This window comes from Diplotaxodon limnothrissa, linkage group LG1 (assembly GCF_057381915.1).
Source record: "Diplotaxodon limnothrissa isolate DT_005_m linkage group LG1, D_limnothrissa_male_GT1.1, whole genome shotgun sequence".
In the NCBI taxonomy this organism is placed as follows: Eukaryota; Metazoa; Chordata; class Actinopteri; order Cichliformes; family Cichlidae; genus Diplotaxodon; species Diplotaxodon limnothrissa.
This window is the reverse complement of record NC_140596.1, coordinates 29,091,181-29,152,128: the sequence shown is the minus strand read 5'-3', so window position 1 is coordinate 29,152,128 and position 60,948 is coordinate 29,091,181. Positions and strand designations below refer to the sequence as shown.

General features: G+C 41.4%; 3 protein-coding genes across 5 annotated transcripts; 2 read left to right on the top strand and 1 right to left on the bottom strand.

Moving 5' to 3' along the window:
- Window positions 1–2,559: 2,559 nt before the first annotated feature.
- tnfaip8l3 (tumor necrosis factor, alpha-induced protein 8-like 3) lies at window positions 2,560–21,978 on the top strand. Its single transcript, XM_085356901.1, has 2 exons — window positions 2,560–2,678; window positions 21,323–21,978. The coding sequence occupies exons 1-2, from the start codon at window positions 2,633–2,635 to the stop codon at window positions 21,883–21,885; spliced, it is 609 nt and encodes a 202-aa protein (XP_085213027.1). The 5' UTR covers window positions 2,560–2,632; the 3' UTR covers window positions 21,886–21,978.
- A 9,110-nt stretch (window positions 21,979–31,088) lies between these two features.
- Window positions 31,089–44,781, top strand: scg3 (secretogranin III). Of its 3 annotated transcripts, none has more exons than XM_085356881.1 (12): window positions 31,089–31,494; window positions 32,473–32,525; window positions 32,662–32,704; window positions 32,903–33,088; window positions 34,233–34,375; window positions 34,743–34,892; window positions 34,974–35,187; window positions 35,950–36,066; window positions 39,092–39,175; window positions 39,741–39,851; window positions 41,801–41,890; window positions 44,023–44,781. In XM_085356881.1, exons 1-12 carry the CDS (start codon window positions 31,389–31,391, stop codon window positions 44,139–44,141), a joined length of 1,416 nt encoding a protein of 471 aa, XP_085213007.1. In that variant the 5' UTR covers window positions 31,089–31,388; the 3' UTR covers window positions 44,142–44,781. The 3 variants fall into 3 exon arrangements, with proteins under 3 accessions (XP_085213007.1, XP_085212999.1, XP_085213015.1); XM_085356873.1 differs by having other exon boundaries at window positions 32,903–33,100; XM_085356889.1 differs by lacking the exon at window positions 41,801–41,890 and having other exon boundaries at window positions 32,903–33,100.
- Window positions 44,782–45,009: 228 nt separating this feature from the next.
- lysmd2 (LysM, putative peptidoglycan-binding, domain containing 2) lies at window positions 45,010–53,867 on the bottom strand. The gene is made up of 3 exons (XM_085356862.1): window positions 53,419–53,867; window positions 51,010–51,359; window positions 45,010–46,439 (listed from the first exon to the last, which is right to left on the bottom strand). Exons 1-3 carry the CDS (start codon window positions 53,662–53,664, stop codon window positions 46,388–46,390), a joined length of 648 nt encoding a protein of 215 aa, XP_085212988.1. The 5' UTR covers window positions 53,665–53,867; the 3' UTR covers window positions 45,010–46,387.
- Between the last annotated feature and the right edge of the window lie 7,081 nt (window positions 53,868–60,948).

Sequence of the window (60,948 nt, the reverse complement as noted above, 5' to 3'; positions counted from 1 at the left end):
GTGCTCCAGACTGATCTTTAATTTTTATGTTTTGGTTTCTTGTAAAAGCCAGTTCACTCCTGTAAGCAAGCAATGATAGTGCAGACTCTCTGTTATGCTTTTCAGTCTCAGGGCATGAGAATTGTATGTTTCTATTCACGCTCACACAGCCTACACAGACACTCTCCATTTCACATCGGGTCAAAGGAGTACATAGCTTCAAAGTAGTTCAGCTTGTTGTTGTTACCGGCATTATGTTTTTTCACTGGAATATTGCACAAGAGAGTTGCAATTGCTCTCACACACACACACACAAATGCAAATGCACACAGGGTCAGAGATAATTGAGCCCTTGGCTTTGGAAAGACAGGCTTAATGCCATCTGGTGCCCAGAGTTCATGCTGAGAAACCGTGAGCTCCACACCTGGGAAACGCTAATGCCTGCAACTGTTGTCGGACCACCAACTGCACACCCACCTGCCTCCACACCAACCGCTTTAACTCATTTCACAAAAATTCATTCAAACACGAGGCCCACATTTTACACATTTAACATCAGTGGTCTGTCGGGTTTAGAGACACTTTGTTATCACGTGTATCTCAGATGAGGATTGTCTTTAGACGACTGTTTTATTTCCCGTTTTCAGCTGTGGAAAAAAAGAGTAAGATTAAGTAGTGGGAGGAAGTCATATCAAAACAAGCCCTGATGCTTTAAGAGAGAGACAGTGCTGTAGTTTCCACTGCATCATTACCAAAAAAAGAATAAGAAAATAAAATAGAAAAAAAGACTTCTTTTACAGTTAGGTACAGTAGGACATATGATTTTGTGTTTCCACCAAAATGCTCTAGATTCAGGGTACTAACACCACTTTCATGTTCAAGAGGTGACTTGGATTACCCGAGGCAGTACCTAGCATCTAGTTAGCAGCCTAGCTAGCACCCACAGGTCCCTAAACGTGGCCACAGCATAACTTTAAACGTTTAACCTATTTAAATGTTTCCTACCAGCCTGTGAACATGTTATCTCTGTGGTTAAGGTGGACATTGAAATATGGAAATCTACAGGGACTGACGTTTGGTGCCAACCTCCATTGGAAAAACGTCAATTTTCTGTACTTTGTGTTGGCATCCTATTTCAGCTCCACATGTTACAGAGCGGTGTACATCCTGGACAGGTTGCAGTCCATCACAGCAGTGACATTATATCACATGAGGACGGTGAGAGTGAACCAGTACAGAAACAAATCCACTGTCTTAAACACATTTCCAGAGATGATTTGTGGGACACCATGAAACCACAACAGTAGGCCTATGCCAAATTCCACTTTGTGGGTTGAAACTGCACAGAGTGCTGACATTTTACTTTTCTTTCAGTTTACTACAGGTTTGAAGCGTCCACCAGCTTTGCAAGCGTACAGCGAATGCTACTTTATAAAGATGGTATAACTATAAACTATTTTCAAGAAAGTTTACTTAAGTTTCTCGATCGAGTTCTTGCCTTTCAGCCTTCCACCGTCTATCTGAAGACAATTATGTGATCTGCTCTTCAAGTGTTATATTGCTGGAATGTTCATGCATTTCAAAGCAGGGAGCACTCTTTAGTGTGTTGCTCAAGGACACACCACATTCAGAACTTCAGAATTAGAGATCAGGAAGTTAAGATGAAAAAAATAAAAAGACAAACAAGGGCAATATGAAAAGAAAGCTGTGAATCCGATTTCTGTCAGAGTGCTTTCAAAAATAACAAGAGCATTGGAAAAAAAAAGCTCTCTGCAGCAAATTGAAAACCAAATCAATTACAGTAAGGAAAGGCGGCAAATAATATTATTCTTTTGATAATGATGGTGAAGTGATTGACACTGAAGTGTGAATCATTGTGGGATCCACAGAAAAATCAGCTTTCCTATTGCACAGAAATGATCCACAACTTTTCACGACTAATCAGTCATTACCTGGTCTGTGACAGTCACAAACCAAAGCCAGTTTAGTTTTGTTGTTGTTTTTTACAACAGCCAGTAACAAGAGGTCATGGGATTTTTACTGCTGGAGATGAATTTCAAGTCGCCGTGAATGAGTCTCTCCCATTGCTCTGCTAAAACACAGGCAGCACTCTTACCCAGAGACAGAGAGAGGGAGGGAGAGAGGAAGAGCGAAAGAGGAAGAGACGGCACTTACAGCATACAGAAAGAGGTAGAGAAAGAGTTTGAGTGGAGAGAGCGTGAAGAGGCTGAGTGTGACAGCACCGAATGAGAGAAGGAAGAGAAGGAGGAGGGACCGAGCGGCAGGGAAAGGGTGGGAGACGCTGAGAGGGGGACGGACTCAGCGAGTGAGGGGAGGGAGCACCAGAGGAGGGGAAAGTAGATGAGAGGGAGAAGCAAAGAGGGAAACTGAGGGAGTCAGGAGAAGAGAGGAGACTAAAAGGAAAGGAGCGCAAAAGAAGGAGGACAGATCAGCAAATAAGCCTAGTAGCATTCCTCTCACAGCTGCAGTGATCCAGGCTGGGAGGGGAACTTTAGCTCACTGGGAGAAATAATAAAAACCAACCAAGAATTTGTGTATATTTTCTCTGAGCTAAGAAACCAGAAGCTACTGTAAAAAAGGAAAGGGAGCAAGAAGAGAGCTTCTGCAGACTCCGAGTGTCCTGCAGGGAAAGATGGATTCAGATTCTGGAGAGCAGAGTGACGGAGACCTCTCTCCAGGTAAGGCCTCAAGACTCTTACAGGTCACCACTGGTTTCTGGCATGCCCTGCTAACTAGACTTTAAGCAGACCAATCCAGGAGGTCTACAAGCTCTTTCTTCCTTTGTGTTCCAGTAAATTTTCAGCATTTTCCAGCCTTTCTTTACTCTCAACTAAACACATTTAGTGCGTCTCAATCCTCTCTGAACCATTTCTCTCACGCGCTCAGTCTGTTTCTAGCGATCAACAGCTTGCCTGTAAATCTGAACCCTTCTTTAGTGCACCCAAATGTAAGAATCGAGTACAGTATTTAAAGCTTTCAAAGATGTGTGACAGGCAAGCAGCCGTGAGCTCGAATGCATGTACAGTGATGCTGGTGGCTGGCAGAGGCTCCCTGAGTGCGTGGAGGAAAGCCGGCTCAGTCACCACCAGGAACAGGCAAGCTCCGACACGTGCAGCCAGTTTGTTCATCAACACGTCCAGCTACAGAGCGAGCCGGAGAGACCACAGACTCCCCGGACGCTGAAATCAGCTCCTTTTCCTCATGAAGCTCGCTGCTGTTTGCTGGAAGTTAGAAGAAAAAAAAAAGATTTATGGTGTCAAAGTACAGGGCAAAGATTTATTGCGCAGATGAGAGTTATACATTAAACACACAGGTAGAGGCACAAATGCTCCTTAAAGTGAACTCGCTTATTGGAGATTTCACAGCATCGCATGCACGTGGGCGACTGATTCTGTGGGAGAAAGGAGGGAGATGAAGCATCCTTGTGGAGATATGTTTGAGTTTAGACAGATTGAAATGTGTCCCCAGGAGGGGTTTCTTTGTTTCACAGCAGTGTCAGAATACAGGAACAGTCAAATAGCAGCGAATAAAAGTAAAACTCACGCTGATGCTTGAACTGACTTTATTGCTCTCCTATCGTGGTTTCCTAAAACTAATACTACTAGTAGATCTGCTTTAGGTGTTGGGGGGTTTTATCATTTAATGTTAGATAACGTTGATGGCGTGGGTGTTTGCAGTTTTATTTGAAGTCACAGAGCTCCGTGTGCCTTAATGATGCTCTGCTGAACTCTGGCCATCTGCCTGTCCATCTGGACCATTGTCTGTCTGTCCTCTCATCCATTTGCAAGTGGAGAGGAACCTCAGTGTGAGGGTTAGAGGACTTTATGCATATAATGAGAAAGTGATGACATATTCATATCATCTGCTGACTTCCATAAAAGTCTTTCATATGAAGCGATGCTTTGTGCGTCACAGTTAAGCCAAACCGTAAAGGAAGAGGCTTTATTTCTGTCACTTTGATGTGAAGTGGTCTACAGTGTTTTCCAGAGACTCCAGGTAAAGCATCCTTCAGCATAACATAACCAGGTCTTTGTTACGTCAGAGTAATAAAATCATATAGATTTATCGACCGGACACCAAAAAAACAAAACGTTGTTGCACATGTTGAATCTTCAGGGTGATGCGAGAGCTATATTTTTCCAAAGTCAAGAGAAAAGAAGAGCCTGACTCACACTCATAATGCATCGTGCTTTGTTGCTGTGCTGCAGTGCCTACTCTACCGTGGAAAAATCTGGTTTGGCTCACTTGATAAGGTCAGTGAAAGCTGAGATAACGTATTTGGGAAAACAGGAGTCTTTTGTAACTCTGTTGTACACAAACAAAACCCTTTTCCTTGGATATGTCGGTGAGGGATGTGTGATAAATCTACGCTTTACACATACACATGCATATTTTCAGCAGTGTAAATAGCGAGGTATTATGTTTCAGCTGGCCTTGACCTTTCAACCATCTCCTGTGCCCTTGGGCAGTTAATGGTTGAACTTTTTTTTTTCCAAGAGAGTGATGTTCTAAATTTCTGTGCTGCATTAATTTTACCTCAACGTGCCCTTTCCATGAGCAATTAGTGATAGTTTATTTTCTTCAGTGCCTCTCTGGGCTAACCCAAGAGAACTAGCCTGACATGACCTTGGCACAGGTCATGTCAGGATTGTGCATTCAAGTAATATCTGTGTGTGTTTCTAACATGCAAACTCATAAATAAAACCACATAAAGATAATATCATGACTGAACTATGAGTAGCTTTCTAGTAGTTTGAGCCATGGAAACACTGTTGGAAGGTGGCTGCTAGTAAACAGATAGACAGATAAGTTTGTTACTACCCCCAGGAGAGAGCTGTTTGGTCACCTATCTATAAATCAAACTCAAAATAGTGGCCTTGTGATCCCATGTGTTTTGTGTTTTATATTTATGCCAGGAACAAGAAAATAGTGTACAGGAAGGAGAAAGGTGAGGAAAGCCTGCTAGTTAATTTAGGCAGCAGGACTCACCGCAAACAGCACATGGTGAAGGTGTAGCTACCAGGGCTGTGTGTGCCTTTGCACACTGCTTACCCGAAAACGACGCTGCTGCTCCTGCTGCTTGGTGCCACCACAGTCACCGCTGCTGTCAGCATTTTAAAGAAACACCTCCACCTAGGCACCCACCTGTAGGTCCTTAGCTTTCCAAAGGCAGTAAAGCAGAAAACTACTCCAGCTGGAGGGGGGTGTAGCACACGCTACAATATGTAATTGACTGTGGCTGACTTAGATTTGGCTACGTCATTATATATCATCACTCTATGGAAGGTTAGCTGTGAAAAGGTGCTGTTTCTCTTTGTATTAGCTTCTTACACACAATATAATAGCATTCCTCAGCTTTCTTAATGATTCACTTTCCAATGTTGCACATTATCAGATGGGTTAGCCTAAGTTAGCAAAATTTAGAAAGCCTTAAATGATATTTGATATTTTACTTTTAAGTGAAAACATGCTTTAGACCTGCTGCTTAATGCTTTTACCATTCTTCCCAGTGATGGCGCCTCACGTCTTGAGCCTGAATCCCATTTTGTCTCCTTAAAGACTCAGTTTTTCCACCCTGATAAACTTGTATGTTTTTTAACCCGTACGTAGGGCATCCCACCTCAGCTTTTAGGCTCTTTTTTGCCAACTACATCTATAAATCTATGATTTCTGTGGGCTTAAATAATAATCTGTCTCCATGCTTTCTTATGGGAAGCAAGAAGATTTATGCAGCACATTTTTTGCGTTTACTCATAACACACTCCATGTGATAATTTATGGAAATATTTTAAATAAATAGACTTAAACTTTTTTTTTTTCATTAAAAAAGTAAAAGTTTCACACTATTTAAAGTGTCGCAAAAACATTCTCGAAGATTTTCAGGACGCTTACATGAAGCAAATTTAAATAAGTTCTGCTGAGGAAGATATTTTCTAACATGGGAGAGTTAGGACAGAGCTTCATTACAAAAACTAATATTGTGCTTCATTGTGTTTTTCTGGCTTTGCTACAGCGTTCTGCACACAGAGCACACAGAGCTGTGCTGCAACGACTCTGAAAAAAGGCCATAAAAAACCCAGCTCAAACAGAAAGGATCATATTTTCTTACCCATAATCATCCAGTCATGCACTGAGCATGCCTCTGACCATACCAATATCCACAAACTGATTCACCCAGTCATCCTGTCCCTCCTTTCTGTGGTGGAGCGGGGATGACCACACCTAATTATGAGTCAAAGCAAAGCTGACTGTCAGTACACCTGTTCTCCTGTGTATGTTGCACAATAGGTGCAAAATAGAGGCTAGAAATTTCACTAAACTGTAATGCTTCAGGGCTTTCAGACACTCCTGTTTTCCACTTTGAATTATTTTTTTATATATCACTATATTATATTAAATTACATTACTGTGGCATTATGTTTAGCTATTAACCACGTTCTGTTTTTGGATGATTTATCCTGGTGATGTGATTCTCTCTAACACCATAACTCCATCAGCCCTGTATAGATCTATTTCCAGACATTTGTGTTTACCTTCAAATTCACAGGAAAAGCAGACTTGTTGAAAAGGGGAGCTTTTTGGCTGTTGTAACAACAGCTGTGATATCCATAGGGGCGTGAGGGCCGTTTCTGTGCTTCTATTAAAAACACAAAGCTGCAGATGTTGTCTGATGACACAACTGAAATGCGATATTGGGCCAGTAGATTATCCCCGCCATTCATTCACATGTTTGCGCATCAACAAACCTGCTTTATTTTTCCTGTTAACCGCCACTATTCCAAGCTTCTACAAACACTTGAGCTATCTCCGACACATCAGAGCAGACCAGATGCACTCGGCAATGAGAGAAAGGCTTCTGCCTCATGATTGCCATGTTGGCAGACTGGCCACATGCTTTGCACATGTGAGCCAGCCCTGGATACACTGCAACACTCCCAAAGATACGCACAGACATACTGAAAAAAAAGCCTGCGCTCTTCTCGCTCATATCCTTGGTCTCCCAGCACGTGCATCCCTAAACTCTGCATTTAATCTGGCCCACAGATGGAGAGTGCTCACTGCACTACACCCAGCCCTCTGTACACACGCGCATACACACAAACACCCACACTCAAGACACCAGGAGCTGGTTCTGGAAAATTGTAACACGAACTGAGAGAAAAAAAAACACAGGAGCGAAGCCGTAAGTGGAAAAGACGACTCAGGAGAAAATAGTTTTTCCTACAACTGAAGCAAAAGACAAAAAAAAAAACCCTTTGGTCACTATCTGTGTGTGAGTGCACTTCCTCTGTATGCACATGCATGCATGCATGCACTGACACAATAATACCGTGGCATTTCACGGTGTTTGTAGGACATTTGGAAAGAGGATTGTCTCCCCACGGCTGAGCCATTACTGAAACACGGAGTCAGACCGCAGAGGCACTCTGACAGACATTCTGGTCAAAGGCCTCATAGACACACATTCATAAGGAGGAGATGGCTGCGGTTTCACAGGAGGGCCATTCGAAGCAAAGCAAACAGTCAGTAGTGGCGCCTGAAGTGAGAGACGATCTCTTTGGGGAGAGCAGTATGCATTAAATGAAGGCTGGACTGGTGTTTGAGAACCACTGAGCCTGTGCAGATGCCGCCTCTGTGAAGGAGCGTGTGTTGGTTTATTTTCTCACTCGCGTTGACCTAAAATCACAATCTCTGATAGAAAGTGTTCTTTACCTTTACTTTGTGGTTACAAGAGTTTTCTACATTAGTGCCAATAGAACATGATGTCTGGGATTTTCTGACAAAAAAACTAACAAAAAAACCCAAAACTTAACATGCAGATGGTAAAAAGCTAAATACACTTTTCCTCTCTCTCCCACTCCAAAAAAAAAAAAAAAAAAGATAGAAAACAATGTGGAGTGGGAGGCAATTACACACACAGCTTTTCACACTTAACTCTAGGAGAACTGAACAAACTGTGCTGATTATAGCATTATAGAGTTGTGGTAGGGAAAAGCACCCGCGTTCATCATATTTCATAACAGTTTAACAGTGTGTCATGTTGATCCTGCTTTCAGAAAACCTTTAAAAACTATTTCTAGTGAGATAGGAGACAGCCGCGCAGACAGAAGTAGCCCTGGCAGCTATGTTGTGGGCGTAGACATTTCACGAGCCTTAATGGTAGCTAAAACTTTACTCTGTGTTATCCCTGGAGGCTGGGATTCGAATTAACTCATGGAATGATTCGGTTTAGGCTCGTAATAAGGAGTCGAAAGAAAAATGCAGTCAATAAAAGTCAGAAACATACGAATGTGAGAAAGAGAGGGAGCGTTGTGAGTCTGCGTGAACCACAGTTATTTCCTGGTCATTAGTTAGTGGTGTGTTGGCAGCCAGGACGGCAGAGGCCCTTTGGCTTCACACTAATGCGCGTCGTGCGCAGAGAGGGAGGGCCCGCAAGGTCAAAGCTCAAAGCATATGCAGTTTCATCACTTCAATCAAAGCAGGAGCAATCTGAAAACTTGAAATCCTGATCTTAATATTCTTTTCTTGACTATTTATGACTCTGTAATAGTTTATTATTATTGATGCTTTATTTCATCTGTCCTCTGGCTGTCCTGTCAGTAGAATGTGTGTGAATATTAGATAGAAAGAGCATTAAAAAAAATCCCCCCTGCGAAGGGGTGTTAATGGGTCAATGAGACAAGTTGTGTAAAGTGCTTTGAGTGCTCAGATAGAGTAGAAAAGCGCTACATAAGAACCAGTCCATTTACAAATTGTCAGAGTCAGTGTTCACAGCATGTCGAGCTGGTCATGTTTGAATCTTGGGCTTGCATTCGCTAAAGGCCGCTAATTGAAGTGGACAGCATACGTCACAATTTTCCAAATTACAAACATCCCTGCGAGGTGACAAAATCAGTGAGGTCATCACATTTTACCAGCAAGTACAGGAAAAGCCTGTGAATAGAAGGATACTGGAGGCCTAGCAGAATTATGTAGTGTTTTTGTAATGAAGAGAGAATAACTGGGAAGGGGGGGGCCTAAGCACTGTATAACGGCAGTGACAGACTGAGCTCCTCTGTGAGTGAATCGAAGCTTCTCAGTGCCTCATTTTTATTTTATTTTTTTTACGTGAACTCGAAGTGAGTGAACTAGTAAACAAACCAGGAGGCCAAAGTTCTGGGAAGGGGGGAATTTGGGTGGGCTGTCATGGTCTGGATGATTTTGCATGCGAGTATCTGTGTGTGCGCGCATCTTCTCGAGCACCCGTGTGTCCCTTTGTGAACGATGCCACGGCATGCTGAGACTTGGCCGAGGTCTATGAGAGGAGCGACTCACCCAGGGCCGGAAAACGCTTACTTCCTCGACACTGTAGATGCGCTGAGAAATGGAGAGAGGAGCAGATGAGAAAGACACAAGAGCTTCGTGTGTGTGTGTGTGTGTGTGTGTGTGTGTGTGTGTGTGTGTGTGTGTGTGTGTGTGTGTGTGTATGAGACAAAGACACTGCAGCCAGTTCTTAACACAGCTGTACATGGTAGAAGGTGGAAAAGAGAATGAGAGGGGGAGAGGTGTTGTTTCTTTTTTTTGTTTAGCTTTTTTTGGTGTTGTGCGCGGCTATGTCTGACGTTAAGGGATTTTGACAGGAGTTAGGCAGTCAAACTGTGGACATATGATCTCACCTCTTTTTCTTCAACACCCCCGCCTCCTCCATCCTTGCTTCCATCACTCCTCCACACTCCTTTATTTAAGTGACCTGACACATCTGCAGACGGTATAGATTGCTGCGACAGTCTATTTGTTTTGATTTTCTTCTTTCATCCGCAATAATTCAGAGCATTTCTCAAGCAAAGATAGTCAATTTTTCTCTCTTTTTTCGACCATCTTTACCTTAGACTGAAAGGCCTGAAAGGTGCATTCCTCTTTTTCTTGCCCTTTGATTCTGTAAAAGGCATAACTTCTTTATTTTAGACGGAAAATGGGAAACTGGGTAACAGAGAGGCTGAATACATCATACTCCCCTGTATTTTTTTAGGCCTCAGCCCCACAGTCTATCATTATAGTTAACGCACAAGCCCGCACACACACATTTGTAGCCAGCTGTCGCTGTCAGATTATTCGGTGCACAGAAGCAAATTTGTCATTTCGTTGCGTAGAAATGTGGAGTCTTTTTCTCCATTCAGTCAACATCATCATAATGAGATTTGTCAGCTGGTGATGGTGGCTGAGTACTTTTCCACAGAGGTTACCAGAAAAGGGAAGTGGAGAGGGGAGACAGCCTGCAGTTCCCATACCCAGCTAGCCAGATACCCAGTTCACTGTGGTCTGGTGCTTTACTGTAGTTAAACAATGGCACAAACATGGAAACCATAGCTGGTGGAGAAATTTGCTTTGCAGCAGAGGAAAGGTCAAATGGTTGCAATCTCACAGGACCCCGCAGTCCACGCTGGGTCCTAACAGGATGTCTTGGATGCCACTTCTGATCCTCAGCGGACCAGGAGCTCCTTTGGTCTTCATAACAAGGAGTGACTGTGATGAAAGCCAAGGGCAGAGTAGAAGGTGGGGGTCAAATAGCTGCTATCTCTCACCCTCCCTCTTTTGGGCCACCCATTTTTTGGGGGGTTTTTTGTGACAGGACATCAAGCGGCGCATTAATCATCTTCTGCAAATGCTTCATTTCGCCCAATCTCTTTGGTTCAGCTCTACAGGGACGTGGCCATTAAAACTAAGAGACAGAGAGAGACAAAGAAAGAGATGAAGAATGGAGCATTAAATAAGGCTGCACGGCTGCCAAAGGCAATCTGTTCTTGTGTCCCTCATGAATCAGAGAGCCCTCCTAAGTGCTTTTCCCTGGACCCTTCATCACAGTGGACATTTAAACCAGTCCCAGGATAAACACACTTATAGTCTCAAACTCTGTTGCAAGCCTCTTCATTACAGCTACATTAACATCAGTCCACCCCCCCCCCCCCCCCCCCCCACCCCCCTTCCACCCCCTTTTATTTAGAAATGGCCTTTAAAGCTTTTCCTGGTTGATATTCATCCATTATGCTGTGAGTAACGCTGAGTGAAACCATTTCTGAATAACGCACAGAGGACTCCTAACTTCAGAGGCCAATTAGCTTCTATTTTCCAGCTTCATTAAGAGCGTTTTTATGCCTCGTTTCTTTTTTTTTCATTCCACAATTTCCTTTGACTTAAAACTATTTGATTGCAAAGCCACCAAAGAAAAAGTCTGAGAATGGTTTATTTTTAAGCTCCTCAGAGCACAAAATAATTTGATAATGACCTCACCGATCTTATAGTTTCTGTATGCTCTGAAACAAACTATTGATCCAACCTGCTGTTCAGCCACACTGAAGGAAAAACGTGGTTTTTTTTCTTTTTCTGTAGCTGTACAACTGAATATACAAAATGCTTTGGAGCACACACACTAAAAATATAATAATCATGCACATATGCAGCGTGACGTCAGCTGATTTTTCTTTTCTAACATAAATATATCACAAAGCAGCTGTGATTCAGCGGTTTCTGATTATTGATTATTTTCCTGCAGCACTTGAAATGCGATAAAATGAGATTCCTATTTCATCTCCCTACCCTTCCACACATATATTATATATATATGTTAAGCCTGAGGCAGCAAGATCCCTTCCAATACAGAAGCCAACACAGATCAGTGATACCAGACATGATATTTATTAGGTCAGAATTAGCATGACAAACATTAGCTTGCATGGAGGTGGGTCGGCTTGCAGGGGCAGAAGCAACTGTGTGAGCAGGCTAAAGCCAGTTTTTATAAAGTGCACCCCACGTGTTATCTGTTGAGCCATCAGATGAGCTGTTATGAGTCGCTGTACGGGCATACCAGGCTGAGCTTGATTCCATGACCTGCCTCGGCTAATGCTAAATGCTCAGATACTGGCTCACACTCATACGCTGTTATCTGCACTGAGAATATATGCTGATCATCAAGTTGAGTCAAAATCAATCCATCAAAGGAAAGCACATAATAAGTGTGCTGTGGCATCAGACCATATATTTTTACTTTTGTTAATACAGGCTGACTGAATATGTACTTTTTCTTTACACTTAACTGAAAATGCTTATCAGAAATCACACACTGCAGGCTATATTTATTAATATTGCAGGCTCGGTGAAAACAGTCACAGGATCAGTTTGTTTGCTTTCTTAGTCAGTTCTCCAATTTGTGATGTTTCCATCACATGCACTGACCTTTATCTCACTAGTACTCGTGTGTAACCTTTGTGGTGATGCAGTCACTTTTGTGCCTCGTATTATCCATAGCATCCATAAAAAGCAGAGACAGGTAACATCTGCACAAAGCATTAACAAAGAGCAGCTTTTCATTTGTCTTGTTTGTCATATTTTTGCACAATGTTAGCAGTATTAAAAGCCTAAATCCGGACGTATTTTTTGCCATTACGCTCATTAAAGCGTGAGCTGTAACCTACAGCATACCCTTCGGTTTCAGCCACACACACTACATTTATACTTTAAGCTCCATAACCCTACTTTGCACAAATGAAAGTCATTAAAGTATTAAAGCTGAGTTATTTATTAACCATAAACTTCTGAATGCCACTCTACATCCTGAGCAGCTGTTAAAGGCACAGGGACTGACCTCTTTCAGCACCAGACTGCCCTTTGGAAACTGGCTCAGAGTCAGATTTTACATGTCATGAATAATGCACATCATTGTGCTTCACTCCACTGAATCGCACTGTTTTTCTCTCTGTGCAGAAATCATAGCTTTCTCAAGTTTTATCAGATGAGAAACAAACACATACATTGCAACAGACAGAGTGTGCAGGGGCGCTATGTTTGAGTCATCTTCTGAGGAGCGTTGTGGGAGTCCAAAAAACGCCTATGCAGAGACTTTTGCAGGTCCAGGGCGAGTGGAGGAGGAACATGAAATGACAAAAATTGGTTCCCATTCGACAACTCCTTCCTTATGTACAAAGGCATCGTGATGTGTCTTTATGCAGCCGTTATCTACACGGCAGTATATTAGTGCAACAGCGAGTCTGACAAACAGCAGCTCAACAAGTCAGAAGCCTCGAGACTGACAGTGGAAAATAAATATGTCCCTCCTCCAGCTCCTCTGTCGAGGTACCAGCTGGCACAGTCCACCGGCCTCTTGGGCTCGCTTAACATCAACCCTGTAGGCTATTAAAACCCCCTTTAAGATCACTGAATGACCCACTCCTTTGTTTTCCTAAAGCCTTGTAAATGCAGCCAGAGAGAGTCTCACTGCAAATCCTTATTGGGAACCAAAAGCAAACGAAAAGGCCAAGGCAAAAGAAGTGGAAGTCAAGCTGCCACCCTTGTTTACTTCTGCTGCGTGAGGAGCGTTCTCCCTGACATTTTCCTGGTATTGATACATCGTTGGTGCCTTTTTTGTGCTCCGAAATGGCATCGCTGATGGATGGCAGACTTTATTACCGAAGGCTTTCCCCAGATATTTTACAGCAGAAAGAAATGATGTAACTTTTTCCAGTGAAATTCATTTTATTTATGTGCATTTGTCACATAAATAGAAAATAGAAACCATATACAGCTACTATATGTCATATATGTGAATCATCATATATAGCACAGTAATGTGCAATTGGTCTTATAATGTGTCCAGGGAGCATATGAGTCGTTTAGATGTGGTAGCTAGGAATGTGTGTGTCAGTCTCTTTCCATCTAGCTGTAAAGCTATCATCACCCCAGTTAATTAGTGGTCAAAGTTGGTCTGCACTTATACATCTTTTAGTTGTTACATTCCATTCCATTTTTATTTGTTGGCATTCAGAGTGCAGTCTATCAAATTTGGGCTTTTTTCCCCTTCTCAGTATTTTATATATGCTACGTAAACCCATTCTGTAGACAGTTTTTGTGATATTGGTCATAAAAAAATGCATCCACATTTTCATTCATCACATGTATCTTACTCCTGAAATCCAGACACCTTCCTATATCCTTTCTCAGATATTGGTTGATCCGATTGCGTTTGGCACCATATGCCACTGATATTGCTTTGCTATTTGATTAACTTTGAATCTCACTGAACAGGCTTGGTCTTTCCTGCAGGCACATATTTGAAGAGGAAAGTTTGAACACTTAGATTCTGCACAGTAACTCAGTTTCTCTGTGATTCTCATCATCCTTAAAAGGAGGCATCTAAATCCATAAAATACATCATCGTGTCATCCGTGCAAGGGCTAATTCTATGATCCCTGTTCCTTACAGCTACTCCCCTCAGCTCCCCGTCCTGGCAGATAGCTTGGGCCAGTGGTTTGATATAAATAGGACTAACAAAACATTCCCATCTCCTTCCTGTTTGTAACACATATCTCTGATAAGGAGCCACTTACCTTTACCTTTGCAATATGATCCTGATACATTGCTTTGATGCAACATTATATATTCAGTAAAACCAGATGTTTTATATAAAAAGAATCTCAATTAATTCTGACACTGGTCAGTAGCTGTCTTATAAAAAAAAAGTCATATAAAGTAAAATTTGACTTTGTGCAACTCCTGCAGAAGTCCATTTTTATATAACACATGAGGCAAAAGGGTATTTACACTGTACTTCTGTTCTCCTAAAGAAAATACCTGAAAAGGAAAAATGTCTGGAAAATTATTGCACTTGCAGAGTGCCAAGAATGTCCTGGAAACCACTCATTTCAAAGAGGCATACAATACATAGCTGCTGGTGAATAGAAAATTGGTTGCAGATGGAAAGTCACCGTATACCAGGAGGTTTTTGGTGATGCTGTAAACAGGCAACAAGGAAGCTTTGCAGAGCTAAACTGTGTTTTTGTTTGCTTTGGACCTTTTTTGCATCTCAGAGCTAGGTTGTGTGTCAGTAGTATTTACTGTTTGCAACAGGTGCTATACACACATTTATATAGTGCTTTTCCAGTGTTATTTACATATATATATACACACACACACACACACACACACACATACAGGACTTTATTCTATGTTATCTAATTGAAATTCATCTATTTCTCTGAATGTTTTTCATTCCTATTCTTTTGCTTTTTTGTTGTCACATGTTCATCATATGCTGATATCCATCTTCACTGGAAATAATTTGTATGCTCACCTGTGTCTGTTGCATAAACACTAAGTCATGTGCTGTTAGTGTATCAGTGGCTAGCTGGCTTTAAAAAAAAAAAAAAAAAAACCTGCACCTGTGCTGAGAATGTGACCTGGTTTGTTGTCGTTAGTAACCCCGCACGGGGATGCGCTTATCAAGTATTATGTTTCCTTGTGTGAGCGGGTCTGTGCGCCTGTATCACTCACGTTGTGGGTACATTAATGTCACGTTATAGAGCCCTGCCTGCCTTTTAAGCACAAAAAGCAAGTACTCCGTGCATCAGTTATCGCAGTTTAGACCAAAGACGAAGTTAATGTTGGGGTTAGAAAAATAGTTTAGTAAGGCTAAGACCCCAAGGAAATGATTTTAGGTCATTATAATGTTTTTGGAAGAGGAAATAGAATTATTGTGTGTGTGTGAGTGTGCATGTAGTCACCTGACAGGATCAAGATCCTGAGTATTCAGAAACTCTGAATGTTTCAGACTAATAACACTCTAATGGCTGCACCAAATGACTCATAGCTCTCTGAAAACAGTCCAGACAATATAAAAAAAAGCAAAACTACTAAGACAGCTCCACTTAGGAAGCCTTTATTTAGAACAACCTCTTTCCCTTTAGGTCAGTTACATCTTCGATTATGTCTGTAAACAGGAAGTATTTCTTCAGATTGTCATGAAGCTTTTTTTCCTGGTCAAAGGACAGACACAAAATATACACGTACTGTATCCAGACTCACACAGAGCCGCCTCATATTTGTGTGTTCCACACTTCCGGATGTAAAGTGCCTCCAGTGTTGACTCGGTAAAGGCCAGCCAGCTATTGTCAGTCTTAGTTGCTGGCTCTGCTAATGGCTCATTCTTCTGATTAGTCTGGAACAAGACCAACACAAGCCTTTTCCATCCCCACCGCCTCACAGCTGGGTGTGCTACAGAAAATGTCCAGATTAGCAAATCTTGCATCCAGTGTTGAGCTTTAGCACGTTACACAAATAGAAGCAGCTCACTTTTCATCCAAAGAAAACATATATTTTCTTGGATTGTCAGCATTCAATGAGCAGTGATTCCCTTTAAAGTGGGACAGTTTAAAGAATGCAACAGCTGAAACAAAGTTGACTGCACATTTTTATAAGAATGCACTGTTTGGTATTAACCATCCTTTCACTATTGCTGACTCATTCCTAGTCTGTATAATGTCTGCTTATTATATCCTCACGCTGGAGCAGCATCTCAATCCATCACTCCAGCCTCCTTCATTTAAAAAGCTTCAGGGTCAGTATGGAGAGAAGGACTAACTCATGCTCATTATATATGGACATATCTGTTCACTAGAGCCAGTGGCTCCATAGTGTGGTGGTTTAAACATGTGCTTAACAAGCAAAAGATTGCCCACTTGGTCCTGAGAGGATACACAGATCCCTTAGGGGTTGCACCAGGAAGGCGATCTGTCATAAAAATCTGCAGAATTAAATATTACAGCGCTACCTGCTGCAGTCACCTCTTCCTCGGACTGCCCGAAAGCAGCTAGCTGTTTGCAAGAGCCATGACATTTGCCCTTTTCAGGTTGTGAAACATAAGGCTACAGCTTCACTTCACACAGGGACCGTTAAACTGACAAATAAATATTTTTCCATCTCGGTTGCTTGATGTAAGTGTCTCTGGCTGCAATCAAAATAATTTCGTCCAGATGGATCTTTTTTTTTTTTTTCACTCCAACACCTTGAGCAGGGCAGGTTTGGCCGGTCTCCATGATCCACAGTGGATGTATATTCTGATGCAGTGCAGCTGAAACTGTTGACTCAGGCCTCGGAAAACACCAGGCGGAACAAAGAGAGACTGTCTAGTCAACAGCCGTGGCCAGAGAGCAGCAAGCACCTTACTAATCCTGATGTTAAAAGTAAACTTCACCAGCTCCCAAAACATGCTTATGTAACCTCTCTGATGGGCTTCTGCGACTGGCCCCGCGTTAGCGGTTTAGCTCCGCTCCCTGTTTGTGTTCAGCAGCAAATTCAGAGCAACCGCTTTGCTTAGTAAAAACTTTTACAGCAGAGAGTGATGCAAAGGAAATAATGAGCAGGTAGGAGAAGAAGTGCCAGTGCTGGAGAAAGTTAGCATGCAGTTTTTTTTCTGGCCATGTCTCCTCTGACAGCTTGCACTATTCCTTAACTTATTCTGACACTGTGGTTCATGCATGTCACTCAGCACAGCCTCTGGGTGACAGGCTGTACGTGTGTGTGTGTGTGTGTGTGTGTGTGTGTGTGTGTGTGTGTGTGTGTGTGTGTGTGTGTGTGTGTGAGAAAGAGAGAGAGAGAGAAGGAAAGCTTGGACTTCTCACTGTCTTCTTGTTCACTCCCATAATGATCCACCCTCACTTACTCTCTATGTGCTAAAATCTCCAGTCAGTATCTGAACCACCCACCTCCTTTACCAGCACTCTGACTCACACCTCAAGCGGCCTCATGTCCAGTCTTCTCAGTAATTTCCCCCCGCCCCTTCCACCACACTCCTTCATTTTTGCTTACATTCTTCATCACTGCGGGATGCGCAACCAGACTTGAGACAGGGGTCAAGGCGAGTGAGTCGATAGCCACCTGCTGTTGCTCAAAAAAGAGGCTCCAGCCTGCGTGTTGAGGAGTGGCAGGAGAATAATTAGTCTGCTTTTAGCTCTGCAGAGAAAAAAAAGAAAAGAAAAAAGAAAGTGAGAAAGTGTCCAGTCAATTCCAGCTCAATAAATCTTTTGGCATAATCACAGCAGATGTTTTTTTTTATTTTTGTTTGCATCTTTTTTTAAATTTAATTTAGAAATGGAGTCACTCGCACATACTGGTGGGATCCAAATCCAAGTCGCCCGCACCGCCATCGGTCTGACAAGGCCGGCTTTATGGAGCAAGCTGTCACCTTTATCAGTGTGCCAGGGTTTCAGAAATCTATCCAGTTGGGTTTCTGAATATCAGAGGCTCGCTGGAACAAAGAGCTGCTTCAGAGGAACAGGAAATGACTGTGACTAAGAGAGTCTGTTGATGAGAGGCACAGACACAGATCTGCCTAATCACAACCAGTCATATGTATATTATGGTGTGACTATTCAAATATCATGGAAACTATCGTGCAGCTGCTCAAATGTTTGTGTCCATGATACTCAGTTATTTCCTAGGTGGTTTCTTGGAAGTCTTTTAAGTGGGTTGTTTATGAAGTTGTTGGAGTTCTATTGTCGCTTGTCTGTGGCCTCTATGGTAAAGAGAGGGTAGATGGCCATCTTTAATAAATGGAAAATGTAGCAGCCCTTTTTTTTTGACAAGCAAATGTTTAGGAATTTTGCTCTGTACACACAGTGTGGTCCCACCACAAGCAAGGAAAACGACATACAGTACATTTATCAGTAGGAAAAGCTGTGAAACTTGTGAAAGCACAGTGAAAAGTCAAAAAATTAATGTCCTGCTTTACAGGCCCATCCAACTGGTCTGATTGGAGTCCTCGCCTCTTCTGGCCCCCAGGCCTTATGTTTGACACCCCTGCTTTAACACCCGTAAAGCAAAGCAGCTGTGATTTTTATGATAAGTGATTTTTTTAGGCTTTACTCTCACCACACTCCTCTTTAGTTATTGTTTCAATATTGTAGTCCATCTTAGGTTAAAAGCTTAGGTAAACCTGCTGTTAGCTGTGCAGCACCAAACAGCAGGCAAACATACTGGAAAGCAACGTGGAGCATTTAGCTGCTAACAAGCCATGTGTTTCCCCGAGCAAATGGTAGGAAGCAAACGGCAATATTAAATTTGCTAAATTGCCAGAAACCAATCTTGACAAACAACTGTTAGTTTACCAGCACCTCCATACTGTCAGGTTTATGTGGGGATAATTCATCAAAGCTATGTTCACAGCTTATTTATGCCACGCCAAACTGGACAAAAAAAGAAAAGAAAATCGGGACATATCAATCCATCATGAAATATTGCACGCTTCCAAAATCTGAAAGAGTAGGATATATGCCATGCGACTCACTTCCTCGGAGACCACAAGTGAAACGAGTGTTTTCATAGTAATTACAGTCAGGATGACATCCCTGTTCCCAGTAAAAATCTGCCTTCGTGCTGAACTGAACTCATAGAAATACCAGAAATATTGACACCTCGTGATTTAAATAGCACTGGGAACTTCTGTGTCCTCATGCTCACCCACCACACGTTTGTCAAATGCACAATAGGTCTCGCCCCCGCTCTTCTGAGGCTCTACAAAGAAGAGGTGAAAAGAGACATCAGATTTTTTTTTTTTTAATGCGATGGGGGAAAGGACTGTAGACAAAGACATCTGCTGTTAAATGTCATGGTGGGCTAATTATATATACATGAAATGTCATTTAGCTGCAGACCAACACAGGAAATGTCACTTCTGTACATTCACATGAAATGCCACTGATTAGGTTTTCCCAATTGTTGCCCACCCCACCCCCACTTCCCCCAAATTCAAACACCTCCTTTGTATTGAAATAACAAACAACCGGATGATGTGACAATGCTGTGAATTCTAAACAGTCACATACAGGAGCTGTGTGCTTAAATAAAATTATAATGACAACTAAGCAGGTGTTCCTCTTCGAATATGGGCTCATCTGTTGCTCTGCGCTAAGCCCACTGGGCAATGGCACACTCATCCTCACTTTTTTTACCCTCTCTCTCCCACTCTGGACGTAGATGTGGAGGAGGGAGCGGTTGACAACGTGCCCAGGGAACAGGGGGTGGGGTGGGGGGTAGTGAAGCCTCTTTGCTTGGCTTTAATCATAATAGGAGTTATCTGGTGTGTAATTTGAAGCTGGGTGGCACCTAAATAAAACCCCTTTCCATCCTCCCACTCCTCACATTCACACACAGACACGTGTTTGGCTGCTCGCATTGCTTCATGAGGACACAAGGAGCCTTTGATGTTCGCTCTGAGATAAACTGTGGCTGCAACAGGACGCAGACTAACAAATGTGATCAATCTGGACTTGTAAAAGGAAAGTGTGTGAAAAGGAATCTTATCTATCTTCAGCTGTTTGAAGTTTTCCAGGGAAGACAGTCATTCCTCCCATAGCCAGCTCGCTAAACCACTGCCAGCTCCAGGAAAGCCACCGCCCTGCTGCAGAATGTAGATGCATCTCAATTTATCCCTCGTTCACTTCTTCAGACTGTCGTCTGTACCTTTTTTTTTGCCCATGACACAAAATACAATCTTGTTTACAAAAAAAAACAGAGTCGTATATCTGAATAGACTGATTTATTCGACTTGACCTTTCATCCCAAGAGGAACTTTCAGCATTGCCATGTCATCATATCTACTCACATAAAACTGTTACCAGTTTTCTTGTAACAAAAAAAGGAAAAATAAAACCTACGAAATTTCTGCAGTGTCATGTCATGAAACGAGCAACTTGCAAAAGCCCGCTCATCCAGATGGATTTCAGCTGTTATGTACATGTAAGCATGTAAGAGTGTGTAAACAATGACTAATGTGTGCATCATTTATTTATTTTATTTCTCTTTCATCTCCCACCTTCCCACCTGGTCATGGCAGATGACCGCCCCTCCCTTAGCCTAGTTCTCCTGGAGGTTTCTTCCTGTCAAAAGGGAGTTTTTCCTTCCCACTGTCGCACACTGCATCTTCATAAGAAGTCTTTTGATTTTCAGAATATTGATGTTGATGTGTTAAGGAATAAACATATATTCTTAGTGCTTATTTGCTGATTATATTGTTTTATGTATTTTAATAAGAGATGGCCAACTTTGAGTGTAAACTAGGCTGACAGGAAACTGCATTTGCAGAGCATATGAGGTACAGACAGAAAGTGAAACTAAGCAGAGTGTTCGAAACTTAGAGTGTGTGACGTGCTACAGAAGTATATAAACAACCATGCGGCTATTGCTGCTTTCAGACCTGAGCTTGTGTGTTCGTGTAAAATAAAGATAATTTTTTGAGTTAGACCACTTTGAGCCTTGAGTTTTTCTTGGCCGCCAAAAGAATACAAAGAACTGAATTTAATAGCTGTTATCCTATATTCTAAAGAGCTTTGAGTCGACTCTTGTTGTGATTTTGTGCAACAAATATTTCTCACCTCTGAAAGGTGCAGCACACATTAAAGTTTTTAACTCATTTGTAAACCTTCTTATTTTGGATTGGTCATCACGAAGTGCAATATATGCTGCAGATTAAACTCACATGTCTTTTCTTTTCTTCTCCTTTTCGTTTCTCTTCCTTCAGGGCAGGAGAGCTTCAACTCCCGTTCCCTGGCTCTGCAGGCCCAGAAGAAGATCCTGAGTAAGATGGCCACCATGGTGGTGGCTAACATGCTGACGGATGATACCAGCAGTGAGATCTTGGACGAGCTCTACAAGGCGAGTCGGGAGTTCACCAAGAGCAAGAAGGAGGCCCACAAGATCATCAAGGACGTCATCAAGATTGCTCTGAAGATTGGCATCTTATACCGTAACCACCAGTTCAGCCCAGATGAGCTGGACACAGTGGAGCGCTTCAAGAAGAAGATGAACCAGGCAGCCATGACGGCGGTGTCGTTCTACGAGGTGGAGTACACCTTTGACCGGAATATTCTGTCAGAGCTTCTGCTAGAGTGCAGGGACCTGCTTCACGCCTTGGTCGAGCAGCACCTGACCGCACGTTCACATGCCCGCATCGATCACGTTTTCAACCATTTTGCCCACGGGGAGTTCCTGGCCGAGCTGTACGGAGACGGAGAGGAGTACAGACTCTCTCTGAGGAAGATCTGCAATGGCATCAACAAACTGCTGGACGAAGGAACGCTTTAACCTCTTGCACTTGACCCCTTTCACCTCAAGCTCTTTCTCCCTTTGCTCCTTTGTATGTCCTTTTCACTTGACTGCCACATCCTCTTATTGCTCTCGTCTTCCTGTTTCTTCCGCATCGATTTCCACGGAGGTTGTTGTAACATCCTGCTGTTATGATTCAATGAGGGATTTTTTTTTTGGACTGTCTTTACACTCAGTGGAATCCTTTCTGCACGCTAAGACAGCCTGTTTCACATTGTATGCATTTTACATCCTCTTTGTGTGCAAAAGTGTACTGTACCAATGGCCAAAAAAAAACTTGCAGTAGGTATATTTGGATATGGAAGATAATCAGTTGTAGTAATCAGTCTTTCTATGTGTGGTTGCATGTGTGCGTGTATGAGAGGATGGCTGCGTGTGCTTGTATGGGATCCGCTTGAATAACGTTGTGTAGTGTTTGTACATAAGACCAATAATGACCTGGTATGTATTATGTATCTGTGTCAATCTTCTCAACAAGGGTGTAACACGTGTTCTTTATTAAAGATTTCTTTAAATCATTATTTTGCATTTTTTCCTGACAACAAAAGCTCCACATGGGCTGGGAAAGCTTTTAGGAAACAAGAGTTTGTTCCTTCGTGTTGGCAGTCATAACGCTAATTTTCTCCCGTGACTCATGTTGTAGTCAACTGAAAAAGGAAAACAATGATTTGCTTAATTGCTAACCAGTTACTCTCTTTTAAACTAGAATAGGTCTTTTAAGGGGAAGTATATGGGGGGACTTTCTTGTCCATTTGACCCAGATGCATGCCAGACATAAATCTGCACATGTTTTGAAATGTCCAGAGAATTCAGTGATTTGTTATTTCTGGTTCATTAGATGCCCTCTGCCTCTGTTCTGCTCCCCAGGCCAGGAAAACATATTACTGGTGGTTTGGTGTGACTCCAGCAGCGTAACTCTGGCAGCCAGTAGAGAAGAAGTCCAGTTTTATGTCTGTGTTCTCTTACAGAAAACACAGAACAAGAAGACCACCCACCCAATGTTCACCCGTTTGCACTCACTCTCAGTCAGATCCAGACGTCGAAATACTCATGCAGCTATTGTTACTGGATACTTAATTTCATGTCATTCACCATAAACTTCCATTACATCTATAAATCTTTGTTCTTCTAATTCCCGACCATTGCACAAAACCTCCAGCTGTTTCCAGATTCTTAAATCAAACAGTCTGGATATGAGACCGGGAAAAAAAAGTGGACGCATAATTTATAATGTTGACTAGTTTGAATTAAAGAACTGCTACAGGAAAAAAAAGACCGCACACACGTACGCGCACGTGCGCCTCTCCTCTACTTTTTTGTGGATTTCCTTCCATTGGCCATAGAGGCCGATTTATAATAATCAGTCATCTCATGTAACTCTCTGTTACTGATTTTCGTTTTAATTCTCAAAATATCTAACTTGTCCTTTAACCTAATTCAAACTTTATCTTAAACTTTATGTAGATCCTGTGGTCAAGACGGACCCGGCTGTAACTGGGTCAGTCTTGACTTTCGACTGACTTTCGGCCTCTTGTGTGGGTCAAGCTTTAAAACATTGAATCTGACATTTCCCAGAATGCCACCAAAATGGTCTTTTCTTTGAACCCGAACCGCCTCCAATGAATTCATATAAACATCTAGGAAAAATGAAGTTTGTAATGCAGTCCCCAAACCCAGGGCAAAAAAAAAAAACCCTTGTAAAGTCATTTCTCAGACTTTGATAAAAACCTTCCAGAACCACAGACATACTACTAACTGCCTCAGAAGAGCACTTGTGTTAAATTATCTAATATGCAGAAGAACAGTAAATGTAAGCAAAACCTCAAAACTAATGAGATATTCTCTCGTTAGAAGGTTAGAAGTTCAAGAAGGACACACATACACAAAACAGAGGAGAAAACACAGAAAGCTCGGTGATGTAAAACGCCCTGCGGCTTAATGAACTTCCTGAGCGCCGTCTTCAAAGGATCAGAGGGTGAAGAAGAAGTCAGCAGCATTATATCTTGTCAGCTGGTTATAAAGAGACCCCACAGCTGATAATTCCACTGGAAATTCACATTTTCGATCTCCACTGAAAAACATATGACCCTTCAAAATGTTTATGAGGAACACATACAGCACATGCAGTGACATTTCACCCACAATTACCTTCCATTAGCAGAGATTGCTTCAGGTTTTCGGTGCCTTTTTCTGTCCGCTCTTGTCGGTCCTCCCCAGCACTCCTGTGGATGGAAGGAAAGCGTAGACCTCTAGTGGTGAAATAACTTCTTACACATGTTAGTACTTTTGCTAAATGCGAGGGCTGCCAGTTACAAAAAGCAGTGCAGCTAATCATCTGTCAAAGCTTTTACTCAAATGGGACAAAGAAATCCCTATTTACACATGTCACAGATGGGAAAGGGAATTAAAAAATTATATTTGAGACATGCAACCAGTTGTTTGTCCCACATAACCACAGGGGGGGTTCTCTTAAAAATAAAAAAAAGAAAGAAAGAAAGGAAGAAAGAAAGAAAAGATAAATGAAGTGTTTCCCTGACAGTCTGTCTGAAGGAGGCTGTAAATAGATGACATATCAAAAGCAGTGCCTCCGTGGATTGGATTGAGCTGAACTGACTTTGAAGTCTCAACAGTTTCCCCCTGAGTCTTACATGAGCAGAGACTTCATGTCTTTCCATCTATTTTGTTCTCCAGAGAATGCCTCTGTTCAGGCCCTCACAAAAGAGAGTCAGATGGCATTTGCAAACAGAGGAAAAAGACAAATAAATACCAGGTCAGCTTGCTCCTCAGAACCTCTTCTCCCCAAACACAGGCTCAAACAACGATGTCAGATCCGGCCTCTAGGCACAAACGTGCAACGCCAACTACTGGCTTTCTTAGAAATGCATTAATAAACAGCGCGTTGAACGTACTCAAGAGGAATCTTTGATTCAAACCACAGACGGTTTAAAGGATGAATATTGCATGGGCTAAGGCCTTTTGAGGCCCTGATAAACTGCGTCACGTGATTTTACTTCTGTCAGAGTAGTTGGCTCAAGGATGCATTAGCAGCTAAACATTTGTGCCTGTAGTCCCAAGGCGAGGAGACGAAATTCTCAGAAAACTCTTTGAATTACGATGTTTTCTGAGAATTTCCCCACAGTGTTGAGAAATATAACAGTTATTTAAAACACATAGCTCATAACAACAAAAGGTGGGGAAACTATCAGGAGCAGAGAAGAGAACTAATAAGACCTTCACTCTTATAATGGTTTTGATGAATTTCTGCAGAGAGGCTCTCACATCTCCCTCACCCAGTGCAATAACACTGCAACGCTAAAAATGGAAGCGATCGCAGCAGTAAGATATTTGGCAATCGGAAAAATATCCTGTGGACTTTCTCATGAGCGGAGTGATTACACAACCAAATACATACCCTTTAACAGTCTCACATTGTCACGCACTTCACTCTACTTCCGCTGGAAGTGCATGCCTTGCACGCTTATAAAAAGAGGTATGTCATGCACCCAGGTCAGAGATGTGATATTTGTTTTTGTTTTGGGTCATTTTTACTTTGAACCTGTGTCTATTATTTCATGTTCTGTTTGGTTTTCAGTGTGTTTATTGTTTTCCATTTGATTTTCATGTTCCTTACTATCTTGAGACGTCAGTTCTTTATTTCAGTTCCTGTTTGTTTCCGTTAGTTTTCTGGTTGGTGTTTGTTTTTTCCTGACCTTCTGTCCATGTCTTTCTGTGTCAAGGTTATGTATGTTAGGGTCTTGCCTCTAGTAGGAGCTTTGCTAGTTTTGCTAGTTTTAACTTTCTCTGCCTTGCTGTCCTTGTGATTAGTTTAAGCTGTTTCTTGTTAATCAGGGGTTTCCAGTTTTCTTACCTTTGTCACTATGTGTGTTAACCTCCCCCTAGTGTGTTCTCTGTTTCTCTTGAAGTGTTTGAATTTATTGTTTGTGTTGTTGTTTTGGACTTTGGAATATTAACTAATAAAAAGTCAGGCTATCAGTGAGTCTTGCACTTGACTCCTGCAACTTGCTACACCCTGTGACGGTGAATTCAGCAAACTTCCTCAGCGTAGCTGGTGTGACTTGAATGCAGAACTATTTTCCACATTGATATCAAAGTACTACGTTTTTGAAGTATAGGACAAGACAGTAGGAGTGCCATGTGCTTTGAAGGACCACCGCACAAGATTAATGCTCCATCAGCCAGTCACAAATGTTAGGGAGAAATCCTCAGTTGTGTTCTTCAGCATAATTGGATGTTTCAGCCTTTTGGCCCATTACATGCTGATCAGACCTTGGTTTGTATCCCTGAAATCTCAGGATCCTGCTGGGGTCTTTACTCCTCATCCACATCAGTGATCTACAGCACCCACCAGACACCAGAGATTTCCCCAGTTAGTTGTGCCTCCAGGTAAACCTGCCATGAGGGAGGCTCATGTTGGAGGCAGTGAGGATGTCTCTAAGTGTAGCTGGGGTTGAACACAAGGGGCATGCGAAGCTACCAACATTACAACTGCACAGTAAAAAAAATGTAATCATAATCAATAGCATGTAAATAGATAACTGTGTTGGTAACCCCGAGCTTTCCTTTTTTAACCAAACAGCTGAAAGAATGAATGTGTCACAGGAGTTTCAGACCCTTTCTAGTTCAACGTTTCTCTGAGAATCACTTGTAAGTGAGGACTTCTTACTAGATTTATATTTAGGCTGTTTAAAAAACTCCCCGTGATTTTCCTCAGAATGTTTGTGAGCCGTGGTGGACTCGATCCACAGGACCCAAGAAGAAAGACACCCCAACTCTGTCACATTAGCATTCATACATTTTAACCATTGTTTGTGGGTCCAAGATGTTGAGTGCAGTCCTGAATTGGGGGTAGCCCACATTGGAACTCACCTTAAACTTCTTTGCTATTTTAAATATTTATTAGACAGCAATATTTGGATCATAAAGTTATACTCCAAATTTAAAAACAAGGAAAATATTTCATTTTTAAACACTGACTTAAAAAATTGCATGATTTTAGGACTTTGCTACAGGTAATTCAGCAGAGGTTAGTTACTGGTTAGTTGAGATTAGTCACTATTCACAGTTTATAAGACCTGTAAGGCTTTCAGTGAATGACAAAACCATACTTTATATTGTGAAAAGCTCATTTCAGGTTCATATGTTTCATAGCTCTGTTTAGCATGAATGGCAAAAAATAACATGAGTTGTGTTTTATTCAACAAACACACAATGGCAGCATATTCACTATACATCACTGAAGTAATGCAGTAAAAAGCTTTTGTATATACTTTTTATAATCATATGCGTTGTTCAAAACCTGAATCAGAATAAATGGTAAATGTCCTGTATTTAAGTCCATAGGGACTTTTTACTTAGTCCCTATGGACCCCAAAGCGCTTTACACTACATTCAGTCATCCACCCATTCACACACACATTCACACACTGGTGATGGCAGCTACATTGTAGCCACAGCTGCCCTGGGGCGCACTGAAAGAGGATGCTTACAGCTGCTCCAAGAACATAAGATAGCAGAGAGTAATAAAATGTTCAACTATACTTGCATTGAGTCATCTTTACCAGTTGTACTGCAATTGTACATTTGGAGCTGAGTCAAGTACAGTTTCATTTTTTCCTTCTCTTCTTGGAATAATACGTCAGAAATATGGACGTAGATATTTTTCCTACTAAATATTTTCCATAAATGGTTGAAAATATTTTGCATCACAAAATAAAATTTCTAATAAAAGTATTCAATCACTTTCTGTTTTGTCACAAAATCCCAATCAGTTTTTTTCCCACATACAATTCACTTGTGCTTGTTGTATTTAAGCTTCTCCAACACAATTTGCATATTTTCACAGGTTTCTTTTAATTGGACAGAATGACCAGCTGGCACAGACTGACACTGTAATTTAAGGCTGGCTTTTGACCTGTCAGCCTCCACTCATCTGCATCATGCTCACAACTCACCGACCACAAAAGAACCTCAGCTATAGACAGAGACATCGTCCATTTCAAATAATGGAATTAGATCTTTCTAACGATGCCTCTAAAAACAAACTTCAAAGTCTTCATTACTAGATCGATGGAGACAAAAGATCTTCAGATCTTCGGGTCTCAGAGCTGATGGCAAGTTAGTAGAATTGGCAGTCATCAATGTGATTCTGGTGTCTCACTACCAAAATAAGCAGAGTATACCTTCTTTTTTTTTTTTTTAATAAAATCTGTCACTGTCCCTGTTTTTTGTGAAGCATCCACAAATACAGCAGAAAACATCTGGATCATGTGTACAATTGTCTTTTGTTCAAAAACGTGCAAAATGAATAGTATTTCTGAATCAGTAACGAGTGCTGGGTTTCAGAATAGTTATGGGTTATGGGATTAAGGACGGTGGGTGTAATTAGAGCTACCACACACAAGGTGTCACTAGTGTACTACTTTTTTTGTCCATGCCAATTAACAGATAAAAAGAGAAAAGGTTTGTTGGGGTAAATCAAATATGGGGGATTGTAGAAAAAATTCACAAAGAAATAGCTGTTGTTACTTTCTTTTGCAGTTATGAGCAACATAAAGTGATTGTTGTACATCCTCAATCTCTTCTTTTCATTGCTTAGATGATTAAATCATATCATATTGACTGGGGGGGGTCTGTTAGAGTGTAGCATACTGTATAATCTGGTGTTGGCAGCGCTCCTGTTCAGAGACTGCTGAGGCAGCCAGAGGACAGGAAGTGCAGTCGTCCCACAGCAGGTGGCAAACATCCTATTTTGTACCGCAATGAGCACCGTGATGTAGCAGGGTCAGTGCTACAGCTTTAAAGCATCTGCGCTGTGATGAATAAAAGTGATAAGGAAAACTAATAAGATGCCCTCAAATAGAAGACAGAGAACTAGAACTCACATTAAACTGCGATACAGTATAACAGCTGTGCTGCACAGGTTAACGGAGCACATCTTTGTTAGTCTCTGTAACTCTGTTTTTTCACCCAGCCCATACAATTCTATTCAGAAGTCTTGAGACACTCCTCAGTTTTTCATTATTTGCTTTTGTCAAGTGGTTAATATAGCAATAGTTCTGTGGGCTTTCTAAAGGTCGTTCAAAGTTCTTCTTTGGACATTGGTTGCTTTGTTACTCATTTTCAGTCTGGTCCTTGTACCTGATCATTTTTAGTTTGGTTCCTTGGACTATTGGCTGAAAACTTGGCATTTCTCAATATAGTGTGCAGTGTGTCCTTGAACATTTTCAGTAAATTGGACAAGTGGAGGACAGAAGAGGAAGCAGCACACCGACATTTACAGTAAACAGTACCTGAAAGTCATGTCTTTAAGAGGAAAAGAAAGACCTGAAAAATACCCGAGAGATGCTTCATTTGATTCATCTACTATTTGCTGAAGCCTTGTCACAAATGATCTCTGTGGAAGGACAACAGGGAACAGATTCTTTTTTAACAATGATCCCAAACAAAGTGTCAATGCAGTAAAAGCATATCTTGATAAAAACACACAGTCACGAATTGGCCTCCCCAGAGCTCAGACCTCAACATACAGTGTGGGATCATCCTGACAGATAACAGAACAAAAGGTACACACGTCCAAAGAAGAGCTTTGAATGTCCTTCAAGTAGCCTGGAGAACAATTCCTGAAGACTGCTTGAAGACATGGCAAATAAACTTGTCTAAGAGAGTTCACAGTGTGTTGAAGGAAAAAGGTGGTCAAATGCTGACTTTTAAGCTTTTTTGAAGACTTGTACAAACTCTCAAATGCTGTAGTTCAATGTATGATTACATGTTTTAATAAACTATGACACATATTACCTATTTTCCAAGAAAATTATAAAAACATATGTCTTTGCACAGTACAGTGCATACTGTTTACTGTTAAAAATTATTCCTCTCAGTTTAAGCCTAAGAAAATTAAATATTTTATGAACACAAACTAGATATTATGTTTACCTTTTGATAATGTTGGCAATAAATGAACACCTGCTTTTCCCAACAAACCAGTATGTGAGAGGGGAAAAAAAGAATATTGACCTATACCACATCATGTTGTATTTTTTTTATATATAATTCAACGAAAAGCAAACAATTTTAACAAGAGACAAACACATAAACCAGTAGCACCAAGTATTAACAAGGAAGAGATCTCATAGGTTCCCTCCTAATGTCCTGTGAGGGGAGAAAGGCAGCTGTTTGCCAACCTAAAGAATAATATTGAAGCTTGTCAAACCAACAAACATGAATGATGTGACATGAAGAAGAATTGTCCAATTATTGACCGGGATGCACTTTAAGCTAAAGCCGGAGGATTAGCAGTGACAGGCCACATCATCCAGCTCATATGCTCCTAATGACTGTCTGGTTGCATCCACAGCCCGCTGCTTTCACACTGTGACATGTGAAATATGAGTGCGCTGCAGACCGACAGCTTTCAGGATGGCATCTGATTTTTGGATGAACCATTTGAACTATTAAGTGCAAAACGAATGAAGTTTATCTCCTGCACTCATTTTTTTTTCGCAAGAACTTTAGAATCCAAGTATTTCATTTTGTTATACCACTTCAAACCACCTGCTGGTTCCTTCATGAAACAAGCCTAAATCTAATTAGCGGCCAAAGGACAGCGGTCATAAAACGAGCCTGATGTGCGTGTGCACCCTTTGTTTATGTGCTCAAATGCTGTTTTAATAGCGGTTGCTATTGACAAGAAGATCTACAACCATGACGCAGGTTGTGGATGACGCACGGAGTGGGCGGGGTCACCCCCCACTGCTCATGTGCTGCAAAAAAATCATACTCAGCTTTACGGCTTTGCTTCGTCTTCTCTTCAGTTTTATGTGTTATCAATTAATTATCTGATCCTACATAAATATTCTTTACTTTCAGCGCAGTCTCGCGTGTTTTAGATGATTTTTTCCCCACTAAAAGTGGTTGATGATCATAAACGCATCAAATATCCACACAGCAGAATCTTAACCTGTTCTCACGTGTGTGAAACTATCGCCCTTGCTTCCACGCATTATTAATGGAGAACTTATAAGATATGTAGGTGGACTTCACGTGCACATCAACACTTTTTACAGTGTTTAACTCCTCTTCCTCCCTCCCTCTCTCTCCCCCTCCTCCTCCTAAGTAAAGGCAGAAGGGGGCAGGTCTTGTTGTAGTGGGCTCTTTTACTGCCGTAGCAGGTGATGCTGTAGCTCACACGGGGCTTGGAGAGCCTCCCTGCTTATCTGGTTATAATTACAGAGACCGTGACCTGTTTTCAGCACCGCGGCTCGTCAACAGCTCCAGTGGAGAGACTTGACCAGCCCCAACCCCGCCCGGTACGTCAGGCAGAAGCGGGTTCCTCAGGGCGGCAGTTTCAGCACCATCGGCCGGCCGAAGCGCAGCGGAGCTGTCCACACATTCAGCACTTTTGTTGGGGAGGAGGAAACCGGACAGCAGGGACACCGAGGAGAAATAGACAAGTTATTATCACCATGGCGTCAAAACACGTTGGCCTTTTCGTCCTTTTCCAGCTTCTTGCCCTGAATGTAGTGAGCCAGACATCTGCCTTCCCCACACCTACACCAGCCTCAGCGGACGGTGAGTTGAAACCAATCGTGGAATTCTCTTCTCAGTCTGCGGGCTGGTGGAGCAGTGATTGCTTAGGGGATTTTATAAAATGCCACAAAGTAGTCCACAATGGAAGTCTTTATTTAAGCACATGGTTGTTGAAATGTTAAAAAAAAAATCCAAAAAAAATCCTACTAAGTTGATATTTCTGTGGGTTTTATACGTTTTAGAGCTCCAGGTTAAATTTAGTTTTAAATCTGTTGATTCATAAATCATAACAGCACAATAATGAGTATATAAATAAATAAAAAGCGGACTCCCTAAAGTTAAGGTCCAGCTCGGCAGTGCCTGACCGGTGGTGTTTCTAAAGGCGCCTGGCTCGAGGCCGCTTGTGGTCTATTTTCGCTGCATTTTAATCTTTTGTTTGATAATCCGATTAAGCTGTGCTTGTGCGGTGGCGAGTTAGGAGAGCAGGGACGCATGAAGGCTACGCATTTATTCAATAAAGTTAGTTTTTTTTAAATGAGACATGTTTAACTATCTTACTGGTTGTACAGTTGTTAGTTATCTATTGGTTTGTATTTTATTTTTTTATTTTTTTCGTGTTGACCCCTGCACTGGGTGACTTTTCACTGTTCTGGGGAGACCTTTAAAAGGTCAAGAAGCCTTTTGTAACACAGTGACCTGTCCTTTGTTTTTCACCTTTTTTTTCTCTTGTTACAGTTTTTTGGCTCTGAGATTAGCCTCATCGACAGCCAGGCTGCTTATTTGTAATATAGGACAAAGGGAGTATAACAAAATCTATGTGGGATTATAATTTAAGAATAGGATGAGCATCACTATAATATTAAATATATCTATTTTCTATACTGTTCATTTGAGCCTCCTGTACAAGTATTTCACAGCATTGATTTTATATTTACATTTCAAATCTGGCTCTGTTTGTCAGTAATAAAGTCTGGACAATCCAGCTGTTTAGTAACTGCATGCATTTTTTTCCTGGCACAGATAAAACTGTGTACAATAGACAGCTGACAGAAGAAAGACCTCTGCAAGAGCAGGTAAGCTCCTTTCTCCTCCAATATCCGGACAAATGAGCTTTATGGCCACTTGGCAAATAACCGGGGTATTAACCCGGCAAACATTATTAATCAGAGCTTATATCCTGAGTGGAAATTATTTTTTGAATTTCCTCAGATCGCAGAGGCGGACAGCGTGAAGGCTGCAGTACAGTCAGCTGGTAAGGGGAAACCTTATTGCCAATCAATTAATGACTTTATTTCCGCCTGCCGAGTGGAATCATGTTGCAGCACTTCCAGTAAAACAGAATTCATCCGTACTGAGAAGAAAAACTGCTGCAGCCACAGTAATGTAAGATGAGTTCATCTTTAGCGCTCACTTTTCTTTACCCCCCTTTTTTGTTTCCTCTGCCCGACAGAGTCAGAGCAGAACCACGATGACTTCACCATGCTCAAGTCGCTGGCTGAAGGCCCGAAATCAAAGGAGACCACCGAGGTGCCTGCCAAGAAGAAGGACGATCAGTACATTCCTGACGAGTCAGATTCCACCAAGAGCCGACGTCTCGCTGAGGACTATGACTCCACCAAGAACGGGATGGACTACGGCAAGTACCAGGGTACACGCTGTCATGATTTCATGCACTGTAACTTTGGCCCCTTTGCTACAGGCAGGCTTCACGCTGCGTGCTTCTGTCCTTTCGCTGGCAGGACACCGGGCAGGCGTTTTAAGGAAGAGCAGGCAGGATAAACACATGAGTGTGTGATGGGGATGAGCAGAGACAAGAGTCAGAGAGAGAACATGTGAATGCATGATTATCCTCTCCCTGACTGCGTTTGTGAACGCTGATGTTCAGCTACAGTGCTGGCTTCTTCTTTAATCTCTTCACAGGAAGCTGTGTGAACACATAGCCTGGCATGGTTGAATATTAGTGCAGTATCTCATCTCTGTCCCATGTAAATAATGCCTGTCACTGCTCTGGCTTTGACTTAAGACGTGATGTAAAATGCATTCATCCCCAGTTGCTGTCATTGCTCTTTTAATATTTGTAAATTTAGCCAAAACACATTTCTCAACATTTATATTTGGGTTTTTTTTGTTTTTTTTTTTGGTCTCACTGGACTTTATCAGATGTGCACACGTTTGGCTGCATGTAATTTTATCATCAGCATATGAGCTGTCTCTGAGGTGAGGTGACTCTGACACAAACCACTGAGCGCCGTCCTTTATTGATTTGTGCATAAAGTCCAACAATGACAAGTGGCTATATTTGGCAAGTGTGGTCTAGATTTCATTTCTCATTTTGCAGCGTGAAGCAAAAATAGGTTCCTGGTGTTTGAAGGCTAAATGCATCAGCGATGATTCAGTCAGGCCAGTGCAGGCACAAGCATCCTGTCGATGCTTATTTTTATTGTCTTTGGACTTTGAGAAGCAGCAGAGGATGTTATGTAAGAGAACAAGCTGTAAAAATTGCACATTTCGTGCTCAGTAATAGAGGCAGAGATATGGTGAATGTGAGGAGAGGGAAAACAACTTTTTACTAGCAAATCTAATAAAAGAGAGACTTGTTTCCGGGTCCAGGTTTGACATTTTATTGTGAAAATGAAAAAAGAAAAACAGAAAAGTTGAATCAAAGTAAAGAAGTGAAGAAAGAAAAGGATCTTTAGTCGATGTAGTGCACACATTAAAGCAGCTAAAAAAGTGTCTCGAGAAAGCTACCAAACGATAACACGAGTGTCCTCTCCTTTCAGACGACCCAGAAAGCTTCCGCCAAATCGACGGCACCCCGCTGACGGCTGATGCCATTGTTCAGAAGATTGCGAATAAGATCTACGAGGAAGACGACAGGGGAGTGTTCGACAGGATCGTCTCCAAACTGCTCAAACTGGGGCTGGTAAGTTGTAAGCTTCCATCATTCAGTTCAGCACAGCACGCCGCATGGCATTTTCTCAGCGGGAGCCCTCTCTCTCTCTCCCTCTCTGTGCGCTCGCTGCTTCCTCATGGGTTAAGATTTAGAGACGTGTGAATTGTTCTGTGTTTGCACCATTTTGGCTGTGAATTGCTTTTTTTTTTTTGTTTGTTTGCTTTTTGCCAGTCAATAAAAACTTTTTCAGTCCTCCCTGAGACGGAGAGCTCAGTGATAGTGATCAATACGTGATATATGGAGTTTTATCACCAGTCCACCAGTATCCATCTTACAGTCCATTTCTTACCGCACACAATCATTCTCAGCCTGCCTCTTTCACTTTGCTGTCTTATAGATCACTGAAAATCAGGCAGATACTCTGGAGTACAAGGTGGCAGAGGCTCTCCAGGATCTCATCACCAAAAACGCCAAAAACAACGAGATTGAGGACGTTGACCAAGAAGCTAGAGGTGCTCAGGATGATGAGGATTCTGACACAAATGCGGTAAAACCTCCAAAAAAATGGTGAATGTAATGATAATAAGAATAAGGATGACAACAATAACAAAAAACAACACCCTTTCAGGACACATGGGAGCCACCCAGGAGGCGCTACGAGGAGGATGAGGATGAGGAGGATGATGAGATTGAAGACGAGGTGGACAGAGATGCGGAAGAAGATGGGGACAACGTCTGGGACAGGGATGCTGATGACGGCAATGAGGTGAGCCCTGAAGATGGGCTCCAGGACCTGCAGTACTTCCCAAACTTCTACCGTCTGCTTAAAAGTCTCAACTCAGGTACAAAAACAAATATGTCCACAAAGTCTCTGTGATGCGTTAGACCACACCCAAAAATATCTTTGTTACACTCAATTCCACCCCAAGATAGCAGTTCTTCAGATCGAGAACAGGGTTAGATTGTTAATCTTGGTGATATTGTTTTAACCCTTGTATGGTGTTCGGGTCTGTGAGACCCGTGTTCAGTTTTTTTCAAAAGAAAAATTAAACAATTAATTATTTTTTCACGTGTAAATGTGTTGTGTCTTTCCACTCACTCCACTTGATTATAACTGATTTATTTATAACATTTTATATAAAAGAAAAACGAGAAGCACATTAATTCATAAATGTGATCTAACAAAGGTAAAGGGAAAAAATTAACCATGTTTGCTGTTCATATGTCTTGTAATTGGGATGAAGTAAACACCTGTTGAGTAATTTAACATAAAATTGTTTGATAGTGTTAATTTGGAAAGCCAAAACTCTAGCGGGTCCACCAGACCCATGAACACTGGCTGAGTAACAAAAATACGAACACCACACAAGGGTTAAGAGATCGAGGTGCAGCTTGTTTTGTTCACCATTTTCCCCTTTACAGATCTAGGAAGTGCAGATCAAATACACACACACACACACACACACACACACAAAACTAATTATTTATAATCCAATCATTATAACCCCTAGAGTCAAACACCATGTGGTCACATAAAGGCCACGGTAGGCAGTTACCATTATTAGACACCGGTTTGCGATTTGTCTTCTGCTCTGCTGTTGCAGAACAAGACACCCAGGAAAGAGAGACGCTGATCACGATCATGAAGACTCTGATTGACTTTGTCAAAATGATGGTGAAGTACGGCACCATCACGCCAGAGGAGGGAGTGTCCTATCTGGGTAAGACATAACGTAATGCTAATGTTGTGTAACGGTTGGAGATTCTCAGCGATTTAATGGGAGGCAAAGGATTGTATAATAGATGGCAGAAGTCCTTGAAGATCCTGCTCTATTTGTGGTAAATAATATTATGTACATGCAGGACATCGTCATAATTCAGTAATGTTGATCTTGACAGATCATTTTTCATCTTGGTAATGGTAATGACAAAGTAGCACAAAGTCAATTTATTGGCTTTTTCCAGCTGCAATTCAAGGTCTTAATGTGGTTGGCATGTTGAGTGCTATAAAAAGTCCCATGGGGCTTCTAATGTGAGCTTGGACAACATCATTATTTGATCAGATCAGCAGCGCAGCACAGACACAGTGATGTTTTACTTTTTCTTCTTTCTTCTCTGTTTTCCTTCTGTTGGATTCAATCAGAGCTCTAATGCAGTTTTAACATTTGTCACGCTGATTGCAAGCTCATGTTTGCATCTCTGCAGTGGCACCTCTGGATCACAGCTATCAGGTCGACTTTTAAAAACAATTCATTGACTTAAGCTTTGTTTAAAGAGCCATATGGTTTCCATTTCTATTCCTTTTTTTTAATCATTTTTCCCAGTTTTTACTGGAAAGAGTTTCACTAAAGAGTTACTGCGTTATTTTATCAGCACACAAACAAACAGCAGAAACAAACTGTGCATTTGGCATTAACAGGTCATGGAAACTAACATGTTTTACCTAATAACTGTTGATCTGTTTGCCTTAAAATCATAATACAATTTTTTGTGTCTGTTAAAACTGTTGGATAAGAGTTGATTTCTAATTTTGACCATAATTTTGATGAAGATCTTCAAAAGCTATTGAGTGGATTTTAGTTTTTTGAAGCCTTTTTTTGTTGCAGTCACTTGAAATCATCGATAAAGCTGCCAAATCTAGATTACTGACCACCAATGTTTGAACTTGTTTTGCTTACATGTGTAGCTAACATGCGGATAAAAGCTGTAGGTTTCCACCCATCCGTTGCATTAACCAGCTGGATGTACATGCGCACATTTCTCTGTCTCCGAGTTACCTGAGCTTTCCCCCTGTGCTCTGTTTGCGTTCAGTCAAGCTAATGTTCGCTATCAGCTGACGCAGTGGAGCGTAAAGCCTGCAGAGACAGATTAGTGTCAAGGGCACCCTGTAAAATCAGACTGCTTGCTTTCTTTTTTTTAATGGACGTCCATCACATCACTGGCCAGTGGAAAAGTCAGGCACGTTTAAGGGACAGCTGTCATCTCTGTTTGACATTCAGTCATAGAAAGAGACAACGGAAATAAAATCTTCTTTCATGCATACTTAGGACCGAGTTCGACTTTAACATCAGGTTCTATTCTTCAAGCTTCTAGAATTCTAACATATGTCTTTTTGTTGCTTGTTCTCTCAAAGCTTAAAGATATTTAAAACACAGTCCTTAGATCCTTAGGTCTGGGAGGGCTAACCTGCCGTATGTCGGTTATAAAAAGATGAATCAATTCTCCTTTGAGTGACCCCTGACAGCAGCTGGCCAGTGTTGTTTCTTACACAGAGGAAATGACCACTGCTGATGTCACTTACAAAAGCAAACAGCCATATACCACGAGAGCGGATGTGAGTTTCCTAGGCAACCCCTCTGGCTTTATAGCATAGGTTGCAATAAGATAATGGAAAAACAATACGTAAATGCCCCCCTCCCCCCCATGCCCATCTGCCTGTGGCGCTCCAGTGAGTCACACAGGTACACGAGTGAATACACACAGCTGTCAATCTGCCAGCGGATGATGCAGGACTTGAGCTAGAAAGTAAGACGTGGGGGAGAGAGTGGGCGAGTAAGAAATGTTGTGTGCGTGTGCGTGCGAGCACAGAGGAGAGAGTAAAATAATGGGCTTCCACTGTGGCACAGGTGGGAGGAGGTGGAGTGAATACACAGAAAGTGCAGAGCAGAGTGAGATGGTTGAATAATAAAAAAGAAAAATGGAGGAAGGAGGCCGGAGCGAGCAAAGATGAAAGAGGAAATTGCAAAGCTCTACGATGTTCGGTGACAGCAAACAAACTGAACCTTTCTGTTTGTCTTACATCTTTATCGTCCTTCTGTCCTAATATCCACCATCAAAAACTCTTTTGCTCCTCCGCTCTCATATGTGGTCATATTTTATTCACCAAACTCTACCAATCCATAATTTTATTTTATTTTATTCCAGTATATATGACCTCTTTCAGACAGTGAGGTGCACTTTGGGAGTTTGAGTAAACATTTATTAACCAAAATAATACAACTCTGTGGGGAACTTAATTACGCTATGAGGGAACCATATCTGCAGACTTGTAATTATATCAGCTGTGTCTTCATAGAAAATAATCTTCACAGAATACATAAAAAAACACTTAAGAGTCCTTCTACCTGCTCATAAATGCACTGTAGGGATTAAATGCGTAAATAAATCTTTTAAATGCTAAATGAGGGGACTGTGAGGTACATCTGAGAACATCTGCTTCCTTTATTTTTGAACATGAGGTTCACCCCTTTGTTAATCCAGATAGGACTGGATGTCTCATTAAGCTGCATTACCTGGTTGTCTCATTCCATGTTTTCTAACACCTAAGTGAGACCATCATGACCATATATGCATACCTGGTCTATCCCCCCCAAATAAATGCAGCCATTTTTTTTTAGTCTTTGTGAGTGATTAAAAGAGAGAATAAATAGATTTAGCTCACTGTTAACTGCTTTGTACATAAATGATTTCTGTGAGGGCTCTTCTCATACTGCATGCATAAATAAATCTGTGGAAATAATAGTGGAAAACACAAGATTATGTTTATCCCTTTGTTGTACTCCTGAGACTTCTTTTCAGTAATTAGATGACACTCGATTTAAATGATAATCAGGCTCTGAGTCACACAGGAACAGTGCGGGTCACTCAAGCACTTAAGAGGCTTTCATTCACTGTGGAGCAGCAGCGTGACGCTGATGAAATCTAATAGGAAATCTAAATTGTTTGTTGTGTTTCATACACCTGCAGAGAACCTGGACGCTATGATAGCCATGCAGACCAAGAACAAGCGGGGCAAACCTCTCCTGCCACCTGAGTTTACTGGACCAAACGGTAAACAGCTGCACAGACTATCCTCCAGACATGCCAGACATTAATGAAACTATCATTAACATATATTATTAACACATTAATAGTTTCAGTTCAGTTATTTTACTTTTTTTCCATCAGGAATGCCCTTCTGCTTAAGCTAACCGGCTAAAGGCAGGAATGCACTTCTGGCCATTAGCCAGTTAGCTTAGCTTAACACTAAAAACTGTCTACACTAGAAGATTAAATCCACCTAGCAACACCCCAAAGCTCACCAGTGAGAACACTGCATCATGCTTAACATTTTCTAAATGTGGACCTGAAAACAGTAATTTAGATGGTTACATGCTACTTCTTGTGTGCTATTGAGCAACGTCACTCATCTAGACATACAGCCTGCAGGACAATCCACCATTAAAATGTATTAATGTTTTACAATATCAAATCAGATTTTTTTAAAGACTAAACAAAGTATACAATGTAAGTAATTTAACTAAACAATGAAGTTGTTCACCTGTAGCTTTAAGCATCGCTGTCAGCAACAGACCAGGATTTTTTTAAGGATTCCTGTCCTGTTTCTTTGCTGTAGGGAAAAACCTGGATGAGGATGACAACACCAAAGCTGAAGCTGCCAAGATGCAGAAGGAATATGAGAACCTGAAAGATTCGACCAAGGAAGAGCAGCCATCAGCTGAGACCAGTCAGTCCACTACCTAATCATCTTTTTTTCTGTGATTTAAAAAGAAAAATCTAAAATAATTTGATGCTATCTAACAGTTTTGCCCTCGCAAAGCAATAAGCTACGCTCCTGTAATTCTTTTCTTGCATTATTTTTTTAGGGTTTGTTTAGTGCCAAACATCTCAAATAAATACATGAGTCACAAATATTGCAAATCCCACAAGATTAGCTCTTTGAAGCAAATCATCCTTTCCTACCTGACTATTAGGCTGACTACAATTTCAGACATTTTGTTTTTCAGCAGAGCTGCCACTGAAATATACAGCGCTGTGTATTCGAGTCCCTGAACTAGGCCAGTCCAATAGCACTCAAAGGAAAGCTTGTCACAGCTGCCATTATTCTGTGTCCCTGTCTGCTGTGCTGTACCCACTCATCAATCTAATCCACGCATGTACGCACACACAAACAGGAGTGCATAAAGAGGAAAAACAAATGAATCACAGAGCAGGATTACCACCATGACATTTCAGCAGGAAATGAAGGAAATATGAAGTGCTGCCTACTAAACTCTGGTTTATCTGCATGTTAAAAGGCTGAGTTGCATAATATGATATTTACGGAACAAATTGGGTTAAAATCCAAATTTGATGTGTGATTCATCAAATCATTGCAAGTTTGCTGAAATATATAACTGTAACTGAGCTTTCTGTGTCAGAAAGTGAAACTATACATGTCTTTGATTGCAAGCGGTGAATGTTACAGGGAATAAAACATGATCATTATCTCGATTCAAACCAACACTTGAGGCCTGCTTTCAACACTCGCTAAGGTCTGGGTTTTGACTCCAAGGGGAAAGATTACAACTGTCATTCAGTCCCGGGTTACGTGACTCTGGAATAGCCATTTATCAGGCCCAGCTCTGATAAGCTCTGAAAGAACACATCACACTTGGGTGGACATGCTAATTTCAGAACCCTTTTCCAGTGCAGTGCAGTAATGGATGTTGAAGTTTCTGCAGCTGTTTGTCACATTGACCCAAAGATCAACCAGTTGAGTTTAGAAAAGAAGGAAAAGTAACCACTGCATCATTGTCACTAGTGCGGCTTTATACTATTTCCAAAACTTGTTTTCCTGCTGGTTTGTTCATGATGAATGAGGAAAACAATGGTTGTGTCACACACACCTTTGATTTGTTTGCTTATCCTTCCTGTCTTTAGAATAGTAAAAACCATCACTTCAAAACAAATTAGCAATACTGGGGTTAGTAATCTAACCAAGCCCACACCTAAACCTGTGTGAAAAGGGGCTGACTTGTCTTATGATGACAGAGTATAGCAAATGATACTTAAAGGTCCAACAACCAGGTTGTTCAGCTTTTTCATTCTGAGATTTCCTCTGGTCTTCCTGTCCTGATTTGTTTTCCTAACTTCTTTAGCGACTTTCTCCGATAACTAGATGAAAACACACTCACTGGTGTGGGACACGGTGCTGTAGATTTTGCGGGGAAGTGCATCTGAATAACCCAAGTTATACAGCGCAAGAGGAGGCGTTCAGGGTGTGTGTGGGCATGAAAGAGAAGAAGCTTTATTTAGTAAGAACCAGTAAACTGTCAAAAGGATTTTGATTTTGGGGGGGAAACAGGCACCATTTCTACCATTTTTTTAAAGTGGGCATCTGATTTCAACAGCAGTGCTTTATTGTGCTGCCAAGTTATTAAAGGAAAAATCTTGTGTTGTCAAAATCTGTGTTTCCATGGCTTCTGAAAGAAAAAAGTAAAAATAAACAAAGTGCGCTTTTTGCTTTTGAAGAGTTTTGAGCTATAAATAATTGACATGCCAAAGACAGCACAGACTGATTCTTTGGTGAAAACAAAGCTTACCTGAGCTGAAATTTTTTGCATTTTATAATATCTCAACGAGCCGGTTCGTCGCCTGCCTTTCTCTTCATTTTCCCCTTTCCTCTAACTCCAGATCGGCCTGGCAAATCCGAGACTTATCTGGAGGCCATCAGGAAGAACATCGAGTGGCTGAAGAAACACAACAAAGAAGAGGGCAAAGATGGTGAGACGTGTCCTCACGTTCGACAATAGATGAGAAAAACTGGATACAGACCTCGTTCTCGTGTGTCTGCTTTTTGTGCAAAAGACACAAACATTTCCACGCTGAGTCCTGAACGGCTTTGTTGAGCACTACGAGCCAGAACTAGAAGCTGTCCTCTCCTTACTGAACAGCTGTAGATCACAGGTCTGAGGCGACGCGGCAAAGAAGAGGAAAAATTGAAGCCTCTTTTGTTCGCCTTGATTTGCATTTTCAAAGAGAGTGGGATACTAACATAGACGCTCCACTCCAGACCTCATGAATATGGATAACTGTAAATGAGTTGTCCTAATTGCTGTGATACAGCTGGCTTGTTCAGAGACAAAGGTCAGTTCATTTATTCCCTCCTACCTGTCCTCATCATTGATGGCATCTTTGAAGAAGAAATATATTTAATGATACTTACCCTGCTCCACAACACTAAAATATCAGGCATCAGCATCTGTCTCGGGATTTTTGTGTAATGTTTGTATATTTTCAAATGTATTTCTTTCCCGGAACAATCGGTTTCCATAAAGAAAGTCTGCAGATCTGTGGAAACTGTGGAAGTTTCACACACTACAGTGCACTCGTCTAACAATAGGAACCTGCTGTTGGGCTCTCCACAGAGTAAAATCGATGCCCAGTGGTGCTTAATTAAGCAGAGCAGAATGAAATGTTAATGAGTTCTCACTATTGAGGCCATCCACCCAATGGCGATCATCTCAGTAGGAAATCCCAGACAAAAACAGCGAAAAAAGAAAATAAGTAAACAGTTCCAGCTAAGTGAGATTTATATCTGTTGTGCTGGCAGGCTTGATCTAATCTGAGCTGATCAATAGTGAACCAGACAAACACAGGAATTAAAGAAAAGAAAAAACAAAGTGTGACCCAGATTCTCGTGTGGATCTTAAACACGGAAGGGAAAGAGAAGAAAAGCAAGAGACTGACAGTGAGCTTAAAGCACTGAATAGCAGAGAGGAGCAAAGCAGCAGGGAAGTTTTGTCTGGAGCTCATCTCTGACCTTGCTCTATATAGGACACCTCATTAGCATTCAAGTGCGTGGAGGAGTTGTCTGGGACAACAGAGGGCCTCCCTGCCTGCCTGTCAGTGATCTGGACAGGGGACAGACTGATACTGGTGTAAGAAAGGACAAGTTCAGGCTGAACACACAGAGGGTCAAAATGTGCCCGAGAATCACCCAATTTTCCCATACCGAGACACTCAGTAACTAAAACGACACACCGCCAGGCCCTATTTATCTAGCACAGCTTGTACCACTTTAAAACGCTCTCTAAAGTTCTCGTCTTCCTCGTCCTCTCTTCTTTCAGAGTGTTAGACAAAAAAACACCCTCATAGAAACAGAGAGTGTAAGATGGGCCATTTATTGTGCTCACTCTGCCAGAAGTACCCATTACAACAATCTCAGCAGACTCTGTGTGTGTTTACGCCTACGCACCACAGAGATTAGCCAGAAGAGCAGATGGACGTAGAGGCCGCATCCTGGTTTGGGCTCTTGGCTCCTCAGTGCCAAGATTGAGAGAAGTAGTGCTGTCTCTAATTACATCCTGCTAATCCTTCACGCACATCATGTCCGTCAAATCAACTGTATCTTCGAGCAGTTTAATAATTTGCTTCTGTTAGAAATGTTGTTAGGAAGATGCTCGGGAGTGACTGTGGGACTTGTTGGCTGTCCTCTAGCCTCCTGCAGCCACTTTACTCAGAGTCTGTTAGCACAGAGAGGGGTGCTGGTGTTGCGGCAGCTGTTTGCCTGCACTCATTTGTTACCATGATGGATAATACAGAGTTACGCTGTGTTCAACTCTAAATATAGCCACAGCCATATGGTGCCGTTTCAAATGACAATTAGTTGTCTAGAGCATGGTGGAAAACAATGTCACAAAGTCTTTTAGTTAGCAGTTATTTAACTGGCAAGTGTGTTTCGCTCTGAGATCTTTTGACCTCATTTCATTTCGTGCATTTCGGCCTAAGACAAAAATGACCTTAATCCTCCTTGAACCCTGTTTGGGTGTGCCATCTTAAAAAGACAGCACTTCTAGAATGTCTGATCTTTCCTTTAACCTCACGATCTTCTCCTGTTTTCCTCATCTTTCCAGATTATGACCTGTCCAAGCTGAAGGATTTCATGGACCAGCAGGTTGATTCATACATCGAGAAGGGCATCATCGCCAAAGACGAAGGAGACACCATCAAGAGGATCTACAGCAGTCTGTAACACTATTGTCCATCCTGTAACCAGCCCGGCCTAAAAAACACACACACACCAGGGCTCAATCTGATACGAATAATGCTCAAAAAAGCCCAGATTACAACTTATTATTACCGAAGGCATGGTAACGTATAAATGTTGTATTCAAACCTACCTGCTTAGGGGAACTCCCGGAGATTCCTATATGTATTACGAAATGGGAATTCATAATACTGTCAACACAATAAAAAAAAAAAATAATTAAATTATTCCTTCCAGCTACTGAACTGATTATATTTGCACGCCAAGATCAGAGTAATAATCACTAGAGCGAAGAGGAAAGTCACACTTGTCAGATTTTAGTGCTAGCTTTTACTCCAACATGACTCCAATGGGACATGAATGTTTTGGTATAATGCCGTAGTTTTGTCATAACTGTTTTCCATACAATTTTACAGCAAAACATGCATATATCAAGTTATTCTCATTGTATTTAACCTGTGTTAGCCTGCATTTATTTTTCCCCCTCCAGTGTATGTGTAAGCTCCTAATGTACTCTCGCTTTTTACTTTACCAAAAATATATTTGTTGTGTATGTCAGTGCCCTATGTACGCCTGTTCTGTTGTAATCCCTCCAGAGCCCAATAGGGGGCGGTGTCTGACTCAATCAGTTCTCTCTGCATGTCTTTTGAGTTCAACATTTCTATCTCTGTAGAGGAAAAACAGATGAAGTATTTTTAAATGTAAATATTTGTGATTTTTTCCTAAAGTTGTAAAAGCAATTAAAACATTGCCTTTTCTTTACTCGACTGTGCTCGACTGTGATGAAGAAGCAGCACTCTTGATCTTAATATTTGCTTAAATATGCATTTATTCTGTCCAAATAAAACCCAATAGAACTTAAAAGCACAATAAAACAGTTGATACAGACAGTTCTCCACACATAAATAATGCAATCACACTCACAAAACAAAATAATAATAAGAGCGGTCCCATTTGTTCTCAAACAGGGCAAATGGAACTGCGTTCAAAGGCTTGAGTCCATCCGCCGCCTCCGTGTGGGGTGAGCTCGAACCGAGTAAACACTGATGAGGAAGGCCTGAATATACTTTCCGACGATCCTATTCTAGGAGGAGATTTAGAACATCAGAAGTCTAACAAGCTAATCCTTCTGGCATTGCTTAGCGCCCTGTGTGTGTGTGTGTGTGTGTGTGTGTGTGTGTGTGTGTGTGAGTGTGTGTGTGTGAGTGAGATTGTATCTGAACATATGCAGCAGGTAGGTTCTGTACAGCAGCTTAGCAAGCATATCATATGTGGACGGGCACGTGTGCTCAGATGCTCCTCCAGATGAGATGTGAGCGACTTGGTGAAACTACAAAAAAAAAAAAAAAAAAAAAAAAATACCCTCAAACCTACTTCCAGGAGATGTGCCATGTAAAATGGAAATTTAAAAAAATACACATACATATATTTAAACCCCAGATTTATCTAGACGTATCATGAACACAGCATGACGAATTTGAAAACATTGTTTTAACAAGAATAAATTATCGTTTATGAATTGGATGCCAAAATGCTGAGTCAGGCGCACGTCTCTCACTACCGTGTTATATCACCTCCTTTTCTTAACGGAACAGTCTGGAGCGTCTGTTGGGAGATTTGGTTTTTGTAATGTGTCACGAGCTTTCAGTGGGTGTTTAGCACCCAGACTCTCCAGAGCCACGCTGCTGGAATATGTGCAAAAAAGTGGTCTGGCCTTGTCTTGCTTAGACCTCCCTGCATGGCGGCAGATCTATAGGAAGCTTGTTTCTGTCACAGTTTCTCAGATGCCTACCTTGAAATTTTGAAATGATTTTGAAATGATGACTTGTGGATTGAAAAACTTTTTTCCTCTGGCAAAAACAAGCTTCCATAGATATGAGCGTCTTCGCTTCTGGTAGTAGCGAGTCTAAATTAACTATAGGTAGGAGTGGGAACGGTTGCCCTGTGATAAAGTGGCAACATATCTAGGATGTGTGTTGCCTTTTGACCTATGACCACCAGGACAGGCTAAGTTAATATTTACATTTCACACAGCACAGCAGCAGTCTTGGAAACGGGCTTGTAATGTACATCATAAGAACTGCATTTCAATAAATAAAAAGGCAGAAATGACACTTGCTGAACGCGGTTCAGTAAACATGAAAAGGTAAAAAGAAAAAAGCAACGAGGCTGCGGTAGTGTTTGTGTGCGTGGGCAAGCGTGTCCGAGACTTTGGGTAAACAGATTGCTCTTTAGATCTCCTGGTATGATGTCGTGGGGGCCGCGTAATTCTCCTCGCTGCTCCTGCAAACAAGAGGAAATTTAAAAAAACATGTTACAGCCTTAACCTCAATTCGATTACAGACACATACTCTCTTTTACGCCTCACTCCTCTTCAGTGTAGGTAAGGATGTGAATATTGGACGAGGCTGACCAAGTCGCTGCCTCGTTCTCAATCACAGCTCAGAGCTCACATGTTCAGAAAAAGTGGGCCGATCAGTATAAAACATCAATGTCCTGAGATCCATCACAAGTGTTAACATTCGCTTTTACGACTACTGCAGCAACAGTGAAGCTGCTGAGAGTTTATTTAACTAGAGGCTGAAATATGAGAGGATGAACATCAAAAAAGGATGCAAAAAAGGTTTTATACCACAACTTTGAGGGTAAAAAGCGAAATGACCGCTAATGCGATGTGGCGGATTTCCTTCGACTTGGGATAAAATCAATCTTTTAAACCACAAATAACTTACTCTCAGTGTAGTTTGGCTTTCAATAACCCTCACAGAAACCTAACTGGTTCACCAGATTCCAGTTATGTTGTTATGTAGTTCAAATGTGTGGCGGCCATTAGATTACAGATTTCCTGAAAATATACATATAAACACACAAAGTTCTTAACAGATATATCACACCTCCATCTAATGTAAGCTTTATCCCACAGCTGTCCTACATTAAGAGTATCGGTAATTAAAAAAAACAACAAACATTTGTTTTTATTGACATTGTTTATGTTTCTGTAATGGTTATTCCACCAGTATGCACCAATCAAATGTATGTACTTTTAATTCAAACCTCTGGAGCTATTGAGACCGTTCTAACATGAGCTGCCTAGTTTTGAAAATTTCAGCGAGGGTGTCTGTAATCTCTTGAATGTTACTAACCTTACCGAATAGCACCTGCAGTTGAAAATACACTGAAGAGGTGAATACTTTCACTAAAACATGACCCAGTTACAAACAACACCAAACCACAGACCTCTTTATGAGACGTTTCTGTAGAAGCAATTTTATTTCCCTCTCACTGAAGCTACAATGTTAGCTAGAAGCCATGCAGACAATTTTTGCCCTATTTTCTGAGAAACTGGATAATGGTTTTTTTTTTTTCTAAGAACTGTGACTCCTAAAAGGAGTGCCAGCTACTTCCATTATATTCAAGAGAAGGCAGACAGGTGGGACTACAGGACAGAGGGAAACATGCAAACATAATTTTACAGATTAATCTGTGCTGTATTCCTAACTTGTTGTAATATAATAGCCACGGGTGCACAAATGATAGAAGGTCTTCAGAAGGGAGAACTGGGTCATTGGTTTAGCTCAAGGGGGCTTGTGGTTCATTTCATCCCAGGCATTAAAGTCAAGCAGGCACGCTGCTCGTGTTTGCCCTAGCACTCTGTATAAACAAGGGAGTGCGCCTTTGTTTGCCTAAACACACTATAAGGCAGCCTTTTATGTGACTGAAGTCAGAAGCGGGACTAAACACAGAGCACAGATTTGACAAAGCCAGCAGGCGAACTCTGAAAGAGAAATTAAAAGCTGATGCATTTTGTAACACCAAACCACAGATTTAGAGTTAAAAGCACAGATCTGTGCTTAAAAATAGATTCATAGGAAATGCATGAGCTGAATAGAGTGTGTAATAATGAAATGAGAGACACAATTTTGCACTGTAATGTATGTAGGCAGTAAAGGTGGATATATATATATTAGGGGTGCAACGATATTCGTATCGATATTGAACCGTTCGATACAGTGCTTTCGGTTCGGTATGCATATGTATCGAACAATACAAAATTTGTAATTTATTTTATCAACTTTCCTTCTGACGATGGTGTCTGTGTTGAGCGCTCAGTGAATCTGCGTTCGACTACTCCGCCTAGGCTGCACTGTCGAGCGCAGATCCACTGAGCGCTCAACACAGACAGCATCGTCAGAAGGAAGAGCGCAGGGCAAGCTAGCGAGACAGAAGTTAAGCTCTCCTTGCAACATAGACCTCCCCCACCCTCATTCAGATCTGGCGTTTGGAATTATTTTGGTTTTCATGTGACGTATGACCCTGAAGGTAAGCGCGTCATGGACTAAAGTAAAACAGTATGTTGGATGTGCCATGCAATGCTCAATTACATTGGTGTGAACTAGTGTGTTAGCGCAGTTAGCTCGTTAACGTGTTGGCCGTCTAGCCCCATGCACGGGGCGATCGGCGGTAGCTCGTTAACGGAGATTTGCCGTGTTGTGGCGTTAAGGTCATTTCAACGAGATTAACCTGAAAGCACTAGTGGGAACACAACGAATATGACTGCACATTTACGCCGACATCATCCTAGTGCAAAGACAAAAACAACAAGCATGCTACTAACTTTAGCCGAGTCATTTAGACAGCTGTTAGCACATGATTCTCCTTATGCTGCTGAGAATATAGCCCAGAAGAAGCGGATAGTATAGCTTTTATTTTGGAAGGAGCCATTTCTCTGTAATAAACTCTCTTTTCCAAAGATGAGTGATTCCTCAATCAGAGGAATATCGCTAGCCCGACGTCCCGGGGCTAGCGATTTTTCCAGTCGGGCTACCAAAATCTATCTCTTCCCTGCCCGTCGGGCTATTGTAGGAAGGAAAAATATATGTCAATGCTTTTGCATTCTTTCAGAAATGTAGCTGGGTAATTATGTCATTGGCATCGGTGAGCCACTGTCAATATGTGACATATTGAAGTCGCGTTTGAATTTGCGCTTGTTTTTTTGCTTTCACTTTGCAATCGTGCGAACTGTGTATAGAGAGCGACAGCACTGATCTGTGAGTGATGATAATTTGTGCACCAATTCCTCTGACATCGTCTTATTAATCGTTAGCTTACTATGCAAACATGACAAGTGAAATCTCCCGCAGCAAGCTTAAACATGTGAGAGGTTGATCGCGCAGAGAATCGCTGAGCTTATGTGAGTGCGCGTGTAAAAGCAGCAGGATTTATATTTCAGTTCTGCTGAGCCAAATAAGACAGGTCAGGGTGAAGAAGTGACAGCCAAAGAAAAGCTTACCACAAAACGGAGAAGTTATGACAAATGAGACTATAAGGCAAAAAGAAAGTGCAGCTTTATGGTTTCATGGACAAAAGAATTTCTGTGGCTGCAATATGACGAGCTAAATAACCAGGGCTGCACATAAGTGGTCCGCAGGTGCGCATTCGCTGTCAAAATAAAAAACACGCACAAGGGTTAGGGTTAAATTTAAAAACTGTACTTTTGAGTTAAAATATATATTTATAATTTTAATAAATGACAAATTAAAAAGGCATGAGAATTTTGTTTGTATCGAAAAAATATCGAACCGTGACACCAAAGTATCGAACCGAACCGTGAATTTTGTGTATCGTTGCACCCCTAATATATATATATATACATATATACATACATATATATATACATATATACATACATATATATACATACATATACATATACATACATACATATACATACATACATACATATATATATATATATATATTATAGGAAGAGAACGCAGGAATGGTTATTTTTTCAAATGTAGTATCTACTTTGAGCTGTTCCCTTATTCACGAGGGGCTCAGTACATCGGGCAGATGCACACATTTAATTTGACAGATTTTGCTTTTTTCTTTTACACCGGATGCCCTTCATGACACAACTGCACCCCAAAGGACACATATCTCCTCCAGGGATCGAACTGGAGGATCTTTTGCTTGTTGGGCGAATGTGTGAACCAAATATTGAAGTTAAATACTAGATAGCGGGAGCAATATGACTCACAGCGTGACTCAGTCCTCCAAAGTGATAGTACCAACAAAGCCCGTTTCTCTATGAACGCTGTACGCCAGGCACTTACTGCTGCTTCACTACTGAGCAGACGCGACCGGCTTCTCTGCCTCAGCACGCAGAGGTAGGACGTGCGAGGGCAAGTCAGATCTCACACTAAATACCTGACTAGTACTGCAGAACGGCAAAAACCTGTACTCCTAGCTTCGATCTTCTCTCTGTGAGAACATTTTAAAAGGGCTTATTCATGCTGACTGGGATTTCTGACGAGCTCCCGCTGAGCTCAAAGAGAAGATGAGAGCGGTTCACTTCAGACGACGCTGCACTGTAAGCCGTTTCCGCAAATTCACTGCAGCCCTGAACTTTTCTGGACTGCGCCCATGTGAGAAAAGAGCAGGAAGCTGTCTGGAAAATTAAAAGCAAGTGTGCGAGCCCCTGCAGTGACATCTGTGTGGGGACACGTGAGAAGGTGAAACATTGGTCAATCGAGGTCAAAACACGCAAACATTATGCGGTTTTCTGTCTACTACGCTTGAAAAAAAATGACTTGGCATTTATGTCGTGTCATTGGTTGATACCAAACCAAGACACAGTATCAGTTTTTGCATCTGACCATGAGGCAAAGGTCAATCAGAACAAAGTCTGATTGGATGCAATGCTTAGAAGAAAGCACCAGTGTGAGAAGCAGCGGCCCAGAGGAAAAAACCTGAAATGAGCAATGGTGCTCACAAAAATAGTATGAAAGTGGTTACTTATCAGCACACATAAAAGAGGAAGCAGTTTGCTGGCTGTTGTTTAACACCTCACCTCACTTCTTCTTCTTCTTTCAGTCTGCGCGCAGCCTGCTTTGACTGTTTAATTTGCAAGTCCAGTCTGTGTAAGAAGTCTTTGGCTGACAGCTCCTCTGGCTGAGGCTGAGCAGGTCTGGAGTGCTCACGGGGCGGGGAAGGGGGCGGCGAGGGTCCCTCGATGTCCTGCGTGATAATACAAGGTGCGTCTGCCTCCTGGCAAGCCGTGTCACCATCCCCATCAGGAGACTCGAGAGACAGTCCATTAAATATGGAGCGCTTCTCTGACACCACGGGGATGTTGAGGCTGTTCCTCAGGAAGATGCAGTCATTGCTGAACAGCTTATTGGCTCTCTTGATCTGCTCCATCTGGAAGATGACAGCAAAAAAAAAAAAAAAAAGAAAGAAAGAAAGAAAGAAAGAAAGAGAAATGTTAAAACTCTATTTAATCAATTCTGATGAAATTCTCACTACACACTTATTTTGATGGCACCCCTGCCTCTCATCTGAAAAGAAAATCATCTTATATCTGCGTATCTATATTTGATAGCAGTATTTTAAATACAATCACTGACCACATGGTTAGTTATACCTTGCTGGTACCGGTTTGAATCGCCTTTTGCCTTCAGGACTGACTTAATTCTTCATGGCACTGAAAACATTCCTCAGAGATTTTGCTCCATATTGACTTTAAAGCGTAGCATCATACAGTTGCCGTGGATTTATCGGCTGTACGTCAATAATGAGAATGCCCTGTTCCACCCCGTCAATATGATGCTCCGCTAGATTTAGATCTTGTGACTGTGGAGGCCATTTGAGTACAGGCTCAAGAAACCAATTTGAGATGACTTGAGCTTTGTGATCCTGCATAAAGCAGCGACAATACTCAGGTAGATGTGACATTCAATCTGATGTACCGTCCACAACCACTGGAGACAAGAGGGACATAACCTTTTGTGTTGTTTATGATCAATTCTGACCCTATCCACACATCTCAGCAGAAATCCAGACTATCTAAACTACAGCCAGGCTCTACCGCCTGGCTGTAGTTTAGATAGGCGGTAAAGCAGGTCATCTACTGATTGGAAGGTTGGTGGTTCGATTCCTGGCTTCCCCTAGTCTGCATGCCAAATATCCTTGGGCAAGATATTAACCCCAAATTGCTCTCCGATGCATCCATCGGAGTATGAGTGTGTGTGGATGTTACTTAGAAAGCACTTAGAAAAAATGTGCTTGTGCAAATGGGTGTGAATGCACAAGTTGTGCAAAGCACTTTGAGTGCTCAGAAGAGTAGAAAAAGCGCTATATAAGAACCAGTCCATTTACCATTGTTTGAAATCTTCTTTCATCCTATTTTGATGACCCTGTGGAAACTGTAGGCTTTGTTTCTTGTTCTTAGTTGACAGGAGTGGACCCCAATGTGGTCTTCTTCTGCTGCTGTAGGCCATCTGCTTCAAGATTCAACATGATGTGCACTCAAGATGCTCTTCTGCTTCTTCTTGAATGTAACAAGCAGTTATTTGAGTTAATGTTTCCTTCCTATCAGCTCGAAGACGTCAGGCCATTCTCCTCTGATCTCTAGCAGCAACGAGGCATTTTCTCCCTGAGGATTGACTCTCGCTCTCTGTTTCTTATTCTTCATTCTCTGTAAACCCCAGAGTTGTGTGGGAAAATCCCAGTAGATCAGCGGTTTCTGAAATACTCACAGCTGCCCATCCTGAACCAGCAACCATGAAATGTTCAAAGTAACTTCTATCATTCTTCTTCCCCTTTCTGATGCTCAGCAAGTCATCGTGACCATGTCTATATGTCGCAATGCACAGAGTTGCTGCCATGCGAGTGGCTAATTACACACTTGCTATAACCAGCAGCTGATGTATCAAATGAAGTGGCTGATGAGTGTATATGGTATTTATTTATTTTACACAAAAGCCCAGTCTTTAAACTTAAATATATTAGTAATATATTAGAGGAACACTTTCACTCCCTGAAGTCACAGCAGTCTGAACATCAGTCAGTTCTGTCAGCAGCCCTTCAAACAAAGTAAAACTTGTGTTTTACATTTGGGAACCAGTGAAGTGACTGGCAGGGTATTTTTCGTCAGTACTGCCTGACGTTTACATTAGGAGTAAAAGCGAAAGTAAAATATGGAAGTGAGCTTCTGTTCTCTCAAGGTGAACGGAAATAGTCCCCAGGTGTTCAGTCACAATGCAGAGAGTTTACGGACATCTTTCTGGGCTCGGATTTCTTAGTGCGTGACTTTTAGTAGAATCAGAGAGTGGAAAGTAAGAGAAAATGCCTTCCCTTGTGTCCGTTTCAGTGTTTGCTCCTCTTATCTGTCAGTGTGGTGTGTTTAATGCAATCTCTAGTTCCGTCAAGGTAAACATCAACGCATACACTGCTATCTATGGCCGAGAAGCGACCTTACCGTGACACCGTATTTGAGAGCAATCCCTTGCAGAGTATCGCTGTCTGTAACCCGATGCTCTATGTATTTCTCCCCCAGGGAGGCCGTGACGCTGGCTGTGCTGCCGTACGAGCGGATCTTGGTCCGGGCCAGACTCTGGGACAGTTCACTCTCTGACTCGGAACCGGACCTGGACCGAGGGAAGATGGGCTGGGCAAATCGTCCTCCTCCATCCCGCATCGGCAGGACGGGCGAGAACTCCGCCATCTTCTCTTGAATAAATAAACAGCCCGTTAGCCTCTGTTTGTTTTAACGCTCCAGCTCCGTCGCTTCAGTGAACTAAATCGCTGATTTAGGCGGCGGAGAGAGTCCCATCCCGGGTCATATGGAGCATGCAACCCCGGGGAAAACAGGCATGTTTAGGGGGGCACTACCACACAGCCCTCTTTTGTCATTGATCAGCTACATTGACGTATGAACGTACAGAACGCGTGCAGGGGGAGACTATAACACAATTTCCGGTTACTGCACTTTCAAAATAAGTGAAGCAGAACCGATTTAGGGCACGGGCTTTATCTGTTCGCTGTTGGTGTGAAAAATTACAAGCAATGACTGAAATATTTCTAAATAATAAGCTCACAAATAGGAGGAAATTAATTGACCAAAGTATCTTGTAATACAATGAGATAAAATTTAGATGTCCTATTTCGCCTGAAAGTGCTAATGTTTTCGTGGTCCTTCATTTCCTGTCCACAGACGTTATGTGAGAATTCCACTGGCAAAAAAGAGGAAGTTAGTAGTAGGCTATAATTTCCGTGGGATTTTTAAAAACATTACTGTAGACCTTTGGGCTTTTGTGTGTGTGTGTGTGTGTGTGTGTGTGTGTGTGTGTGTGTGTGTGTGTGTGTGTGTGTGTGTATACAAATTATACTATAAGAAATAAAGGACTTTATAATAGTTTTTTTTTTTTTTTTTAAACAACAACAGATAATGTGTGTGAATCCACTTGTTGCATTGTTTCAGAGTAAAAACCAGCAAATTTTATTGTGAATAGTGAAAAAAAGGAGCTTATCTGTTTTTAAACTGAGTACTAACAAGAAGATATCCACCACATTGGTTTTTGTTTTCTAACTTGGTAAATGGGCAGACAGTGGGGTGATGTCTTTGCCATTAAAAATTAGGTCTTTGTCATTATTCGTAGTAGTGGTATTACTATTATTAAATGTAGACATGTTTGTCAATTTCACCACTAAAATGAGGCCAAAAGCAAAGAGCAGTGCTTTTATCTCATCTTTTAGCTTCGTCTTGTAGAGGCCCAGGATAAGAATCTAGGTTTTGGCCTTCTGGGGGGATGGTGCATTTTTTTCCATTGCTGAAACTATGTGGGTATGTGCTGTTTGCACTTCTGTTTGTCAGCAAGAGTGTGCAAGAACTACTAGTGCAAATTTCATGGAACTTGTCTGGAGGTAATGCATGAGGAAAGAGGAAAAACGAATTACATTACATTACAAATCACTTTCTGAAAACTGGAAAAATACAGCACTGGCTTTGGTGAACGATGTGCTTTTAGTTAAAAAATATCAGCACAGACTGAGTTTTGATTGGTGGCATCAGTCATGCCCTGTACTAGAAAAAAAGACTGCACTAACTCACTTTTCTCATGTGTGTGTTTTGCATCAGGAGCAATGTTATTATAGTCAACTCAAAAACAGGCGTGGAGAGAAAAAACATTTGAATTAAAAGAAATACACTTGAACAATAAAACAAAATGGACTATAACTGAAACAGCACTTTACAAAACTAACTAACTAAATGAAGCAGAACATGTCTTTAGTTCTGGTCTCTAATCAGGTCATATTGCTCAAACCTGTCAACACATCCAGCACTAAGACTGAGATGTGCACATGACTGTGAATCATGCGCCTTCACAAACCTATTCTGAGCTTCTTTTTCTATACATATATGTCCCAAATTATATTAAAACATTAGAACTATAATATTACAGCTAATTAAAACTTAAGCGAAAGAGTGAACCATCATGGAAAAAATCATGGAAAATCCAAACAATAATAAAGCTGATGTGCTGAACACCAATGAGGACTGGAACAATACTTTACACTGGGTGGGAACATTTGGCAGGTTTGTGTGACTACCAACCGCTGCATGTGACATCTGAGGAGGCTTCTGTGGGAGGGACATGGTCAACAGTCATATGACCGACCATCAATGATAGCAGCATATTTTCCATCATCGCTAGACAGTACGCGGTACAAAAGCATTCGAGGGATTTTCCCAGGCTTGGAAATAATCGGGTCTGCCAACAGAGGAGCTGGCTGTGTGTAGACAGAAATAAAACATTGCCATACTCCCTGCTATTCTGTTGATCTATGTTTTTGGAGACATGGAATGTAAATATGCCTATAAAGCACTCAGCTTCTGTTGTTTAAATGTGCTACAGGCTATAAATAAAAAGAATTTGGCAAACAGCACAAAAACACTCCGATATTTTTCATAGTGCTTTTTAATATTTGAAGTATTTTTTTTTTCATTTCAGTAATAATAATAATAAATGTAACACAATTCAGTGTCAATTGCGCTACATACTGAACTTAAAGGATTTAAACAAAGGATCGATCCTGTACCAATACCAGCGTTGGTATCAATTAGTCATTTCTGCTGTTTGTACAACCACAGTGAGAGCTTGGCTGGCAGACTGGTCAGACAGGTATTATATCATGTTATAACAGGCTTAATGTCAAAATGTGGGTAAACAATTGTGTTGCTAGGCAACATGGTGTGCTGCAGTAGTAGTTTTTACATTCATTTCCATCAGGTCAAAAAGACGTCCGTGGTGATTCAAAGGATAAATGGGCATAATTATTATAAATTTTTATCTCACACGGCCAAAGATTCAGTGTTGGATGAATGAGGCCATAGGAAAAGTCATGAAATATGAGAATTTAGTCTAACAGAGTTACACTACAACCACCAAGGGGGTCAAATTAACCCAAAATGACCCCTTTGGTGGTTCTAGTGCAAGAACAGAATCTGACCCAAATGCTTTAGAGATGGGCGCATTTACATTCTAGATCTTCATAAAAACCCAGTTTTAATACACATGAAAAGCTGAAAGGTGTGTTTTTCTGTTTTATCTAATTACTGTGGAAAGTAAAAATCACAGGGATTTAGTGGTCATTAAAAATGTGTTCAGAATTTGCAAATTGATGATGATTCATTTCATAAGTCATGACACACTGCTGTCCCCTACATGCGCTACCTTTATATAAAAAAGTATCAGTATTGGTATTGGTATCAGCAATACAGGTACTGATTTAATTGGTATAAAAATATGCAATATTGCAATCGGGATGACTCCTGGGTGAGGCCAGGGGCCCCAGTCGGTGCTGCATGCAAGTAAAATATGTCAGTAGAAAGAGAATTAAACAGCCCAATAATGTGAAAGCCAATCTGTGGATGAACAGAAGTCTTCTCATTGTGCATTCATTCGCTGGAAGCCGGATGGAAAGTTTCACTGCATTCTGTCCCTGCTGTCTGTGCACGCCGTGTGGCTCATGGTTATTAAGAATCCAAAGATGCAGTGAAATCTGTTGTTTGTCCTTTATCCAGTTTCCATTTTGGTTAGTTAGTTTTCACTTATTAGTTGATACATGAGTGCCAAAATGTAACTTTCGGGAACGGTTCTAGCTACATTTTGGTTTAAATGCAGATGCTATAGCCTATGTTGCATTTCTATCAGGCCCGTCTTCTATGGAACAACTTTCCAGTTTGCATTCAAGAGACAGATGCCCTCTTTAGTCTTAAGATTAAGCTTAAAACTTTCCTTTTTGATGACGCTTATGGTTAGGGCTGGATCACGTGACCCTAAACCCTCCCTTAGTCCTGCTGCAATAGGCTACTTGGGGCTTCCCATTATGCACTTAGTGTCTGTTCTTTTCTTACTTCTTTTCACTCTCCATGTGTTTATACACTACTCTTTATTTAATCATTAGTTATCATTAATCTCTGGCTCTCGTCCACAGTCCTGTCTTTCTGTCTTTAGACTGCCATTTGGCTCATTGAATCTTTTCCCTTCATGACAGTATAAATATTTTCTTCTACTGCACTTTCCATGAAGTACTGCATGTATTGTCTAGACTACTGTCTGTCACACAAAATGCCCTAATAAAGTTTTACTGTTCTTTCCACTGTTTGTTGGAAGTGGAAAGCATGGATGGTGTAAACATTATTAGCATATTAAGTAATTTCAAGCTGTTGCTGTGTATATGTTATCTAACACAAAGGGTGCAGGTGCTAATCTGGGATGCACAGGATGTACCTTTGTAAAACCTAATTCACTGAGGAACAACAAGTGGATCGACGATCTCCCGATGATTAATTTATTCAATTAGCTTCTCTTGGTTAGAGACGATGCTGAGGTAATCTCACGGGCTGACATTTTCTAATGGAAATCATGTCATTAAACTTGGAGTACAAAGAGAGAGTGGGAAGTAGGAGCTCGGGGCATTCATTATTCATGTTGCTGTCGTTATGAGATCACACTTTTTTTAATTAAACGGCTCGTTGTTCAGGTCATATTTGCGCCACATCTTTCTCTGAGCACAAGCATATAGGAGGGAGAGACGTTTTTATTGTTTTTAATGGTTGTTTTGTTGCGGAAGTGAAAGCATCACAATTAAAATATAACCCACCTTTTAATCTAAATTGAGCTCTCGGGATTTACTGAGAGGTAAAAATAGCAATAGCAGATTGACATTGCCTGGCCTGCAGCAAGAATCGGATTGCATCACTTGCTTTTTTTTGGGGGGGGGGGGCGGACAAAGCAAACAAAGGCGACTAGAAAAAGAGGATGACAACCAATAGCAGTGGGTCATCTGTCACATCTGTAACCATGACAACAATGTCTGTAGCCGCCTTACAGTCTGAACCTTTCACAGCAACGTTACTCCTAAAGCGGTTTACCTGCAAGGAGGTTGGTGCCCCCACTACTTCCAGCACGTGGGTTCTAGTTTTAAGGTGGTGCGAGGGGCTGAAGTCAGTTTTACGTGTTAACTCATTAAGCCTCACTGCTGTCTCGCGTTCACCATCAAATGAAACGTTCCACAAAATACTGAGAACACGCTCCGCTTGAGACCCCTACAGGAGCACTTTGGATGATACCCAAAGAAGTGCATTTACTCTGACCCCTACTGGACCATTTTAAATATTGCACCAACGCCAAGTGCCATATATTTTCAACCACCAGGGGGTGTAAGTTAGTCACAAGAAAAGCCTACGACTTTTTGAAACCAAAAAGGGCGTCTGTGACCTCTGAACCCCTGCATATACACCTCTAATTCACTCTGCATTTCTTAGTAGAGTCTTTTCGTAATGAGATCTGTTTGGCTTGGTTTGATTTGATAATAAACAGGTTGTTTGGGAGGGTTTGGTGCCCCAAAAATCTCTAACAGACAGAGTGAAAGACAGTTTCAGAACCACAGTTCAAGTAAAAATGATATAGCACTCACACTGAGAAACACAAATAGCCAGGAGGGTGTGTTCCTACATACAGTGTCTGCACCATAGCCCTCTCAAACCTTTATTACAAACGACCCACTGGTTTATGGCACTGCTTATGATTAGTTTTCCACCCTGAACAGGAATTGCACTGGCAGTCTCCCTCGGCAGATTGTTCCTCACATTATGAGGATGACATAACTTCTATTTTTAACACGAAAGAGAAGGAATCTAAAAGTACACTGTTGCTGTGGCTGCAAAGCTGACATTTATGACAGGATGCACTTTTTATTTTTCATTAGAGCTATTTTTACATAAGTGTTAGTAGAGATGTAAAAACATTCTCTCCAACATCTCTTACATAACCTGATCTGTCTGCTCCACCTGGAGATAAGACAAGATATGGTTTGTTTCTTGTCAAACACGTACTCGCACATGTTACTTATTTCGTCTCACTTAGTTCACAGACTCTTAGTTATTACATAATCATGTCAGGTGGGTCAGGTATGAGCCCGTGTTGAAGGACAACATCAAAGCCCTCTTTGTTCTAGTTACATACAGTATCAACGCTTAACTTGCAATTAAGATTAAGAGGGCCTTTTAACCTGTTAGGAACTGAATATGGTGTACTCTAAAATAAACATAGTGGTAGGTAGCACTTTATTCAGTGTACCTATCTACAATAAGTTTGAAGTTTGTGAATGCAGTACAAGTGCCTTTCCTGTTCTCTCCTCTCCTTTGTAATCTGCAGGCCTTTGTTTAATGACTGCATAAGGTCAGAATGGATAAGGACTTCTGGGAGCTTTGTTCTGGGCTCGCAGGGCTAATTACAGTTCTCATTCTGGTGGAAAATCAAATTGACAACTGCAGGTGAACACACCTGTTTAAAGAGCAAACAACAGAGTGTGTTTGTGAAAGATGAGGAAGTCTGAGGTACAAAATATAAGCATGAAGTGAACACCACTCGTAATGTGCTATAATAGAGTGACATCCTTCAGTGTCCTGTGGAGAAGGTACGTGTACAGGCCTATCTTGAGTTTTCCAGTAAAAGAGAGGCTTGGGGAAAAGTGCTGTGGTCAGATTAAACCAAAATCAAGCTCTTCAGCATCAACTCCACCTGCCATGTTTGCAGGAAGAGTTAAGTATGACCAAAAGGGCATGGAGGTGGAAACAATATGCTTTGGGTCTGTTTTTCTGCTAAGCTTACGGAACAACTTCAGTAAAAATCTCCCTTTAAATCTTCGATGAGAACTTCCTTCCCTCAGCCAGAACACTGAAGATGGGTTATGAATGGGTCTTCCAGAATGACAATGAGCCAAAACATACCGCCAGTGCAAAACACGAGTGGCTAAAAAAGAAATGTGTTTTTATTTCTGTCTCCCTCAATTAAAATGAAACTATCATAAAAATCAAAGACTATTCATTTCTTTGAGTCAGCAAACTTACAAATTCAGGAGGAGGTCTAATAATTATTTCTCCCACTCTATATTTATATTCATTATAAGCTGCAAACTTTGCTTTATCAGGCTTTGTTAACCAATAATGAGTGTGACATGGAGTGATGCATACTGGAGTCAGATTTTGAACCAAGCTTGAGGTGACAGGTAACATCTGCTTTGGGGTTTTATGTTCATGGCTTGCCAGAAACTAATCCCTGTATTTTCTTGAAACTAAACAAAGGCGTTTTTTAAAGGCAGTACTCTCTGAACAGCCTGTGATAAAGACAGAGAACAGAAGCTGAGTTTTAGATGCTGTTTTTTCCACGTGCGGGGGCAGCACTTATTAATAGTTTTGGTCTGAGGGAAGATTTTTACTGTACTTACATAAGAGCACAACTGTACAGTTTACTTTCAGATTCTGATTCTGAGTTTGAAATAAAGCCTTCTGCTTTGATTACTAGACATGCCGTAAACCAGCTTATTCCCTCTATCCTCACATAGTGGAAACACTTAAGTCATCCCCCCCCCCGGCCACACTGGCAGTGCAGTTTTTTTCTGACAGCAGCTCACCGCAACACTCTGGCACAGGAAACTCAGA

Excerpts from the sequence above, each read along its gene's own strand:
- tnfaip8l3 (XM_085356901.1), top strand. The coding sequence starts at position 2,633 with ATGGATTCAGATTCTGGAGAGCAGAGTGACGGAGACCTCTCTCCAG. Across the intron at positions 2,679-21,322 it reads TGACGGAGACCTCTCTCCAG|GGCAGGAGAGCTTCAACTCC; the intron begins GTAAGGCCTCAA and ends CTCTTCCTTCAG.
- scg3 (XM_085356873.1), top strand. The coding sequence starts at position 31,389 with ATGGCGTCAAAACACGTTGGCCTTTTCGTCCTTTTCCAGCTTCTTGCC. Across the intron at positions 31,495-32,472 it reads TACACCAGCCTCAGCGGACG|ATAAAACTGTGTACAATAGA; the intron begins GTGAGTTGAAAC and ends TTCCTGGCACAG. Across the intron at positions 39,176-39,740 it reads TGAGTTTACTGGACCAAACG|GGAAAAACCTGGATGAGGAT; the intron begins GTAAACAGCTGC and ends TCTTTGCTGTAG.
- lysmd2 (XM_085356862.1), bottom strand. The coding sequence starts at position 53,664 with ATGGCGGAGTTCTCGCCCGTCCTGCCGATGCGGGATGGAGGAGGACGA. Across the intron at positions 51,360-53,418 it reads CTCTCAAATACGGTGTCACG|ATGGAGCAGATCAAGAGAGC; the intron begins GTAAGGTCGCTT and ends GTCATCTTCCAG. Across the intron at positions 46,440-51,009 it reads AAAGAAGAAGAAGAAGTGAG|GAGCAGCGAGGAGAATTACG; the intron begins GTGAGGTGTTAA and ends TCTTGTTTGCAG.